Source organism: Rhipicephalus sanguineus, chromosome 1 (genome assembly GCF_013339695.2).
Source record: "Rhipicephalus sanguineus isolate Rsan-2018 chromosome 1, BIME_Rsan_1.4, whole genome shotgun sequence".
NCBI classification, from domain to species: Eukaryota; Metazoa; Arthropoda; class Arachnida; order Ixodida; family Ixodidae; genus Rhipicephalus; species Rhipicephalus sanguineus.
In genome coordinates, this window is record NC_051176.1 from 189,676,064 (window position 1) to 189,748,152 (window position 72,089).

The window sequence follows — 72,089 nt, forward strand, 5'->3', positions numbered from 1 at the left end:
TATATATATATATATATATATATATATATATATATATATATATATACGTGATCTGGCGTGTTTATAAGGAAACCCACCACGATGTACTTGTTATTTTGACAAAGTCTGGTCCCGCAGACGAAACGTTAGTGAAAATATACAGTGCCAATCTAAATCTATACTGGTGAAAAAAAATAGCACTTCAACTGTTTTTTCTATTTTTATTGCTAAGCTTTACTAAGAGCCAGCTCTTTGCACGTGTCACTTCAGCTTGGCACAGTATACCTTAGACCATGCAGTGCATAACGTTCGCGTGTGCTCGAAAGCCCGACTTACGCCTTTTAATGAGCGGGTCCGATTCCGGCCCGGCCCGCAGCCTCAAGCCCGGGCTCGGCCCAGGCCCGCGGCTTCAAGCCCGGGCCCGGCCCGGGCCCGCACTTTCAAGACCGAGCCCAGCCCGGGCCCGCCGGAAAACGCTTCGGACGGCCCGGCCCGGGCTTTCGGGCCGGCCCGGGCCCGTGCAGTGCTCTAGCACAATGTGCCAACGACGCCATAGGCTACTCTCGGGCGTCCATACATCCCATTTGGCCCGCCAAGCAAGCTCACATTGTAACGCGAATTCATTACTCGTCGGCCTGGCATCCACGCAACAAGGCTTTCGACCACTCACGAGCTACTGACATACACATCGCATCTTGCCGCTGCCTGTGACGAGTGTCAGCTGCAAGAGCGACCACGTGCTTTGCGGCGAAGTGGCAACAAAAAGAAATGGCGCTTGTGACGGTGCAAGTTGTAGCGAGCGCGGGCCAAGAAACCACCTTTAACTTATCGGCCTAACGCTGCAACGGAGCCGGCGAGTCGCGGCCGCAGCCATGGCCTCCGAGATTAGCCGGCGGCGCGGCTGATTTCGTTCGCTCAAACTAGTACACTGTAGCTCAAACCATGGCTGAGGTGCTGAGGGCCATGGATAGAGCCATGCTGAGGGCAGCATTCTCGCGGCGCGCGCGGGCGCTAGTCACGTGGTTCTTTTTTGTATTTCGCGGGCTTTCTTTGCAGCTTGGAAAAAATGGTATACGTGAGACTTTCTTTATCGCAAATAATGCAAATGGGGTTTCTGAAGACGCTCTGAAACTTTGCAAGCAGCATTTCTTGCCTAAAGTCAATATTTAGCAATTTAGTTAAATCGTCCTAATTAACAAATTAGTTAATTACAAAACAAAAAAAATGTCTGTAGTGCGCAAGGTGGCTGTCAGCAATTTGCAACTGATTTCACTCGCCTGCCTCTAATATTGTATTTTTTAACCCTTGGCTAATGATAGTTGGGACACCCTGTGTATATATATATATGTGTGTGTGTGTGTGTGTGTGTGTGTGTGTGTGTGTGTGTGTGTGTGTGTGTGTGTGTGTGTGTGTGTGTGTGTATGCTATCTCATTGTTTTTCTTATGGGAATGGGTCCAGCGGCAAAAGAAAGAAATTCGGGCAGTTTGCACTAAGTAGCGCAAAGCTTGGCACAGCGAAGCAAGGGCCCAGCGCCCTTGCGTCTATAGTGACCATATAACACACCATTTCGCCAAGCCGCATGCGCGGCTTGGCCAAGTGGTGTGGTATTTATTTATTTATCACAGTACCCTCAGCGCCATATGGCATTACAGACGGGGGGTTACACAGTATATGATTGGTAATGACATATTTACAGGTATCAAGTACAATAATAAAAAAGAATATACAAAAAAAGCAAGAAGCATTGGACACAAACTCAATATTCTTGATGACAACAAATACACATAGCATCATAACATGGAATAGAAGGCAGCGTTAGAGCTCATGGTGGCAACATCATTGATTAGGCGGTTCCATTCCGAAAACTGTGCGTGGAAAAATGTATTCCTGAATGACTCGGTTCTGCACTTGTATTCTCTAACCTTTTCAGTATGGTCGATTCGCGATGAGATGTAGTGCGGTTGAAATGTGTACTTATCCTTATCTATACATGTTCTTGTATGAAAAATATGCTATGAAACATTATTAATCTTAACTTTTTCCTCCGTATGTCCGGCGTTTTCCACCCTAACCTCTCCTTCGCAAGGGGTATACGCTAACCCATGTAACACAAAAGAAGCTATTTCCCGTCTAAAAGACGTCTTGAACGGCTATCAAAAAGGGCTAATAGACGTCTTGGTCAAGACATTCCCGTAGCCGTAGACGTCTATCCGACGTCTGATAGCTGTGCTAATGTCCCGCTAGTTGACGTCTTTAGAAGACGTTTTGAAAAGACCAAGATAAGACGTTTTATAGACGTTCTTGTTTTTTCGCCGTTTTCGAAATTTTGGACTTTCGAAATATAAAATAAACTGATATAACTGTCTTTGCAGATGTTTGGTCGGCAGCCTGACGGCTACCATAGGAAGATAGAGATTGAGGGACCGAAAGAGCTCCCGCGAGAGCACTTTCCTGTTTTTCTCACACTTCCTATGTCAGTCGTGAAGCAAGTGACCAAACAATCAAGCAAGATCACTACGTACATACCTGTTCATCCACGCATGTCCCCACTGTTGCATATATAAGTTTTCGACGCTGAGTTTACTCGCGTTTATTGCGGACCGAATCAAGTTGTTGCGGTCGCTCATATATGCCGCGTGAATTATTGGCTACTTCAGCACACCATCCATATCCAATTTTCATGTAAAAGACATCGGTTTATAATAAATTTGAACACGTACGCAGGGGATCAACATCTTATACTGTACTACATAAATGATGTTTAGCGGATGGCGCGCAAATAAATAATCGCGCTTCTCAGCAACAATAAATTATCCCATGATGTTGTCAAATCGGTTTATTAATGAATAAAGCACAACCAAATGTGGCACAAAACACGCCGGAAGGTGACCGCACAAGGTGAAGCTGAGTGGCACGGCAGCGACGTAAATAAAATTCTGCATGAATGCACTCCAAGTCTCGTCAAAGAAACTGCACTGGCTTCCGCATTAGCTGGCGTGGTCTCAGGCCCAATATCTTGCACAAACAGCAGTGAAGAAAAGCTGCATACAGAGAAAGCAAGTAAGCTACGTAGGATTTACAACAAATAACAGATCATCAAGTCACTCTAAAGAAACATTTCCAATTACAGATATGATAAAATGCTGTCATGTATTAAGAAACGACAATCAATCATAACCGCACCTACAGGCGAGGCGCCTACGGTAGAAGCTTTGCACTTTGTCAGCGACAGGCCGGCGTAGTTGTAAGCATGCTTGCCTAAACTATGTCGGCCTGTCACTAGCGTGCGTGCGTGGAGCCACGAGCTGTAACGCGCAAAACATAATTACTCAAAATAGGGCGAGTCAGTCTGGCTTACGATTCGCACCGGCGCGTATACTATAGTTTCGCGTTCGACCACGCGGTTCAACCTAGCAAAGAACTCTTCACAGTTTAATCACAATGCTAAAACCTTTCAGTAAAAACGACGAAAGGTCAGGTGCACTTACCGAAAAAAGCACTCTATCCGAACGTGCACACGTACTTAGCTGTTTGTCTGGCTGCAACGAAGGTGGTGAGCAGAACAATCGCTTCTTGAAACGAACGTACCGACGAACGTACCGTCACAAAAAGCACAGTAAAGCTTGTTTCACCAAACACTGATGGAAAATATGCGACAGACAGTATGATCACCGTTGTGCCAAACAGCCCGTAATCCGTTCATCCGTTCACAAACAAAAGCTGACAACGCTACACAAAACGCAAATCACCGCCGGCCGTCGCCTAGCTCTGCTGCCGATCGAGCCGCCGCAGCCGCCGCGAACTGGCGGCTGGCGCGAACTAGTGGAGGAAGAGGGGAAAGGGGGAGGAAGGAACAAGTATTCTGAAACAAGCCTCACCCTTCACTTGACCGAGCTGAGCACAGCGTCACTATTCAACAGAAAAGACACAACGGTTCTCACAAAATAATCCCGCCTATTGCTCAATATTTAGTGAACATTCCTGCCAATAGGTATTTCTGCCATCGTTCGCTGTTGCGCGAGCGTTGCGCGGCCTTAGCCGCCTTGGCTTGAAAAGAATATACTTACCAGACTGCTGATAGAAACGCGCCTTGCGGAGCGAAACCAATTATTTTGAGGGCTTTGTTTTCTGCGTCTCTTCTTTCACTAAAGCGACAGTCACCGCTCTTTAGACATGCCGTTTTGGCGTCTTTGCGCTCGTGGACAAAACATTTGAAGAATCATTTATATAGTCGTTGCGCGCGCACTTCCCCCACCCACGAAACACGAAAGCTCTATAAAACGTTTTATAGAGGTTTATGGAGGTTTTAAACGTTTTAAAGACGTTTTATAGAGGTTTTGTGTTTCATAGGCAGAATGTACTCTGGTTATGTCGTAGCTGTTGAAAACGGTAATAAACAGTGCGCAGGCATATTTGAGAGGCAATTGTGCTTTATTTTGCAAAAATGTCTATTCTTCATCTTCTCGTAAACCAAGACGTTTATAGCCGTCCGTAGCCGTTTCGAGACGTCTTTTAGAGGTTTTGTGTTACATGGGAAATTGCCACCTATAATTATTGAGGACGAACCTTACCGCTAAGTTCTGTACCTTTTCTAGTAACTTAATGTCCTTTTTTAACCACGGGTCCCACACTGTGCAAGCATACTCGAGTAAAGACCGGGCATTCATTACATACAATAGTTGTTTTCCTCTCTCTTTCGTTGATGCATGTTCTCTAGCTCTGTCTCTTTCTTTTTCTTTCTGCATTTCTTTCTCTCTATTTCCCTCTTTCTCATTCTATCTGTCCTACGCTTTACTCTCTCCCTTTCTCTCCTCCTCACGCTCACTTCCCTTTCCTACCCCCTTGCTACACTATACTATACAAGGCTATATACCAGAGTCCTTCAAGCATTGAAGCTAGGACTCTGGCTATGCTAAGCCCTGCTAGCGTGCCTGGTTAGCCGAGTGGTTAGGACGCTCGCCTTCGGATCGAGGGTGCGCGTGTGTTCGAATCCCGCCTCGTGAAGATTTTTTTTTTTTCGGCAAGAATTTTTCTCTTTCTTTTTATATTTCTTTCCGTCTCTCTGTTCGTTTCTCTTTCTTTCTTTACTTCTTTCTTTCTTTCGGTCTGCCTCTCTCTGTAATCGTTCTCAGGATGCTTCACAGTGGCACATATACATATGTGCATACCCGTTAAGATGATGATAGTTTTCTGCGATAGACTCACAAGAAACGATTTGCTGAACAGCTTCGCAGCTAAAAACAACGAGATAACCGATTCGCCCCCATTTAACGCGTTCCACTCCCATTTGATTTCGATAAAGTTTATCCCCCCCCCCCCCCCGCTCCCTTATGCCGCCGTGTGCTCATCAAAAATAGTTGAACTGATTATGCATACAGGCGCTAAGAAATAAGACACGCATTTATTAAAAAGTGACCAGAAATGAATTATTAAAGCGAATTTCAAAGCACGCTTGAAACTAAGAAACGGCAGCGCGGTATTGCTAACGCAGGCAGAGGCCCCGTGTCGCACACGAAAACATGCAATATGACTAGATTTCGCATTTGTATACTTTCTAATATATACTTCGATCCTCGTTCATATCCCTCTAAGTATTCAATACGCGTGCGTCAGTCTTGAATAAATGAATGGGTTATTTCTGTTTTGGTCCTTTTTTTTACGTATCCACGAGTATTCCTTCTTCCTGTTTACTTCATTTTCTGCTCGTTCGCGTGATCCCCGCTTTTGCGGGAAAATACCGCAACACCGAAAAGACAAACAGGAACGAGGAACAATGTGCGGCAGCTAGGATGCAAGCAGATATATGCTGTGGGCCAATGGCTCAAAACTTTCCGAAGCCGACAGCCATCGACCACAATACTTTCTGCATAGTGTCCCGCGCCACGAAAAGGTTTGTGCAAACGCAGGTCGTTGCGGACGCGAAGCTTTTAAGTGACATATTTATACACGCGCTCCTTTGGCTCTTTAATGAATACAAGTTCCAGTCGATAAATACATGCCCGAAAACGTATGATACATGTAGCACGCCAGCATGCTGAATACAGACGCTTCAACATGGCGCGAAGCGAAATGGAACTTACATTAATTGTGTCACTTCTCCCTTATACTATTTTTTTATTGGTCCGGGCGTATACGCCCTATACAGCCAGTTGCTACGAAGTGCAGTTATATGTAATACGGGCCGTGTCGTTATCATTAATTTTTTTCAATGTCTTCGTAATCATATGCTGTTTTCGCCCTGCATTTTTTGATGGCGTTGCTCCACTTCATCTATCGACCGCTTTGTTCCTATATGGATTCGATACACGCGCACATTTCTCAAGAAGGCGCGCACTATATCGGAAGGCATGCTGAGTGCGCATTTTCTACGGGCACCAACGTATATGTAGCGAAGAACACGCGGGCTCGATATGCGCGCTCGAACTGAGTGTAGTACAGCGCTAACGCACGGTGATCGAGGGTCGTTCGTGTTTCCTGCTTTGGAATATCATAAAAGGAACAACAGATAATCTGAGACTGCATTTTGCAGAAACAACTATAAGAAATTGTGGTCCCATATGTAAAAGGGAGTTTGCACGAACGGCGGCGACGCTATGCACTCTGGGTAGGCAGCCATTTTTTTGTCAGAGGCGACCACGGAGTTAAATTGAGCTCACTTTAACGGAGTGCAGTGGCGCAGTCGTGTTTGCGAGCGTTGGTGTAGCTTGCAGGTGTGATCAAATGCGAACGCGACGCAAATTTAACTCCAAGGAGCGGCGTGCACGATGTCAGCTACACTGGAAGACTACACCGCAACGCTGTGCCAAAAAGACCGCGAGCGGTACGAAGAAAAGACGAGACTCTGCGGGCTGAACCCATTCGCGCTTCGTGCGGACGACTGTGTAAGCGATATGGACTTGTCGCCGCACGTCGACATCTCCGATATTCACGAGTTTCTCGTTTTGAGGACGAGTTTTATTACCTGGGAACAGCTGAAGTCGAGAAAGGCCCTCGAGGGCCACAACGCTGCGAGTGGGAGCCGTGGGCGAAGAAAGTCGCCGCCGACACCGTGATCGTCGTCACTCAAGTAGTACGTGTTAATTATTTGACTTTTCCATAGGTGCTTATGTTTGTTTCTCTGCGCTGACTTGCGTCGGCTTTACGACAGATCCGCATTAACCCTTACTCACCAAGAGCTTTTGGAGAGGTGCCGTCGAATGTACGCTACACTTGGCGTGAATGAGCAAGCTCAGAGGAGCATCCAGGCAAGAACAAAGAAGCAAAACCAAAACATGAAAGTAAAATGGTACGCTTATAGAACTGGCCGAATCACAGCATCAGCACCTACGTAAAAGTCAAATAATTAACACGTCTTTCCACGGTGTCGGCGGCGACTTTCTTCGCCTACGGCTCCCAGCTACTCGTAACAGCGTTGTGGCCCCCGATAGCCTTTCTCGATTTCAGCTGTTCCCCGGTAATAAAACTCGTCCTCAAAAGGAGAAATTTGTGAATATCGGAGATGCCAACGCGCGGCCACAAGTCCACATCGCTTACATAGTCGTCCACACGAAGCGTGAATGGGTTCAGCCCGCAGAGTCTTGTCTTTTCTTCGTACCGCTCGAGGTCTTTTTGGCACAGCGTTGCGGTGTAGTCTTCCAGTGTAGCTGACATCGTGCACGACGCTCCTTGGAGTTAAATTTGCGTCGCGCTCGCACTTGCTAACACCTGTAAGCTACGCCAACGCTAGCAAACACGACTGCGCCACTGCACTCCGCGGTTCCCAATCAAGCACCTCCCCCCCCCCCCCCCCCCTACGATGAATGATAATCAGACAAGATATGGAGGGGAGGGGGGGGGGCTTGCTCGGTCGCGGACGAAAATTAAAGATGGCAGCGGAAGGCCCTCTAACATGCCCTCTAAGCAAAAGCGTAGCCAGAAATGTTTTTCGGGGGGGGGGGGGGGGGGGGCTCAACTATCCTTTTTTTATGTTCGTGCGTGTGTTTGTATGTGTGCGTGTATATATACACACGCACAATCGAAAAATTTCGGGTGGGGGGGGGGGGTTCAACCCCCCCCCCCCCCTGGCTACGCCCCTGCCTCTAAGAAGGATGCACACCTGTGCTTCTAATGAAATGCTTTATTGAATACGCATGCATTTACTGTTTTTTTTTTACTGAACAGGAGGTAATCCTTGTGTTAAATTTCGTGTGTTATGACAAGGGGGGAAAGAAGTTCTTGAAATGGCCCGACAATTTTTGACAATTAATGCAACAGGCACCACACTGTAAAATTACTAAAAAATCGTGCACTTATCTAAAGACTCTCAGAACTTTCGGTACCGCTACGGCAGAATCCTCTAGCGGATAACAAGTTAAAATAAATGGTGGGGTAGGGGAGGGGCAACGTTTATAGATTTCAGTTCCGTAACTCCTCCGCCGAAGGCGGCCGCCGCTTTTACCCAGGCAGTGAGAGGGCGCCAGAGTCGTGAATAGCGCTGTTGGCGTTGTCTTGTCGCGCGCGCGGGCACACGTGTTCTTTCCCGTAGTTGCTTCGCCGCGTGCGGGGCTGTTGTTGGCTTTGCATGCTCGAGGTTACTCTCGACGACTTCGGTGACTGCAGACAATCGAGCATTCTTTGCCACAGGAAGTCAAGCAGTTTTCAAGCTTTGCGATGCCAACTTGTTTCGTGCCCGGCTGTACCAGCGGGTAGAAAAGCGGCACTTTTTTGCGCCGCCGCCCGGTCCGCGGCCTCTTGAAAGCTGGGTGCGAGCTATTTCTTGCGCCGATAAACCGCTGAGCAAAACATGTAAGACCATATACCATAGTGGCTAAGTTTAGCCACTTGTACCTTGCTTAGTGCATTTGAAAGCCTCTGTGCAAAAAAAAAAAAAAAAAATGACGTCGTGAGGTCCTCGTCCATGCCATTCCGTGACCTCTCAGGTGCTTCTGACGACAATGGGTACTGTGCAGCATTACCAGAAGCAACGGCCTTTTGTTACGTGGCAGGCTACGTGGCTTTCAAATTGAAAAAACAACGCGCGTTGCGAGGTCTGCAAATACGATGCCCTTGGTAGGCGGGATTCCCATGCCGCTTGAGTCTATGCTGGTCACTGTGCGCGAATGTGTCAGTGGTAGCCTTTCAGAGAAACTGCTTGCACGTAAGCACGTACGGCAAAGCGTGCTTCCAGCATGCTAGCAGGGACACATTTTTTGGTGACCTGTTTTGGGGTGTGCTGAATGCTCTTATAACGAGAGGCACAAACACTGTTGGCTTCACTTTTATTTGCTCCCGTGCACTTCTTTGCTCAAGCCAAATGCTTGGAAAACAGCAGTACCATTAGGGCATAGAGAGAGCGCAAGAAAGCAAGCTTTAAAAATTAATTGGCAGCAGACCTGCCAAGGAAGGGGGTGGGGTCAAACTTCCTCGTCCGATATTTTTTTAATTTTGCATGTGTATATATCCACGCACTCATACAAACACAAGCACGAACACACAAAAAATGTGATTGCCCCCCCCCCCTCCCTAGGCCCTAGCCTGGAATTTTTTTCGGGTGTGTGTGGGGGGGGGGGGGGCACTTGCTGAAAACCTCGACTATTTGAAAAAAACACCTATTTTCATTATTTATTTTTGGTAAAAACACATACTTAAAACTTTTTGAGGGGGCTTGTTCGGTCATTGGCGCGTATTTCAAAACTCCCGAAAAGGGGAAGGGGGCGCTTAATTGCTCGGGTAGGGGCGCTTGCTCGGGATTTTACGGTATATATAGTATATAGCATAGTATCGCCAATAGTATTCACAAAACGTGCGCCATGCGCGAAGCTGTTAAAGCTGGCAGCTGTGCGAAACTTCGTGCAAGCTGCCCGCATTTTATGTGCAATGTCTTAAGGTTCCCGAATCATCACTGTGATGGCTGCATGTTGAACGGATGGGATTCTTCAGGCCTTTTGTTGTATATCTGCACTATGGACATTCAAGACTCCCGCGCAAGCAAGCGAGATGACGGTTATCGTAAAACAGCATTGATAATCTTCTGTTGCCGTGCAACAAGAATAAAAAGGTAAATTAAACTGCTGTCTTTATGAAAGCGGAGCGAGCGCGCATTAAAGCGCATATGATGATGGCAGGTGGCAGCGCCCCATCGCATTTGATGACATCATCGCTCTCTTTGCATCGTTTGCATCATCGGCATCGTGCAGTCGAGGAGGCGGATGTGGTAACCGTTTGTCTGCAGCCGCCGCATGTCTTCCGCTGGCGTTGGTGTTGTCGCGAATCAATGAACCTGGCCAACCTGGCCCCTAGCCCAACTGCGGCAAAAGTTGGTTTACTTTGCTAGAGTGCACTAACTTTGCTTGTAAGAAAAGCTTTATAAAAGTCCAGCGGTGTTGGAACTCTACGTGTGTCTAATGATTCTTCAAATTTAATATGTGGTATCAACGTCCTGATTCGCCATGCGTCTGCCCATCGTGCGAGTAGGAAACGTAATGATAGTAATACGTAGGAGTAAGGAACAGTTTTCTCTAGTGTTGCGCTTCACGCCTGTGCATCTCGAATTTTTAACGTGTTTCTATTGACGTAGCGCATTTTTTTTTTCTCTCTCTCTCCATCGGAACAGCCGAGGAAGGAATTTATTAACTACATATGTGTCTTCGCGCCATGGACAAGAAAGGACAATCTATGACTAGTGAAGAAATGGAAAGAGTAAGTACTGGACTGCATTAAATAACTTTTAAAAATTTTATTTAAATCATGAGAGAGACGTCGCTGTAAACAGGTACTGGCGTCGTGGTGCTTGGTTCACCGCTGTGTTGATGTTGTGTGCTAATCGCACAATTTTAATTTCTGGCATCGTACTCTTTTTGCCGGTAACTTGGCCCCTTAGGAGGCGTGGTGTAACCAACACTTTAACATCTACAGCGATTCATGGCCAACATTACCTTCCTGTTGGCGCCAGCCTGCTTTATTTGTTAACGTGGCCATAAATACCGTGGTTAATGTGCAGAGCAAGCTGGGTAAACTTTATAAGGCCGGACTTGAATGATTGAGTTTTCTGGGAACAGGTGACATGAATTCAGTGTTTCTGTTGACATTTTAAATAATGGTCCAGTCGTCACAAAAGTATTTTGATCATGGCTAATTATTCTCTCCTGGAAATTATTTCAGGCGATACTTCAGCCTTATTATTACATTGTCAAAATTCCAGGAAAGCAAATAAGGACCAAGCTAGCACAGGTAAGATGGATGCAAAGTTCACTTGCTTACCTTTTTTGTTTCAGTACTGTAATCATCGACAGGTACTTATAGAGGCTAACTGTCAAAGGTGTAGTTTTAAAATATTCAAAAGCCATTGGCACATTGAATACTACTATTATTTCGTCATTGTAAATAAAGTGCATATGAGGACCGTAGTCTAGCAACCTAATCATGAATGACTGGTAGCTAAAGAATGTAAGCATCTTGTTATTTGCTGGGGTACGCCAAGTAAAATATGCCTTAAGTGGCCATGTGTATGAAGGAACCGGCCATCACATTTCATTGAGGTGGTGAAACGTTTAAATGTTATACCATTGCCTCTCCGAAAATGTGCAGTATTCATTCACAAAGGGCAATTTTGTGAATCAATGAGATATGGTGTTTCCCTTGTCTAATATTTATTTTGATGATTGCGTGTTGACCATTTGGGATTTTTCAGAAGTTGTTCACTTTGTCTGGTTGCAAGCAGCACAACGTTGTGATACTAACCTCATAGAGCATAGTCATAGATATTTGTGACCAGAAAACAAATCTTTGTCTAAATTCAGTTCCTGTGTTTACAGACTCTGGCAAATACACTTCTAGGTACATTTTGTCTAACACCACTCTTACTGACAGTGCTTTCCTTGTTTACCCAAAACCAATAATTAAACATTGGCTTTCAGTAAGGCCTGATCAGACATGGATCCTGATTTTCTCCAAGGAAAGGTCTCCAATAATGAAGTGTACCAGACAAGTTGCTCTGGTGTATGGTCAACAAACTATGTGAGGAAAATTTTTAGCAAGTCAGGATGCCAGGTCAGGACTCCTGGGTCCTCACTATGGTGTCGTCATCCTACACTATGGACAATCAAGATTCCCGCACCCCTACTTTTCCTCACATCCATAAACTGCCCGCATAATGTAGGTGAGTCATTGATTTCTGCTGAAGAGCTAGACAAGTGCTGTCACTTAAAGTGGTATTAGACAGAATGGGCCTTAGTGTTCTGTTTGCTACCTGCTGTAGTAGGTCAGTAGCTATGGTGTTGTTCTATTGAACACTTAGTCACAGGTTTGATTCTCGCCAGGTCAACTGCATTCCATTTGGTGCAGATAAGAATGCTCTCATGCTAAGCAGGTATTGGGCGATAAAGTATTCTTTCAGAACTCTCCTGTTATTGATTTCACTATCATAGGCTAATTATTAGAAGATGAAGTGGAGGTCAAAGTTTCGTCTTCAAATTGCATGCCAAAAATTTAGCACGTTAACGTAAGTGTGACACCAGGAATTGCAAAGTCTTTGCGTATTGTGGCTACATTGCTTCAATGACATTGTTTGAAACTTCCAATGTTAGGCTTTTGGTCCCTTTGAACACAGTGTCAATATTATTTACCAACAAACAATTACCTAGGCCCTAGCAGACACCATCAAAATATTTGATGTCACGGTGGGCTGGTGCGGAAGCTTCAAAAGTGGCATTGACACCTGTATTATCTTCTTCTTGTGTGTTTTCTCATTTACCAAGCATCTTCTCACGGTAAGAGTGGTGCTTTCGGTATTGGGAAATTATAATTTATTATTGCAAGAAAAATCATTTTTCTCTTTAGTGTACCTTTAAAGTACCCTAGATAGTCAAAATGAACTTGGAGTCCCTCACTATGCCATGCTTCATAATCTGGATATTGTGGCTTTGGCATGTAAAATTCCAAAATTTAGTTTGTTATTCCATTTACACGGTAGATGTGGATATAACTGGATTGGGGCGAAAGCTTTTGTAAGTTTGCTTTGCACACGGATAGGACAAGAGAGAAGAAATACAGAACATGCCCATGTTTCTTCTCTCTCTCTGTCTTTCTGTGGCATCACAGTCTGCCTTGAACTTTTACATTCCGCTAATTTCTTGTTCATAACTTTCATTGCATTCCGTGCTGTAATGACTAATCAAACTGCCAACAATGCCCAGTAGAGAATAAACTTCTCACATATTTCATTCTTCCCTTCATTCTTTGCAAACATTGGCATGAACAACTGAGTGGTTTCAGCAGATAACCATTTGAGCAGTGTCTGCAAGTCTGTCCAAAGTTTGTACAGTACTTTTTGAATTTTAGAGAGAAAGCGCTGCATAATAAAATAATAAAAGTAGCTACAAATTTCATGTGCTCATGTCCTCCTGCCGATTGCAAACTTGGCATTCCTTGTGTTGTTAAACTGTTAAATCAATTCTGGAAATGGTTATGTTATCTCTATGGCCTGTGGTTAGCTCATCAATATATTCTGATGAACCTTTGTCTTCAGTTTCTGTGAAGTGTGCTTGGTTTTTCAACTATATTGCTTTAGTTGACTTGACAGCTGTAATGCCAAGTTATAACCTCTGTAGAAATTATGATCTCTGCTTATAATCATCTTTTTATTTCTTCTAATTTGTGCTGTTTTATATACATTACTGACAGCTGTCATTTGTGATTCTAATGCAACTGTCTACTTAGGAATGTTAATCATGGTACCATACATTTAAACTGTGCCAGCTGTGTGTCATGTTGCTGCAGACAGTTTTTAGTATGCTAATATTAAGGCCTGCTTTGGTGTGAATGGCTGTATTGAAAGTATTCTTTTGTGGCATGCTTAAAGATCTGCAATGTGCTCCATTTCTAATTTTTTGTTTCTGCTTTGCATTTCCAGGCCTTCAATTATTGGCTGAAGATATCCCCTGAAAAATGTCAAGCTGTTACAGAGATTGTTCAAATGCTCCACAATTCTAGTCTCCTGTAAGTATCATAACTTTGTTTGCATGAGTACTCTTGCTTATAGCATGTTTACATTGACATGCTACCAAAAATTTCTCTGCCTGCAATACTTTACGTCTCTGTTGCCATGGCTCATGGCATTCAACACCCTTGTTTTTCAATGCACAAACAATGCTGCGTACGATGCATCAATCCTGTGCATAGATTACTGCCTACATAATTTAATGAACAGGTTGTTTTAGTTGCTGTGAGGCCAAGTTAGTACACACAATTCACTGCTTTTCTTTTTTCTGAAGTGTCAAAAATGTTGTGTACTTGCGTTTTGGTGAGTGCAAGCATTTTGTGCTGACCTATTACTTATCCAATTAGTATGCATGCCTGCATCATTCAGCTTCATGTATGGCTTCACAGGCCTTTTTTTTGTCTGGTTTTTATAGGATTGATGACATTGAGGATAACTCCTTGCTTCGAAGAGGTGTGCCTGTCGCTCATCACATCTTTGGAGTGGCCAGCACCATAAACTCTGCTAACTATGTTTACTTCCTCAGTCTTGAGAAATGTCTACAGCTCGGTGATCCTCGGGCCACCACTGTTTTTACTGGTGAGCCTGCCTACATTCTCTGAGGACACATATACTAGCCTGAAGTGGCTCTGCTTTGTGAGCACAAGTCATTAAGTAAGAAGAGCAGATGGTGATTGGTTTTCATTTCATCGTGGTGATTAGCTTCACTTTTTGCAGCAACAATACCTATGAATGTAGTGCAGTAATGTAATTAATGAAAATCACAAGTCCCATGAATTTGCATGCAGTTTTGTCCATACGAATTTATTAGAGCAAGCATACCAAAAATATTTCGTCTGGGTGCATATACACTGCTTACTGTGAGAGGCGACACTCCATCAGTCTTTGAACACCATTTCCTGCAAACATGCAAGCCAGAGCCTCATTGGCTTTTATTTGTTATGTTAAAGAATCCTCCATAGAAATGTTTTTTCTTTCAGCACAGCAGGAAGAGTAAAAATGACCAGTTTCAATACAAAGATGGCTTCTTTTTTCATAGTGCTTCTTTATGTGTACATTCCTATTTAAAGGCTCAAAGATGACATGACACGCATTGCATTGAAGAAAGAGATGGCGTATCACTCTTTATGAACAAGTTCTCATTTATTGCAACTGCCTGTGCACTTACATGAGCCTCATTATCTGTTGCAAAAAGATAATCACTACAGATAATCACTTGTATTAGTGCCGAGAATGCAACATTGAATCATTTCAGTGTCCGTCATTTTTTTTTCTCGGACATTGTAGAATGGACACAGTAGTTTATTTTTGGTTATGCAGAAGGACTAAGAAATGACAGGAATAAGGCCAAATGCACTCTTGGTATGGTCTAAAATGCACAACAATCTCAAAAACACCACTGTTTTCAGTGCATGCATGCTTTCAGGATGGCGCTGCCATATCAGGGTCAGTATCCAACACAAGTGGAGTTGCCCCTTCATCAGACAGCACGTTAGATTTGTATTCGGAATTGGAAAAGCCGTTGCATTAGTCATCAGTCCCATGTGGGCAACCATCTCAAGCTGATTCTGTGGCCATGCTTGAGGAAGGAACACTTGTGTTTATTTGAAATAGAGCAGCTGATAAAAGAGAGCAACCAATGACACAAATATAACACTGGGCAGACCCATGCTGGAGAACGCACACCAATGAAAGGAGCACTATTGTTACTTGAAAGGATGTGCGTAATAGCAAAGACAGCAAGACGCTAAAAACAAAAATCTTCTATAAACAGATGGCAAAAATGTGCAATGGTGGTTACCTTTCACAATGACACAGATACTTGAATGGAGAATCGCCCCTATATAGTTGTATATAAAGTCCAGTGGCTGCACCTGGAGATGTGTGTTTTACAGCCACCAACAAATAGCCTACCAATAAAACTCTGAGAGAAGAGAAAATATGTTTCTAGAAACATGCGGCAGATTGCGGAACTGGTACTTTAGATCCCGCCGACTTTTGTGTTCTTTTTTTTTTCTTTAAATAAATGTGTTTAAGGAGAGGTTAGTACCTAGGTGTGGCTCCGGCTGTTCCTCTTCCGTGAAGCTGTCAATAATCGCAAAGCAGTACAAAATTGATACGTGAATGGACATTCACATACCTAATCCCAATACTAAAATATAATTGTCCATGCAACGGGAATGTTCACACGTCATAAATGTTCACACACACGAAATATCCACGTTTAACAGAAGAGTTCATCAAGGTGGTCACACAACAGTCACTGGGCACTTGCCCGCACTTCAAACATGACACTCATGATAGCAGAAACAAATGCTGATAGGTACGGAAACATGAGAAATGCACATAAACATTGTAAACATGTGACAGATCATCTGTTAGTAACTAACAATACAAACAATATTTTTTAATCTGATTTCGCACCTTTCTGATATTTCTGATTCTTCTAAAAACTATACTAATGCGCACACAGTGATATTTTGGAATGTTTCTGGGGGGGGGGGGGGGGGGTTGGCCATGGCCCCTAAATTTTTGCTTATGATAGTGGCTGTCTATCTAGCTATTTAGTTTTCCCGAAATTTCTTATGGGGAACATAACAGTTTTTTCAGTGTAGAAGATGTTCTATGTCTTCTTCAGCTTCTTCACATGAGCATGTTAGTTTTTCTTATCCTATGCATGAAGCTCTTAGTATAGGCAGTGCCTAGCCGAAGCGAGTGAATTGTTATTTCGACAGGTTGATTAAGTTTAATTAGAATATTAAATTCTATTCCAGGATCAATTCTATATAATTGAGAGTTCTGCGCACTCTTTGTAAACCAAGCTTCTTTGGAAAGTCGGCCGCATAGTTTGTTCAACAAATATCGTACATTGCTAGCTGTGAAAGGTAGTAGATAAGTCATCCTCCTGATACACTGCATGTGCCAAGCAATCAGCTGTGACATTTCCTACGTTTTCACAGTGACTTGTAATCCGGTGGAAAATTAATGTAACTCTTTTGCTATGGCGCATGTCTCCTGAATTTCATGTCAATGTGTTATCTGCTTTTTCTAAGCTGATATACATAGTAATGAGGCTTGCAAGTCACTCAGAATTACCCAGCAAAGAGCTCTTGACTGTTGGCCTATGAATTGTAAAGCAGAAAGTTTAGCATACAGTTTTACCCTTTTGGACATTGTGAATTGGCAGAGCTTAAAAGCTTTTCTCTTTTGGTAAGCTGGTATACTAAGAATTCCCATGTAGAACTTTGTTTTAACACGACCCCCTTCAGTGTAGACGTTAATAAGATCTGCATATTTTGTGTAAAGGCATGCTAAAGTTAATTCTTTTATTGCAATTATGGGTATGTCATGATTTCAAGTTGATCCCAGAATTGAAGTGACAATTTTTGGAATGGTGAATCTCCATGGGGGATGAGTTGCGCATGCAGGCCAATATTCATGGGTAGGCAGTAAGTTTCTACATCGCAGTATATCTCTGTGTATGCGTGTAGGGTTCTTTCTTGAGCAGCTCGGCAAAGAGGATTAGCGTGCTGTCGCCAAACGAAAATAGTGTCTACAGGTTTCTGTAGATCTTGATGCTTGGAAAGTTGGTTCACGGGACTCTGTAATTACCAAGGCGCTGGAAGATGCATGCGATACGCCAAGACATATACGAAGGCTTCTGGCCAGGATTCTTTGGACTTTTTCTTCTAAATTATAGGCGATATCCCGTGTAGCACTGGAGTGGTGTACGCTGTTCTTTTTCCGATTGACAAGTGAATGTGTAATAAAAAAAACTAACTACCCCATCTCTCTCAGGCAAATTGACAAAGAATGTTGATTAAGGAGTTGCCTTTCTCCTCTAATGCTTTTATTTGCGAGGCCCATGACAGTTGCCTGTGTAAAATAACACCCAAAAACTTGTGTTGACACACAAGTTGTTAAGACTGGGAGTTTGTCTCGAGCTTAAATCTTTTGAGAGATTTCCTTGTAAACGGAGGTACGACAGTTTCTTCATGTGAGAATCGTACCATTGGTTTTCAAAAACTTTAATTATTCTTACGTCTGCTTGTAGGGCATGCTGAGTGGCTTGAATACCTGAGTCAGTTGCCCATGTGTGCAGGTCGTCTGCATAAAGTGAATAACTCAAAGTAGCAGCCGATATGTGTGACAATTCAGCCATAACACAATTAAATATATATGGACTGAAGACGCTACCTTGGGGAACACCATGACTCACTTTATGCTCTTTGCTTTTGCCATCAGTAGTTTCAATAAGGATTTTCCTGTCTCTTAAGAATTGTGAAGTTCATCTGAGTGTTCATCTAAGTATGCTCAACTGAATTAACCCATGTAGGATGTGTATGTGGCTGGTTGTGTCAAACGCCTTCTGTATGTCTAGAAACACTCATGTCATTTTGCATATCTGAGTCAAGAGAGTGGGGAATGTACGGGTACATCATTGACATGGCTGAAACAAAGCACGGAATTGCACCAGTTCTTAAGTGACACTTAAAGGGTTAAACTACAATCAAAACAGGCAAACTCTTGCAACAGTATTGCAGCTGGAGAACCACTGTTGCTGCACTTCTGCTTTAAGACTGACTCTGTGTGTGTGTGAAAAGTGGAATTGGTTCACTTACTTAGAAAGTTGGGTAACAGGGATGCAATAGCTTTGTTGCCGTGACGAACCCAGAAACAATGTACAGAGATTATTGTGAAACTCCATCTGGTCTAAGTTCATCCAGAGCTCCTCTGCTACAGGTCCACTCGCAACCTCGCTGTAGCTTTTGAAACTATAATATCCATTTGGCAATGCGGTCCAGAAGTTCATCTTGGGTTAATCTCATGCTGAAATGACCATACAGGGAAAAAATAGTGCTTTTACTATGCAGGCATGTCTCTGTCATCTCTGACTCTGTTTTAAGCTTGTGCTATCAGTCAAGCAGCTGCTGTGGAATATCTGAAATATGTGGCCACATATTTGCTATATATGGCTAGGCGGTCATTGTAGGAAATTGTAACACTATTCGTGAACATATGCTTAATGCAGAACAGTGCCTAGAACTTCACCGTGGTCAAGGCATGGAAATTTACTGGAGGGACAACTACATCTGCCCTTCAGAGGATGACTATATCACGATGGTTAAACGAAGTAAGTTTCCCATTTCTCTGTTGCAACATGAAAGCTAGTGGAACTCTGTTTTAGAAACAAGCAGTTGAATATAAACAACACATGTTATGTTATATTCCTGTCGTGTTTTCTTGTACCATTTTTTTTGCTACAAGGTGGCATATGAACTGGCCCGTTGTTGCACTATTTTGCAACCAACTAGAGCTGGAATTAAGTGCTTTTTTTTAGCTTTGTTTTTGTTATGTCCAGTTGTACGCACAGGATGCTTTTTCGCAACGTCAATTTTTGTTCAAGCCGCCATCAAGTCCCGAATGATTGATGCTGTATGTTTGCAGTGCCATCTGTATGTTTTAAAAAACTCGCCAATGTGTCGTTCTTTTTTGCTAGCAAGTGCTGTCATCCTGTGTGGATGCAAAGAATTTTTCTTTTGCACCGTTGACTTTCAGTTTTCATTCCAAGATCTGTTTAGGCCGGCATGTCAGCTACTGCTTGCACATACGCACATGTGCGGGTGCACAGCAGTGTGCTTTTAAATTTGTCTCTAAGGCAGTTTTTGTTTGTTGCGCTCAAAAATACTGACGTCTGTCTGGTTTCTAATCTCTCAAAGTGTGGCCACTTGATACACATCTGTTTATTGTCCATGGGGTTCAATTAGAGCTGTTTACAAGCAAGCACTGGTGCAAAATGAAACCGTTGTATATGAAATATACTGCTGTGCATATGCATTTCTTTTCCTTTGAATTCCAAAAATTGATTTCCTGTTGGTGGCAGTAAGATGAAGCATTACTGGAAGTTTCTAATATGTTAGGTTCTTATGATGGGTGTACAACCATAGAGTTTTCTTTCATGCGCTCAAACACAGAGCGAATACGCTATGGCCGTGGCAACAATTTCTCTGCTGCAAGCGAGTTGAATGGCGATTCTTTTGGTGTGGACTACTGCCCATATGTGACAGTAATGTTTTGAGTGTGTATTTCTAAGCCTGTGAAGCTTCTTCTTAATATGTTTTTTATAACGAAAGTGTTTTATGCCGGGGTCCACCACGGCTCCACTGACGCATTTCTGTCACTGATATGACGTTGTAAAATATAAAGACTAACATATGGCAAAGAAAAAACTAGAAGAAAAAGTTCTGTCACCGGGAGTTGAACTTACGACCCCTCGATCCCCAGCGCGCATTGCGAAACGACTCCGTCACAGATGGCACGTTCTTCGTCGTACTAACAGCGTGCTATTTATATACACAATTTGCCGGTGGCGGTACTCAGAGATCGGTGGTACATCAGCGTGTTTTCGCTATCACTAACGAGATGGCGCGAAGGGCTTGAAGGGCGCGCTTTAAAGGTTGTTGCCCCACGCGTTGAGATGAGCGTCCGCCTCTACAGTGCATGGTCGCTCGTGCGCGCGCGCTTATTTTGTACGTCTTGCGCTCTCACAGCAAGTTTCAGTTGAAGTTACACAGAGCACGAAGGTCACTTCGCTCACTGCAGCGGCCACTTTTGCGAAAGGAGCGCACTGCTCACAAACAAATAAGTTACAACTGTGACAGTTCGCGCTCATCCTGTGTATACTTGTGCGTTTGTTTTGTGCGTCCTCCTTTGTATTTGATTAGCGCGCTTTAACTGTCAAACCAGGGGCATAGCCAGAAATTTTTTTCGGGGGGGGGGGGGCACCACCTTGATCTGTAGTGGGAGCCATGCAGGCAGATGTGGTTGAGTGTCACTTTGTGCTCTGTGTGCCATGTAAAAAAAAAAAAAAAAAAATCGGGGGGGGGGGGGGCATGGGCCTGTTGTGCCCCCCCCTGGCTACGCCACTGTGTCGAACTGTGACAGTTGTTAGTTCGCGCTCATCCTGTGTATGCTCGTTCCGTGCGTCCTTTCTGCTTGAGCAGTGCGTTACAAGTTTCGAGCTGCTTGCCGTTCTTTGCGTGACATTAATTGTTGCTAGAGCATTCATTTCTTCGCCCTCGGGGCGAAACGATGCACAGAAGACACTCAACTATGTCTGTGAAGACACGTTTGACTTTCATGTTATACCGATTCCTATGATAGAGGGATCAGCCATGTTTTTTTCGTATTTATTTTTATTATTTGTGAATAAGCAGTGCATCTATACCCATGGAAAAATTCTTTGTTACCTTATGGTCACTCTAAGAAAATTAGGATAATTTTTTTTACTAGGCCTCTCTGAAGATCTTAAATCTGCAATTTAAAAAAAGACAACGCTGTAGGGTCGCATTTGGTGAAAAAGTTCATCGCTTGAAGGTTAGGCCTGATTAAACCAAGTCAGTCCCCACATGCATACATGCAAACTCTCCTGATTTGGCCGGGCAACTCCCCCATTCTGACCAATCCTCCAGATTGTACAGGCTTGGCCATGAATCTTTATTAAAAAAAATGGGCATCCGCAATAAAGAAAATAATATTGAAGGAGTGCCTCGTGAAGTCCCAATAGTTAGCTTTACCAAAAGGGCTGTAGGGCACTTTCCCTCTCCCCACCAATACAAAGGAAGGAGGGTGCCTCTGGTTCTGCATTTAATCAAAGGAGCATTTCCACCGCATTTACCTGTGGTCTTTGTTACGTATGGTTGGGCGTGTTATTTTTAACCCTTTGAGACGCTATGTACACAATTGTGCACACCACTTGTTTTTGATATTTGTATCAACCAGGCGCCAAGAAAGAGCAAGATGCATTGAGCTTTGGATGAATTTAGACTCCTGCCCAATAAATTTCTCTTCATTTACCCTAATTTTGCAGTGTACTGTTGCATATGATCACTTTGATGAAGGCATACCATGTTCAACGACGTTCGTGCCGCTTCCCACTAGCCATGTCGAAAGGATAATTTTTCTTTGCTCAAAATGGACATAATCGAAAATGATTTTGCACTATATTTGTAGCCTGAGATTTCATTCTAGTTATGCAAAAATAGAGCGTGAATGACTTCAGAATAAAAAGATATTTAATTACAATTTAAATAAGATTAATTGCTATAACACACATAGATTAACATATTATGACAATATTTTTGTTGCAACAGAATATCGAGTGCCTTAAAGGGGTCATGAAGCACCCCTTGGGCTTGTTGAAAAAACACATCCTGTGGAAAGCTGACACGGCTGTGAACTGCTCTGCCAAATATTACAGTCGTACGCGCCGCGTAAAGGCCACAAGCGGAGCGCGAAGTTGCCGTTTCCCCAGGCACCCTCTTTTCAAACAGAGGCCGGTTCTCACTCTCGTCGGTGGGCGGGGCGTCTGCACGTTGACGTCGCAGATCTGCCAGTTTACGTCGCAAGAGACATAGCATGCTTATTGGTCGATAGCCGACGTAAATCGAGAGTGGCGTTCGGATCAGATGCGCTTCTTGCCACGGGGTGCCGCCACTTGCCGGCGCCGCACTCCTCAGTACATGGTAGCTGCACTCGCGTACGCGAATCACAGCGGGAGAGCGATCGCGTTTCATGACGCGCGCTGACGTAACTTATTGCCCCGTCCCATCCCTCCCTATGTAGCTTCCAGTGCGCTCGTTGGCACGAGAAAAGAGAGAAAGCTCTGAGAGCGTGCACCAAACCCCCGTAACTCCGCACATTCTAGACGGATTCGAGAAATTTTTGCGGCAATCGATTCGGGAGGCAGTAAACTCCGATACTGAGGTCATTAGATCATTACTTGGAAAAGTGGTTCATGACCCCTTTAAAGTAATGTGTATCGATTTGACGCATTTGCAGGCAGTTCTTCATAGGTGGCGTTTGAATGGGTTGATGTCAATGAGGAGCTCTCGATAACACAACGACAAGCTTTTTTTTTTGGGTCTTACTGCAGTGCATGCCTACCATTAGGGTTTTATTTTAGGCACCACAGGACATAAACAGTGGCTTCAAGCAAATGAAGGGTCGTACACAGAAAAGTTTATTTTGCAGCACCTTCGCCGCACTACAGTGCTTGCATTGAAAAGCAAAAATTTCGGGCAAAGTAATTGATGCACACACTTATGTTTCGAGCATCTACGGTTTGTGTCGTATCGGCGTAATTTTGTCTCGAACACTTGCATCAGAGCCAACATTATCTTTTAGCAGCAGCCATATTTGCAGCGACATGGCATGGTTATGATGAGAAATTGCTCATAGCAGTCGTCATACGTAAAAAAAAAACCATGTCACATTTCAGTCCATGAGTACTGTACGTTGGTGTCATGCTGTGAAGTATACTAAGACTAATAGTGCACAAGCTGTTGTTGGCCGTTCTGCATTTTGTCCCTTAATTACACATGCATGCACACGCCAAATAACTATGAGCACCAGTATGATTGCTGATGCCTAGAAAGTTTACTGGCAATCATTTAGAGCTGTTTATGACTGCAACCAAAAACGTAAGCGAGTTTTCTTTTGTTGCATCCTGCAGAATATCATGATGCCGGTGGCACGTTAAATCTGCATCATCACTTTGTCATGCAATCCTTTAGAGGTGCGGCAAGTTTTGGTGGCAGCTGTTCAGAGCCATGCCAGCATTAAACCGGTGTCATAAGAAAGTCGAATAAAAAAAAATCTAAAGCAGGCTGGCCACAAGGTGCCAGCTTGCAGGACCATGCCATTAGTGGGAATGGGAACATGAAAAGTGAGGGGCAGTGATGTTATAAATAAACTATAAATATAGTTAAACCTTGATATAAGGAAGATAAATATGACCAAATTATTGGTATAATGAAGTATTGCTCTTATTACAAATTCATGTCCATAGAACACCATGTATTGTGAACCTCAATATAACGAAGCATGCTTATCAGTGATAACTAAATTGCCCATCTTATTGACTTCATTATAACGAGGTTTCATAGGCACCCTTTTTTCGCATCAGTTCCACAATCTGAGAGCCTTAAAGTTGTCTGCGTAGCTCTTATAGGAGCTTGTTTAATAAAAATCTTTTTGCTCAGGCACATCTTTTTGAGCGTACCCTTTAAACTGCTCATTTGCTTCATCCGTATAAGCTCAATAGTTAAAAAGTTCATTGATGAAACTTTGTTAATTACTCACAAAACTGCGCAAATTACTCATATCTTAAGGCTGCTTGTCTGGACACTCAAATGGCAACAATAGTGTCACCATAATTTGTCTTATTTTAAAAATTTGGTGCATACCAAATTTAAAAACCTGGTATTTCATACATAAACCTGCTTGCACTGTTATAAATAACAATGATTATGAAATAACATTGTCATGCTAGAAATTCAAAATCCAAATTTTTTGTTCACATGGCTCAGTTTTAGCATCCAGGCTTCAAATGAACAGAGCATGGGCTTGTGTACACTGTAACTCTCAATTTCAGGCTGTGTGCCAAGGCTTTGCAGAAGTTTACCTTTCTTCTATTCTTTGCCCTGTCGTAATGATGGCAGTAGAACATCAGGCTTCTAGTTTGATCCAACATATCCTTTTGAAACAGATTGTGATGGTAGCTTATACTGCTCTTCGAAATCTGCAGAAGCATACTGTACTTGGTGTGCTTGGACCTTATATGATGCCTTGAGAATGTGCTTTAATTTGATTAAGTTGGAGCAGTTGGCTTGACTCACTGTTAAGCCATCTGTTTGTGACGTGCATTTATTGTGGCCGGTCACAGGGTTCTGCTTATTTTCTCTAGAAACTGGAGGCCTTTTTGGACTGGCTGTGCGGCTTATGCAACTTTTCAGTGAAAACAAGAGGTAAGACATAGCCTAGTAACTTGCCAAATGAGGTGGACATCGAAGTTGTTTTACAGTGAAGCTGTATGTGTCTAGGGGATTCGTCTGTTTATGTGCAGAAACCCCTCGTGCTCTCTAGGTAGAAAGAAAAGAAGTAATGTGTATTGAAACTTTAAAGGGGAACTCCTGGCACCCTCTGTGATGTAGAAGAAGCTAATGCATTAGAGTAGAAAAAAAAATTGTTGCCAGTGCTGGGGTTTGAACCCAGGCCTCCACGCTCCAAAGGCAAGTGTGTTAACCATCATTAAAGGCAGCGCAAAAAACACGGACACAGAAAAGGCGCATACGTACACAGCGCCAACCTTTGTTAACCATTAGGCTACACACCCGCGTTTGCAAATTGTGAATACTATATTTGAACCATATGAATGCCTTGCATTTTCTACCCCCATGGTTAAGACTCTAGAAATGCGACGAAGAAACAGCACCAGGAATGTAGATGGTGCTAACAGGTGCCGCAGGGCAACAGCAAACAATTAAATAATAATAATAAAAAAAAAGGTCCTAGGGCCTGTCATGCCTGGGTATTTGGATCCATCCAACCGCTGCAACCAGTTGTTGCGACCCAGGGGCGTAGCCAGAAATGTTTTTCGGGGGGGGTTCAACCATACTTTATATATGTTCGTGCGTGCGTTTGTATGTGTGAATGCCTATATACGCAAGCAAAACTGAAAAATTTCGGGGGGGGGGGGGGGTTTGAACCCCCCCAACCCCCCCCTTGGCTACGCCCCTGTTGCGACCGGTATTTAGATCCGTCCCTCATCGGCAACCAGGTTGTTGACACGATAGGGCAGCGTCGTACCCGGACTCCGTTTGGTAGCGTAGTCGAGCCTCCGGGTTGAGGAACTGATGCTAGCAAGTTGGGAAAACAATAACAAGTTTACTGGCAGTTTTCGTACACTCAATTTACATCGTGACAAGGTCAGAGTTCAGCGACGAGCGAATTGAATGAGCCTGTTACCGAGGGCTCAGAGCCCCATTTCTCACTTAGCACCGTCGTTTTAACCCCTCAGGCTGGCTCCTCCTTTTTGATAACCACCAATCACACTCACGACCCCACCCACCATCCCACCATGGCACAGTCCATTTCACTGTTGCTGAGGGGTCGTTGCACTCTTGAAACAGCAAGCGTCAGGTGGTCGACGGCACGCTTGTGGGGGAAGCAAGGCGACAGGTTCCTCAGGCTTGTTCCTCGTACTCTTCTTTTCCCCGAAGGGCAGAAGAGGGTTTGCGGCGACTCCTGTCTAAACGTACAGGTCAGGTCGTCTTCGCAGCACCTCAAGCCAAGCCCAGGTGGCTTGCAGTCTCGGGAATTCCGTTTCCAGGAAGGATGCAGGTGTTCTAGCAGTGTGAGAATGCCTCGCCCGCCGATTCTCCTGGTCAGCGCGTCGCCACTGACTGCCAGTCATAACAGGCCTTCATATTTGAACATAAGCCGTTTATATTGCCCTTGGAAAAAAGTATTCCCATTAATGCATTTGTGTTTAAAGTGAAGCCCACTTTAAGGAACCTTGGTCTTTGTAAGCTGACTTTTTCACATTGTGTGTTGTGTTGAAACCTGCCCATAACCTCGATGATGGTGTCATCGTCATTATGTCGCGGTAGAATCTGCGCATTAGTTTGAATATTGATGAGCACATTCACAACCTGACCTTTCGTACCAAACTGGCCTCCGCCATGTCACCTCTGTGCCACATGCTAAACAGCTTCGCTGGCCATCTCCCTTCACTGAGTGCAATGGCTCCTAAATTTTTTTTTCTTGGGATCCACTGCACCAAGCCGGATGAGATGTATTGGATTTAAAAGAATTTAAGAAGTGATCGCTGTAGCAAGCAGAATTTTTATTTAGCCTGTCAAATGTTTTACAAAAATTTCTTAAGACTAAAAATTTGGGGAAAAAAAGTGCCAAGTTCGTGACTTTTAACTCGGCACTTAAAAACACTGCCACAATTTTGTAAACTCTTGCCAACAAAATTGATGAGATCCACTCTGATATATACTAGTAATTTGCAGATGCAGCACTTTTTCAAAATGATCACTAGTGTAACAGTTTCGTAGAAGCTTATATCTTGTTTGTCTACTTGATTTAACACATAAGGTTTACACAACAGGGATATGTCTGGTGATGAGTTATGAGGTTCATAAACTTTGTACTTTCATTATTTTTTTAAATTTAACAATTATCCACAATTTTTTTATCTGACATCCTAAGTTGAAATTATTCTTACTACAGTTTGTAAAATTTAACTGTTCCTCCTTATATTAAATTTCTTTCACCTTGGTTCTGCTGTTGTCTTATGAAAGCACTCCTGTGTTTTACATGTCCACAGTATTTTAATAGTGAAATTGGTAGTTTGCCCAGAGCTGAAGTGTCATTTTAGCAACTGTTGAAATTAAACTTTTTTATTGGTTGTATTTAATGTATATCTCAGAATGGGGTACAAATATTTTTAAGCTTTTGGCATAGCCACACTTATGTCGTTTGCTTTTGCATTTTACTAATATTGTGTAATGCTAATATTTTTTTCTGACACAAAGAAAACTTTTTGATGTCATTTTGTAGTGGTAAGAACGGAAGGTTAGTGCATTTGAAATCTAAGGTCATACTAATTTAATTAATGAATGTGTTGACAACTTGGGCATGTCATAAGCTTAGAAGGTGGGGAAGTAAACCTACATTAACTTTCCTAACAGGCAAGGATGTGGGACTCCTCCACGCTGCAGCTTACAAATGACACTGTAGCAGGTTTTGCCAACTTTCTAGCATGGTGCAGAGCTGGATGTAGAGTCATATTGCGAACAAATATAGTTTCAGTTGCATAAGATGTGGTGACATGCATCTAGGCCATTCAATTTTAGATCTTGTGAGAGCTTGGACACAGTAATGTGGAGATTTTCATACAGTAACTGTCTCTCAAATTTCATATTTGCAGTAGTATGTGGCGTTGATGCGTGGCTGACACTGAGATTGTCTTGCATTCACTGTACATATGCTCTTCTCAAACCTTTGGTGCCATCCAATACTTTGTTACCGTATACCTACTGAGTCATGGTCCACGTCTTGCTAGGTGTATGCAATTCGTGTACGCTAGGTGTACGCAACTTGTTTATGCTAATTGTGTCGACTTGTGGCCACAAAAGAGCAAGTTACATTGCCCATTGGATGATTTGAAACTTTTGCAGAGTCATTATGTCTTGGCTTAACCACAGTGTGCTGTGTATGACTGTAACCAATCACTTTGGTGAAGGCACTACAATGTTCGACGTGCCGCGTTCCAGGACCAACGTCAAAAGTATTTTTTCTTTCCTTGAAATGAATGCAACCAAAGACTAATTGCACACACATTCTGAGCCTACGATTTCATTCTTTATTTGTAAAAATGGAGCATGACTGACTGCAGAATAATTAAATATTTAATTACATGCTAATTATGATTAATTACTGAAACTCACACAAAACAGCACATTCCTTCCTTCATTTCCTTTCTTGAAATGAGTGCCTTGGACTTATGCTATGTGAATTTGACACATTTGCACGGTGCATCATAATTCGCGCCTCAAGGGGATATGCACACGTATACATAAACACAGGTGTAAACTAACGTAAAGGGGGTGTCTGATGCCCCCCTCCCTCCCCTTTTTTGAAATAAACTCCTGGCTATGTATACCCTGTTTATAGTAGTTTATAGTAGTTTCATCTCAGCTTATCCTTATCTGCCATTTGATGACAATATTTATGAAGCCATTTATTTCTTTACTAAAACACTCACAGTGTCTTGAAGCTCAGCTATAGGTGATGACATTATCAACAACAGCGAGCTGGGATAATTTATAGTTTTCATTACACTAGTGCTTAGTGCACTCTACTTTTCTATGTTCTCCAGTAAGCTTGGGAAGCAAGATTAGGACAACTTGAATTCAATGAATTTTTATTTCATCTTGAATACAATTCAGAAAATGGGGGCAGGAGCTAAAGGTGCATACACCTGACAGAGATCCTTATACCTGTAACATATAGTTCTACGTCATTTTAATAGTGGCAGTTCGTTGGAACTGAACAAACACACGTGATATTGTATATTGTCACACACTTTGCATGAATTATATAGAAAACTTTCAACTATAATAACTTTGCATATGTATGCCTGGCTGCAGCAGCATCAAGCTGGTAATCGAGAGTATTGCTTGCAGATCACTTCATCGACTAGTAGCATTAGTCATCATTGTGGGAGCTGCTTCTGAGGTCCTCTAGTGGCAGTTACTAATGCTCTTCAGCATCTGGTCTTAGGCACCATGCTTTTATAGGAATGACTGAAGTCAGGGTTGCTTATACCGAGCAGTGTTTCTTGAAAAGCAGTGGAAGGGGCAGAAAGCAAGGAGTGTGCTTCAAGGGCACACATGAGTGCACATTACCATGTTTTGGTTTGCAGTCTCCAACAACCCTATGCAACATTTTCATTGGGGCTCATACATTTAGGCGCACATTTTGGGCAAAATGTCTTGTATCGTAATACTTCAAAATTTTGAATATGACAATGAGTTTTCCAGGTAGACATGGTGTTTTGAAAAGTTAGTGAATATTTGGCAGGTTGGCAGAATAGCATTCTGCATAATGTGATTAATGCATTTGTGGGCTGATACTGTTGGCCTTTCTTACCTTGTCACAAGTGCTGCCTCATATTCTCCCCCTATGAAATTTTGTACACTGGTTTTTAACTGTGAGCTATGAATGGCTAATTTTCTTTTAGTATTTCCATAATGTAATGATGGTTATCTGTTGGAATTCTTTAGTGCATGAAGAATACAGTTGCCACAGCCTGGAGTTCTATATGTAGATAAAGTCTGTGTTGATATGGATGTTCCAGTAAAATAATGAGCAAACATTCTGATTAGAATTTCGTGAATGGACATGTGAATATACAGAATGACATATTTTCTGTATACTAAATTTGAACCTCAGTACTAAGTGAAATTCCATCCAACACGAAAATGCCTTTCTTAAATCAAATATTCATTATAACGCATGCTGATATTGGAAAAAGGTATTAGTGTTATTAAGTTTTTCATTATATTTGATCATTCGCTAAGTCAATTTTTATTACATTGAAGTTTGAGTGTGCATTTAAAATGTATAATGAAACATAGATGATTGGATAACTTTCCAGCACCCCTTTATGGTCTTATATTGCACGTAAGCAAACCTATTCGTGGCATTCCAGAACTGAAGCATGCATGAACTCTGCTCATGAGAAAAAGCTTATTGGTATCATTACTGTACTCGCATTTGCAGTGATTTCAGTGAATTGATTGGTACCTTAGGACTGTACTTCCAAATAAGGGATGATTATGCCAACCTGGTTCTAAAAGAGGTATGTTTGTTTTCATTAAAAGCAATAATTATGTGTGTGAGCATGTTGCATAACTGTGCATACATAATTGTATTAACTTATTTAATTTGGCACCTTGGCAGAATTTTCTAACCTTAACTTTCCATCACTGATGGAAGGTTACAGTGAAGGAAGTGTACCTTGCGGCTTGTTAGTCCACCTCAGTGGTACAGGGGTTACGGTGCTTGGCTGCTGGTTGCGGGTTTGATTCCAGCCATGGTGGTTGCATTTCAATGGAGGCAAAGTGATAGAGGCCCATGAACTGTGCGATGTCAGTGCATGTTAAAGAACACCAGATGGTCAAAATTTCCAGAGCGCTCCACTATGGCGTGTCTCATAGTCTCATTGGAGTTTTGGCATGTAACACCCCAGATATTATTATTATTATTATTATTATTATTATTATTGTTGTTGTTGTTGTTGTTGTTGTTGTTGCAGCTTGTTAGGCAGTATGACAACTGCAGTATGTTAGCTATCCTTGATCTGCTTTTGCCTGTTTAAAAATTGTGTGTGCTGCAGCTCTGAGAAACAATGATTTTGCCTTTCTTTCAGTATACAGATAACAAGAGCTTTGCAGAGGATCTCACGGAGGGAAAGTTTTCATTTCCCATTATCCATGCTATCCAGAAGCACCCAGAAGACCCTCGGATGATGAGTATCCTTGCTCCGCCAGAGGAAATGTTGGGCCGTTGGTCTTGGGGGAGTTGGCCCATAGCTACACAAGTAGGAGCAGCACCGAAAAAGCATATACCAAGGAGAGCTGGAAGCGATGGTACTAATCTTGTCAATAACATTAGCCAAGCTGTTGGCAGAGAAGGGGATGGGTTAATGGGAAAAAAAGTTATGCCATTTTCGAGGCACCTAAGAGTGAGAGCCCACGTTATTTCTGAGAAGACATTGTTTCCTACTGCGTCGGCCCTGTGTTGCAAGGGACTTAGCCATGTGTAGGTTACCCTCCCACACATGGGAAGAACGAGAGGGGCTTTAACTGTTATGTGGCAACTTCTGGTTGCTTTATAGCTTAGTGCAAGACTGGTACCTTAAGGATGCCCTGCAACACTTTTCAAAGTCCCCATCGAATGACTTAAGTAAAAGAGTTTGCCTCACGAATCAACTGCTGTAAAAATTTTTAGAATCTGTCAAGTGCAAGTGGAGTTACAGGGATTAGTTGCACAGTTTAAGCTCTTTCTCTCTCCTTTTGTATCAGCAAGCGCGCTGAAAGCTACACAGGGTGATGACAAGGGGTCGAGAAGCTACATCTGTTTGTCAGCGCACGTCACGACCTAGAGCACTTCCATTTCTTTTTTTTTCTTTGAATGTGCAGCTTACATTCAGTGTAATCGCGAGTGCACTGGTGTAATTCTATACTGTGCGTTATTCTAGCACTATGAAGTGCAGTGTGGGCACATCGCAGCATCCCGCGGCAGCCACGGTAACTATGCAGCTCACTATGCTCAAACCAGCCAATGGCCGTGGACTTTGTGTTTATGCCGTGGTCATTTTGGATAATGGCATCATTTGTTGAGAGAACAGCCAGCAATTTATAGCTGACTTTGAAAATTAATTACAGATTCCAGGCTCCATGCTGCACAAAAGGGATAACTGCGCTACCTGACACACACGTAAACACCAGACACACACACAGGCACAGACTTGCAACCATGCTGCACCATAATGTTTGACTCGCATGTTCTCAGGAAGGAGCCTTGAGTGCCGATCTGTAATGTTTTCTGACCATGGTCAAAAAGTGTTACAGGACCCCCTTAATATCATCAGCCATAGCAGGAAGAGGGCAACCAAGAAGGGAACAAAAGGTACAAGAATGTATTGGTAGTACGAAATACACCAAACACCTGCAAGTGATGAAGACACACATCTATAGTTACACAGTAAGGTGCAAGGGATCACAGGCAATTTTTTGTTCAGGTAGAGGTTAGTGTAAGGGATTTATTAGTTGCTTTCTTGCTTTAAATGTAGCGACTAGTGAATAGTTTAGTATAGCTGTATGCAGAATTGCTAGTGCCTTTTTGTGGAATAACTTGTTTATTCAAGTTTGTGAAACCACAGTGTGGATGAAATCTTTTTTTTTTCCTAGCTCTATCTGCTTCACACTGCTTAATAATTTAAGCAAGCCATACCGGTATGTGTGAGGGTGGCTACTTGGGCAAGTTTATACATGTGCTTACTGTAATTCACAGCTCAGACAGGGCAGTCACCATGAAGCGACATCTTTGCAAGTGAGTTCCAAGCAGTTACAGAGAGGTGGTGATCCATTTTTGTTGTTTGCCCAATCACTGGTGCTGCTGCATGCACTGCACCATCGAACGACTGACTGCCTGGAAACCGGCAGCACATGTTAGAGCACTTGCTGTGGAAGCCTGCATGCTCTGTTTGCTTGCTTTTATAACCAATTATTTGTCGCATGAGGCTGTGTTTGTGGTGAAGCTTCTGTTATTAACTGCCATGCATCCAAGGACCTCGGCCAAAATATGGCAGCTCCTTTCTGCGGTTCCACTGATGTATGAATGACATGGAGGCAGAATTGCGTGGGCTTGGCCATTTTATTCACTGCATGTACTACCAAATTGTTTATGCAAGCAGCACGTAGCTTCAATATGGTCTGTTCTTTCTAAGAAACTAATGCTCAGTTTAGCTACACTAGGATACAGCATGCTGGTTTTCTTCAGCCATCACAGTTCGGTACGGTTTATGTTGTGGTGAGCAATAAGCTGAAACAGATGTTGGCTGTGCAGCAAAAAAGAATCATTCTGATGTGTTCCAGTGCCTTAACTTTCTATTTATTATACGTTGACATCAAGTTATATGATAACTGACAACTTTGTTGGTACAAAAGTGAACTGCGCTGCACCACAAGACAATAACATTCATGTGATTGGCGAATGTCTTATATTTTTATTGACTGCACTAAAATGCACTGCACAGCGATAAGTAAATCATACTACATTTATATCTACTATTTATGCAGATTTCTTTTAACCCTTTGAGGGTTGAATTTTTTTGCGAAATGCAGTCCAAAAATTTGTCATTTTTTAATTGCTGAAATGAATTCTTCCGACGATTCTATTTAAGAAAAAAATTGTCTAAAATATTTTTGCGTGACCGTAAAGTGAAAAAAAAAAATCTTTTTTTTTTGTTACATATGTTTTATTCGTAGTAACATCAAGCAAAATCCTAAAAAAAAAGACATTTATACGATTTTTTATAAATAAAAATTATGCATTGTATTAAACATAGCTCACAGACATACAAAAATAAGCGCACCAGAGTATTTTTCCGGTAAAAAAATGTTCGTGCTCCCCAAAACAGGAAATGCAACCACGGCAGCATTTTTGTAATTTAGCACCACACGGAAACAGATGTAATTGCACCCCGGGGAGCAATAAACGAGAGAGCCACGAGCAGTCACCCTTTGAGAGATTAGAAACAAGACAGCCATCAATCAGCATTGCGGGCACGAGAAGCAATAATCACCGAAGGACGAAACCAAAACCAGCCGCACTGCGTGCGTGCGTTCTGATGTGCAAGTGAAAGCCGCCATGCCGCTTCGGAAAGCAAAAAAGAAGAAAAAAAGAAAGAAATACAGTGGAAAAAACATTGGCGCATGAAAAAGATTCCACGTATTCCCGAAGCGTGGAAGCACGTTCTAAGCGAGAGAAATGATTGAAAAAGGCGCACATTTTAAACCAGCCACACCGCGGGCGCGCCGCTTTGCGAAGCAAAAAAACAACGGAGTGACATCAGCGCATGAAAAAAATTCCACATATTCCCAAAGCATGGCAGCACATGCCAAGCAAGAGAAATGATAGAAAAAGGCGCGTGTTTTAAACCAGCCGCACCGCGAACGCACTCGGATGGGCAAGCTATAGCTGGCGCGCCGCTTTGGGAAGCAAAAAAAATTACAACGGAGAGACATCGGCGCATAAAAAATTTCCACATATTCCTGAAGTGTGGCAGCACATGCCACGCAAGAGAAATGATCGAAAAAGGCGTGTTTTAAACATACAGGCTATGCTGTACATGTACGACGAAACCCCTTTGGTGCCTGTTAGGTGATGCCGTACATGTACGGCGAAAACCCTCAAAGGGTTAAAAATGCCAGAACCAACAATTTATGTCACCAATTCTCGCAAGTAGCATGCGCAATAAATTAGCAGCTTATGGCTTCTGGACAGCCTGAGTCTTAGTTTGAGCCTTGGCTTTTTTTCTGTGCTGCATCTAGTTTGCAACTTGGAGCCCAGATGGCATCATGAATCTGACTGCCATTGGATGAACTTATAACTACAGTTGAAACTCGATTTAGTGAAGTGATGACCACACTTGAATTATTTCGTTAAATTGGGAAGTACGTAAAATTGAGAAACGGATTTTCGCAGGCCTCCGAAATCTAAAATTGTAACATAGCGACATCCAAAATCTACCACGGCATTGTTTTTGCTGCCAGTCCACTCCTGCATGTCTGAAAAATTTGTGAGGGTGGCCTTAGGGTGCCTCTGACATGGAGCCTCCCATGTCACCTGGACATGGGGGGCTACATGCCCGTGCGATGCAGGCCATGTAGACGGTCACGTGAAGCTATGACAGGCTGCAGATTTGCAAAGATGCGGGGAACAAATGCAGTGATTGTGTGAGCAGGCCAAGCGAGAAAGTTGTGAGGAGACAATAAGTGCGATCTGTTGCATGAGCCATAAAGTGACATCAGCAACCATCGCCACCCCTTGCACCATCTGGTGCGTAAGAGTGCTGCCCACTGCAGAGTCCGTTCACGTGTGGGCATGGCGTGCAGCCTTGTCAAAATAAAGCTAGGGCCCCGACTAGGGCACCTAGATGTTTGCACGCGATAGCATTAGTGTGCACGCTCGTAGAAAAACCGATCTGTGTTAGAATTAGGAGGACATCATCGCTTTTTGACTCGGTTATTTCAGGCAAAGCTGCATTAAATCGGGCTTGCAGCCAAGTTAGTTTCATTAATTCGGGTTGATGACGACATAGAACCCTATGGGTACCTACTGGGGAATGGAAATTTCATTATATTGGGAACTTCATAAAGCCGGTTTCGTTAGGTTGAGTTAAACTGTATTACAAACAAAAATGTGCGAATCATGGCACAGAGAAGCATGCCCACTTCTTTTTACATCATCTTTGTGTGTATTCTTGGGAGTGTTTGATCAAGAGAAAAGCTTATGGGATGAGTGCACGGCATCGATATTGTTCAGCACAATAAGACTGAACATGTGTTTTAAAGGAAGCATTTAGATGAGCCTATAACCTGCCGAACACAGTGTAACAACTGTGAATTCAAAATTTCTGAAGCATGAAATTGTTATTAGTGCATTGTTTTTATCTTTTCTCTGGTAGTGGTTGATTTCACTTTCACTACTTACCTTCATAACATGCATGTGTCTTGTTTTTCACTTGTGCATGTGTCTTCTTCCCCCCTTTAAGCACTTTCAGTACAGACCAACTGTATATAGCTGCAAACTCTTATCTCCAAAAATGAGATAGAGGTTGCTAGGGTAAACAAGGCATGTTTGTGGCACTTAAAAATTTGGGGAATTTTTCTTTGACCCAAACCTTTCTAAAAGACATAGTAAAGAAGCGAACCAAAGACTTGGAAATCAAGAAGTATGCTGTGGATGTCCTTGAGAAGTTGGGTTCGTTTGCCTACACCAGGGAAATCTTACAGAAGCTGGATGCAGAGTAAGTTTTGAATTGCCGTTTTGCAAAGTTATAAAAAAGCAGCTGATGTTGTCAACTTTCGTGATTTTTCTTGTGAAAATGAAAACATGCTGATGATCACTTCGAGTTTCAGTTTATTGAAACATGCACATATAATACATAATGCTGCTATACATATGAGGGTGCCAAAATACCAGTATCGGAAATAAGGAAAATTAGAAAATGGGAATAAAATTGAGGAATTGTTATAAATTGACAGAGCAGTAGTTGATGACACAGACATAGGCGGAGAGTTTTCATTTTACCGGAGGGGGCGGGGGCCCGACTTGCTTTTCCACATTTCTCTCTCACTCTCCCTATATATATGCATATATATATATATATATATATATATATATATATATATATATATATATATATATATATATATATATATATATATATATATATAGAGAGAGAGAGAGAGAGAGAGAGGAGTCCAACTTCCAAATTAAAGAATTTAATGTAACTTTAGTATCTTAGGTGCCCGCGATATCATAATGAATATATATGTAAGTGGAAGACCCTAGATTTATTTTTCAGTTTACACAAAGACATCGATCCACCTCGTAACTCTTGGCTCGAAGCGGAAAAGGTAGCGTAGGCGACCTTTTTCGTTGACTCGTTGACTGCGTCGCGTAAAATTGATTCACGCAATGCGTGGGCTTAGGCTTCACTTTGTTAAAACATGCGCCACACAGGAGAGAGGAGGCTAACGCTATCACGGGAAGCTTTAATTATATGCCAGTGAGTTCAATTCAAGATGGCCGAAAGTAGTTCCGAGATGGTAGCAAATACCATTTGCTACCACTGCACCTTGTGCGAAGCTGCGGTTATGAATCTGGACGAGTAATGGAGTTGCTCATTTGGGGCCGAACCTTTAGTAAAACCCTTTACTGATAAATCAAAACTGCCTACAATCTTTTCTCGGCACTTTTATAAGCGGGCATGTCGAAGGGTACTAATATGTAGGCAACCAAGAAATTACCCGTTTTTTTTATTTTTTTTTTTATTGGCGAGTAAGTTTGCGCGAAAGCGTTCACTGACTGACTGTGTCGGGATTGCTTTGTATTCTCAGTATCATTTTTGTGTTCTGAAAACCATTCACTACGGGGTTCAAGTCAATTAGAGCGCAGCTCTTAGGCGTCCGTTCCTGCGTTGAGCGGCATCGCCGTTGGCGTCGGCGGCGTAACCGATAGCTCGAACGAGGACGGAAGAGAGCGAACGCGGAGTCTGTCGAGGGATACTGGCCTCTAACCTCGCTTTCTTCCTCTGTCGCTCGTGCGCATGCAGGGCTGGCACGTGCACTGCGGCTGGCTTCGCTTGTCGTAACGGGGGCTGTGGGCGTTTCACTTGGTTCGCGACAGCTTCAATGCACAGAGGATATTCGCCTTTTCGGTCGGTTTCAAGATTGAGATAACAGCAGCACGTGTTGCACCCCAAGAAACTACCGGTCACTTTAATTATCACTCTCTAAGGCCGAAGCAGAAAGCGTGTCTTTTAAGATGGGCCAGAGTAAGGAAAGACTATTTTTGCGCTTTCAGGTAAAAGTAAGGCCCTTAGAGTTAAGGACTAACTCCTATAATGTTGGGTGTGTAGCTTAGAAGAATATTTATTTATTATATTTGGCCAGACACAGGGAGAAAAGTGTTGAAAATGTGCGGGCTACTCGCTAAGGCTTTTGTTCCCCGCCAATGCTACTTGGCTACGCCGGCGCACAAAACCGGAAGCCATCCAGCAGCTGTGTTTGTAAACCGCGAAAGGGTCAATAGTATGCGTAGCACTCGAGCGCTGGCAGTTTCTGTGGCAATATATAACGAATGTTACATTGTTACAACTGCGGATAGTCAAAACTTCAAACACAGCTGGCGTTGCCCGAACACGAGGCTGCGCTCAGCGAATGAGACAGTATCGTAATCGCCGGTGCATTTTTAAATTTGTCATAGCTTAAGTCGTCGCTTCAGTTGTTCATCAGCACAACATATTCTGCACGTAAAAATCCGTTTCAGGGGCATTTTTCCATTGAATATTTGACTTGTCACTGGCCCATGTGCCGAACTTTAAATGGCTGAAATGAAAAAGAAGCGGGCATAAACAGCCTCCTGTGAAATAGCTTCCAGACAGGATGACCCGGGGACCTAAGCCAAGCTCTTAAAAAATGCCCTGGGCCGGCGCCAGGGGGGGCTCTGCCCCCCCATGAGGCAGTCCGGGGGGGCCTAAGCCCACCAGCCCCCCCGTACTCTCCGCCTATGGACACAGAGATGCAACAGCTGCGCCAATTGCGCCAATTTGATACAATTCCTTATTTTTGCGCCAAACTGAGCCAAAACCGTGAAATTGGTTCAAATTGCGCCACGCTGCGCCAAAATGCCCGACCAGCTTAAAATTTTCTCAGTTGCGCAAATTGGAGCCAGAAATGGAGGCCGCGTTGGTCATCTGCAGTGTGGGCATCGTCATCCAATACAGACATGTAGACCCTAACCCCTCGCGAAAGAAAAAGAAAAGTCAGTTTCACCGCAAGGACGAAGCAATGAATGCGTAGCAACAAATTGTAATGTTATACGAAGTGAGGCTGACAGTAAACTCTTTTGTATTCGATCTCGCGTAACTCTACAAAACGTTTTTGTAAGAGAATACGGCTGCTCCAGGGAAAGATGCTCTTTCTGCACATTGTCTTCGCATTGAGAGCGCAGCACGTAGCCCGCTGATGGCTGCCGAGATAGCGCGCGCGCCAGCGATCGCGGCCTTAGAATCAAAGTTCAAAGTTGCTACTCAAGCGACAGCCCCCCGCACCCCTCTCGCGTCTTTTCATGCTCGTTCAAGACGGACGGGGGCATTTCCTCTATGCTTTGATAGCAGGCTTCCCGAGCGGAGTGGTGTTATCGCATACGCCCTCCGAGCGATGGAGATTGGCTGGCTCGTTTGATATCTGCTTCAGCCGCGTTCGTCGATCACATTCGCGCGCTTTTACCCTCGGTAGAATATACTATGCACAGGGATATGTTATCAATTTGGACTTTATACGGGAGATGACGGCAAAAACTCGTCGAGAGTGTCCATATAGTTGCTATCGCAATAGAAAAGGGCAGTAGTTCTCAAATTTCCTGATGCTTGTTTTATTGCGTGCAGAACGCTTTTTAAGCCGCTTTGCCGCAGTACACTGGTGTCATGCGGAAAAGCATACTGAGATTTAGAAGGGGCTATTAGTGCTAGCTGTCAGGGACACAGCACATTTTGTTCCTTAATTATTCATTCGTGCACGCGCCGTGTAATTACGAGTACTGGTATGATCACTGACGTCTAAAAAATTATTGGCAATCAGTTGGAGCTGCCGTGTATGCCGTTTCTGCGGCCTTGAGAAACAATAGACAAAAGCGTATGGCAGTTTTCTTTTATCGCTGCCCCCACTTGCTCCTGCTTTACGAATCTCCCAAGTTTCCAGGTTGCCAGGTTCGCAGGTCCACATTAGCATTTCCAGTGCCTGTCAAATTATTTGATAGGTCCTGCAAATGCTAATGTAGACTTAGTCATTGTTTGCACTGTGGGGTGGCTCAACACACTGCTTTTATTGAAATAGCAGTGTTCACGTACACTGTGTACGAATTAGCTGATGTTCAATGGTTTTTACATATTTTTGTTTTCTTTTCTAAAAATAAGCCTTCTTTGTTATACTGCTCCAAATTTGGGATTTCAGGCTAAAAATTTGAAGTTTCTTTTTTTTTTTTTGTAACCTGCTCCGAATTTGGATTTTTGTGCTCCAAAAGCAACGTTTTGCTGCTCCAAAAGTTGCTCCAAATCCTATTTCGCCTGTTGCATCCCTGGATGACATGAAAAATAAGACAATGAAATATGGTGCAATGCTAAAATGGAATACTGTGTGTGTGCGTGTGTGTGTGTGTGTGTGTGTGTGTGTGTGTGTGTGTGTGTGTGTGTGTGTGTGTGTGTTTGTCTGTAGGGAGAGATAGAGAGAGGAAGAAAGAAAAATAAAAGAAGCAGGGTGCTGATGCACAAGTGAACAGTGTCTTTATTGACGTTCTGGCCGCGGGCCCAGCTTTCTTTAGAATCTATTATGCCGAAGGCCGGGCCCACAGCCGAGACGTTAATAAAGACACTTTTCACTTGTGCTTCAACACCCCGCTTCTTATATTATTCCCTGATCCGGCGACACCCTGCCCTTGAATGTGTGTGTGTGTGTGTGTGTGTGTGTGTGTGTGTGTGTGTGTGTGTGTGTGTGTGTGTGTGTGTGTGTGTGTGTGTGTGTGTGTGTGTGTGTGGCTTCATGCTACAAACAGGTGGTTATCGATTTCCCTTTCTTAACCCTTCTACCACCTTGTGGGTATCTGCAGACCCGGCCTGCTTTACCACATGTTAGATACACACACACACACACACACACACACACACACACACACACACACACACACACAACACACACACACAGTGAAACCTCGGTGATACGATCACAGCTCATACGAATTTCGGGGTGATACGAATTTTTCGTTGGTCCCGGCCAAGGCCCATTGCCTGCAGTGTAATGGAGTATCGTTGCTGCGAAGCGATTTTCACACTGCGACGTTTGATACGAACGTACGCTATCGCCCAGGCATGAAGAGGTGCTGTCTGCGCTGTCGCGGAATACGTGCCAAGCATGTGCAAGCGTGGGCGAAGACGCGCAAGCGTGGGAATGCGCGCCACACCGCCAAATCGTCAGACTTACGGTGTAAGGAAAACACTTTTCTAAAGGTCGACGAGGACCAAGAGAAGGCGAGGACGGTCTTGGCGAAGGAGTCACGCCTCACAACGTCAACATGCGTGACCGTTGAGGTCGCACTTGTGCGGGCACGGTCGTAAATCTCCCCAAAAACATCCCCAACAGCTACCCGATAACAAAATAAGAACACAGGACCGTGGTTCGTTAATTTTGTGGCCTTGATCCATAGCGCAAAGCGCTTCTTTTGTTACTTTCGCTGTAGTACTCCGGTGTCATGCAAAAAAGCCTACTAAAATTTGGAAGGGGCAACTGCTGTCGCGGGTCAAAACGCACCTGGTTCATTAATTAAATATGGGCATACGGACCGTATATTTACGAGTGCTGGTATGATTGCCGACATCTAAAAACTTAACTGACAATCATTCAGGGTTCTTCCTGACGTTGCCGCGACCCTGAAAAACAATAAATTAAAATGTACGCCAGGTTTCTTTTGTCGCATGCTAATTTCCATGCTTTCTGGCAATACGAATTTCGGATGATACGAATATTTTTGATGGTCCCGTGACATTCGTATCACCGAGGTTTCACTGTATACAGGGTGTCCCAGCTATCACGTAGCACGATTTAAAAGAAGAGTAACGGCGTTACGCGAAGCGAACCTGCTGCATATTGTTCCTAGTACACTGGAGTAGCCACCGCTATTTTTTTCGTTAATGAGATTTAATTAATTAGTGGCAATTATATTTGTAACTCGACAAGTATACACCTAATTGTCAAAATGTCAATGAGGCGTATGTAGGCATGTTCAAATGGCATCTAACTGCGCGATTTTTAACAACGTACTAATTACGTGCTCATTTTTTTCCTGCTGATAAAGAAAGCCCGCGAAATATGAAAAATAACGCGTGGCTATGCTCCCACCCGCAAAGGAAACCAGCGCCCTGAAATAAGCTTACTGCAAACAACCGCTTTGCCTGTTGTCCGTTGCCAGAGACAGCGTTCCTTATTTTGGCAAGGGTACAGGTCGGGCGCCAATGGTATGCGTGCAGTTTCGATGGGATTCATTCCGTTCGATAGTACGCCGCAGTCATCCATATCTCATGGCCGACTGTTCACTGATAACGCGGCAGGTGTTCTGATTACGGCCTGACTCTGTAAAACCAAGCGGTGCGTTTCTTAGGCCGGGGAGTGGCAGATAGGGCGATGCGTTTTTTTTTTCTTTCTGCATTTTTTCCTTGATACTGTCTACCTCACAGGGAGCCTGTTTGAGGGCGCTGGTTCCTGACGCGCGGAACAGTCTAGTCACGTGTCACTTTTCATATTTCGCGGGCTTTCTTGATGAAGCGGAAAAAATGAGCGCGCAATTAGCACGTTGTTGAAAGTAGTGCAGTTAGATGCCATTTGAACATGCCTACATACGCCTCATTGACATTTTGACAATTAAATGAGTACTTATTGAGTTACAAATATAATTACCACTAATTAATTAAACATCATTAACGTAAAAAATAGCAGTGGCTACTCCAGTGTACTAGGAACAATATGCAGTAGGTTTGCTTCGCGTAACGCCGTTCCTCTTTTTTTAAATCGTGCTATATGTGTGTGTGTGTGTGTATATATATATATATATATGTATGTGTGTGTGAAGGGTTAATTAGTAGCTGAAGTTGAAGCAAAATAAATGTGCGTAGAGATGAGCAGCAGAGGCTTTCTCTCGTTATTTGACTAAAACTTGCTAGCAGGATTTCTTTTCCTTTTAAGACTTTCCTTTCTTTGCATAACCTTGTCCCTACTTATTACATGCACAACCTTGTCCTTGCATACCCTGTCCCTACTCACTAAAAAAAAAACTTAGCCCCTCAGCCCCTCAGATTCCCTTATTCCTCACACTTCTCTTAACTTTAGTGGTGTTTGTAAAAGCAGCATATACTGGGTGTTCAAAGTTAAGCTTTATGGTTTTCTTAAAATTCAGCACTGGGAGGTACTTGAAAACCACCTTTGCAGATAAGTTTTTTATCCAGGAGGACACAAAGTGAGACAATAATTATCATAGTTAGACACCCAATTAAGTAAGATTGAATAATGAACTTTTTGTACAGCAAGCCAGCAATGTGTACAGCAAGCCTGCTTGCTGCACTGTAACAAAAAAAAATCATGATTCAATCATAGTTAATTCGGTGGCTGGAAGCGATAATTATTGTCTCACTTTGTGTCCCCGTGGATAAAAAACTTATCTGCAAAGGTGGTTTTCAAGTAGTACCTCCCAGTGCCGAATTTTAAGAAAACCATAAAGCTTAATTTTTAACGGCCTCTATGTAGTCGCTTGTGCACTTGCAAGTGTTCTTTGTAATGCTTGTGGTTGTGTCTATTCTTGCAGAGCACGGAGGGAAGCTGAAAAGCTTGGAGGCAATCCTTACATAGTTCAAGTTCTTGATGAGCTTAAGAACTGGTGAAGGTCATTTGAGCCGAGTGCATCCTGCGTGCATTTGTGACATCGTCACCATATGCCCTCTGCACTTAAGTGTCACCACACTCCTGTCTTCAAAGGTACTCTGCATGCGCACAGGTGACATTATTGCAGCATACACATTCAAATCATGCAAATACTAGTCTGTGCACCTACATCTATGCACAAGGAGGTGCCATCTTTATTGCTTACAATGAAGCAGCTTGCAGCCATTTAATGAAGTTTGGAACTGATTTACATATGCTGTAATTATTCATTAAAAAGACTTTATTTCTTAATTGCAGTGTCATAAAAACAGGTTATTTTTTATGTGTTGCCAGTTATCTGCCAAAAAGCGATAGAGAATGCAGTGGTCCGGAAAGGTTGCTTTAATTTTTACTTCTTTTGTGTATTCCAACGTGCAGACTTCAAGTGAATTCACCCACTTTTTAAATTGACCATAAGTTGTTATTTTAGTGTTTATTTTTTTATTGTTACTTGGAAATAAATGTGCAACTATGTGCAGATAAATGTGCAGACTCTATTATTTGTTGATATATCTCAAATTTGCACACACTGTGTATCTTGATGTGGTGATTACAAAAAGTGCCATCGTTTTTGTACCACGACAAGTAGTTCGTGCACTGGGGTGTATTCCGAGTTGGAGATATTCCTATAGCATTGTGCACGCCACTAAAGGCAGGCAAGTATACTTGCTTCAGTCATTGCACACGCAAGATTATACGTCGTACGAAGCAGCATTGTCGCTGGAAGTGATAATCGGAATACGGCCCATGTAGAAAGCTGTAAAAAGAAAAAAAAAAGGGGGGGGGGGTTACGTAATTCGGAGAGAAATGAGCATCTAAATGCAAAGTCACCGCTCAAAAGTTGCACTGTAGGTGTGTCATTGAGAGCAAATACTGTGGTTTTTCTATGTTCACTGATCTCAATAAAATTCTAAGTGTATGTTCTCGTTAACCATTTCCCTACCGAAGGCGAGCTGAGCTCGTCCACATGGTTTGTACCGCTCCCACCGAAGACGAATTGGGCTCGTCCACCCTGAAACAAGCATTTGGAGGCGCCGCAGTTAAGCCACCCTGATTCATTTTGCTGTGTTCTGTGTGGCTTCAACAGATGACGCAGTAAAAAAAAATTAAGAAATAAGCGCTCAAAGCATGCATTTTGGTCGAGAAAGTACTTTATTCTGGTAACTGGAATTAAAAAAATGGCGTCCTCTGTGCGAGAGCGGCGCGCACGTGCCGGCAACAGCTCCGTTCAGAAAAAAAATAATAAATGCGCTTGTTTGTCAAAGTATTGTGAAATGAAGAATTTAAGCCCTCCTGCGAGTGTGGCAGCGACTACACATAGAAGCATAGTTCCTCTAAAACATCGCATACCTGCCAAGTCTCCCGGATTTCGACCATTTCTTACGTTTGTACGGTTGGCTGGAAAATCTCCCGGAAATTGTCAAAATTTCAGCCCAATCCGATCCAGGCTTTCTGTGAGCCCATCGCGTATAGCATGTGTAAAGCAATTTAGGAAGCAGGGGCGTAGCCAGGGGCGGGAGGGGGGTTGGGGTTTCAACCCCCCCCCCCCCTTGAAAATTTTCAATTTTGCACGCATACACGCACGCATACAAACGCACGTACGAACATACGTATAGTTGAACCCTCCCCCCCCCCCCCCCCCCCCCCGAAAAAAATTTCTGGCTACGCCCCTGTTAGCAAGCCTTGATGTAAACGTATACAGTAGCATCTCGGTGAAGCGAAACTGGCTGACACGAATTCGTGAAATTCCTCAGCCGAATTCCACCGTGTCTAAAGGGCCAAAATTCGGTTGTTCAGGACACTTTTCCGCGTCGCGGCGGGTGATACGAACTTTGGTACCGAAATCGTCGAGCGAAGGCCGAGAGCAGCGTGCTGCAAGCTTCGGAAGTACGCGCGCGGCCAGCGCACACTATGTCTAGAGTGTACTAGAACAGGGGAGTGCTCGGAACGAGCTTCGAAAAGTGAAGCCCAAGCAGGATCAATCCGCCTGCAGCGCTGCGATCGGTAGTCTGCAATGTGTCGTCTAAGAGTTGCACGCGGCTCTGCCGAAGTGGTGCAGGGGTAGAATGCCCGCTTACCACTCAAAAGGCCCGGGTTCGAATTGCAGCTGTAGATGGTGGGTTTTTATTCTTAGTGTCACCTTATATACTGTACTGGTTTTCCTTTGTTTCTTGAAACTAGCTTCAGTTGCTACGTGTTGGTTCAAAAAGTAACGGAAAATGTGAAGTAAAATAGAAGAAATTTGACAGTAAGTGCAGTTAATTCCAGCGCCACTGCCCGGGATTGAACAAAAACGTAAAGTATGGCCTCCGAGATTTTCGCGAATACGAGACTGGAAACGAGATTTCACATTTTACGTTACTTTTTTGTAACATGTAGCAACAGAAGCTAGTATCAAGAGACAAAGGAAAACCAACCCAGCTTTAAAAGGTGACACTAAGAATAAAAACCCACCATGAATGTGGCAGTATCCTGTTGAATTTGGTAGTATCATGCATCAGTAACTGAATTACTTTTCGCCACCGTATCTTGATCAGATATATTTTTAATACGTCTTTATATCTGCCTTCAATAGGCTTAAAGGCCAACTCCGGCGATTTTTTGGCCATGTCAAAGTAATGGTGCTTTTATGTTCCTGGGACGCTGCTGTTACGGGCCCGATAGCAGAAATACTCGGCAAATTGGAGAATAATTTTAAATAAGCAAAAAAGCGCAACACCGAAACCCAACCGAGTGTACTGTCTACGTATGACGTAGACGTTACGAACGAACCGGAAGTCGTGCAAGGCATGCCGGTCACGCCGGCGCGGAGTATGAAAACTGCGACAGCCGGGACGACCAGCGAAGCGCCGGCCAAACCAACCCTGTCTGTCGCCTTGTGCACAGCAGACGCTCGCTGTAGCGGCCGAAGCGCCGAAGTTAGCGGTGCCCTTGGCTGCGTCACTTCCGCCGCCTTCCCAATACTGACGTCACAGACTCAATGTTGCCAATAATTGTGGGAAGCCAGGAGGGCGTTTGCAGACAATCTTTAAAATTCATTTGCAAACAATCTGCGCATGTCTCAAGCCTGTAATTTGGCATAAATGACGGAAACATGCGAAGGAACGTAGCCAGCGAATTTCATTGAGATCCATCGACCTCGAAAAATCGCCGGAGTTGGCCTTTAATCCTTGCTGCAGAAATTTAGGGAATAGGGATTAAGGTGGAGTGGGAGGGGGACCACAATCTCCATTGATGTCCGTTGGCCCTGTCGTCCTTTCGGCGAAGTACTGGCCAGGCCCATGTGGCTCCCGGAAGAACTCCATGAAAGACTGCCAATATCTCTGAGTGTCGGTTGGTCCAAAGGTCTAGAGGAGGATCGGTCCAGTCACACGTAGTGTCTGAAGTCTTTCTGCACCGAGGGAACGAAGCGCCCTCTGCCGGACGGCCTCAAACGCCGGGCACGACCACAGAAGATGTTCGGCTATACCTTTAGACGGACAAACTGGACATTGGGGTTGATCAGATATAAAATTTCAAAGTGCGCTTTTCAAAGCATTTAGTGTTTATAAACAATATAAACGAGCATTGTTTCATGTTTTATATAAACACGGTCAAGGTTTCTCTGCTGGGAAGCTTCGAAGATGCTGAATCAATGTCACATAAATTTAAATACCTTTGTTAAAAGTACAAGCGATGCGTTGCACGCTTACATTTTACAGCATTCTTGCTCGCGTTCAGCCTGATACAGTGTTGCTTCGCGCATCGTGATTTCTTTATTGAGCTATAAGGCTGCCGCGTTGGATCAGCGGTTACGATGTTGGGCTGACAAGACGCGGGTTCGATCCCAGCCGCGGTGGTCGCAGTTCGACCGAGGCGAAATGCTCGAGGCCCTCGTAATGTCCGTGCCCTTCAACACTTTCTGGACATGGTCAGAAAATGCTGCCGATTGGTAGTCGAGGCTTCTGCGAACATGTGAGCACGTGGCATGGAATTTACGATTAAATTTCAGTCAGCCAATAATCGCTCGCTCTTCTCTCGACAAGTGATGCCACATGACCAAAATCAACTGCGTCATATATTCAAAAGCACATCGACACGGCCATTGGCTGGCTTGAGCATCGCAAGCTGCATAGTTACCGCGGCGGTCGCGGTGTGTCGCGGTGCGCCGCGATGTGCCGGCGCCGCGCTCTACTAGAACTACACTAGTCACCAGTGCGCTCTTGATCGCACTGAAACTGAAGCGCGCGTTCAATGGAAAGGAAGTGCTCAAGGTCACGGCGCGCGCTTACGTACGGGCGTAACTTCTTGCCCCCCTGTCATTCACCCCTCCCCCAGTGTAGCTTTCAACGCACTCGCTGGAACGAAAGGAGAGAGGAAGCGCTGGGAGTGTGCGACAAATTCCCGTAACTCCGCTCGTACTTGACGGGTTCTAAAAATCGTCATCTGCCAGAGCATCAACTAAGTGCACACTATATGCCTTACAGATGTGTAGCGGGTACCTCGCTTCTCCGTAGAATGATGAATAATGGCATAGTGAATGCTTCCCTAGCTGTTTCCCAAAATTATGATTTATGGCGTAGTGGGTACCTTGCAACTATACTTGTAGTAGTCGCCCCAAGAGAGCTTTCTAGAACGGCCGCTCCTCCAGTTTTCGCTGTGAATGTGCTGCCTGTTCCGAGCAGGCCTGGTGTTTTTTTTTTCGGTTTTGCGTGTGTATATATACACGCACACTTACAAACGCACGTATACATAGAGGGTAGTTGACCCCCCCCCCCCCCTTTTCCTTTCAAAAAAAGTTTCTAGCACGCCCCTGCTTCAAGCCCAAGCCAGGGCCAGGCCAGAAAGTTTCATGCCCGTCCCTCCAAGAATATGGGCCTGGTCCGGGCTTTCAGTTAAGCCCAGGCCCGTGCGCTGCTCTGCAATGCTAAGAGAGAGAGCAAAATGTACGAGGGCGGTCCGATAAGTACTTCGCATGAGACATATACCGAGGTTGATTACGCTCTCTTAGAGGGACACATGCAAAGGTCCAGTCGAATCGGGCTCGTGGTTTTTAACGCGATAGCGTTAAAGAGCTCGTGTCGCAGAAATTCCGCCGCCGGTGTCGGGACCGTTGGTTGTGAGCGAAAAATCATCCGTGAGCGAAAAATCGAGAAAGGAAATGGACAACTATGTCCATCTAGCGGAAAACATATCAAGCCAATGCCGCCTTTCCAGAGAAGGCGTAGATCAAACAAACAGCAAACGCTAGATAATGTGCTGTCATCTGTGAGGCATTGTGAGACTCCGAGATGGCAAGCGCGCGGCGTGTATCTTGGAGGCCATGCGACTCTTGCTTTAGATCAAAAACCTGTATGTACCATTCTCGCGCGCGCGCGTGTGTGTGTGTCTGTGTGCGTGTGTGTGTAACAATACACATTAATAAGTATGCACTTAGTGGTTGAAGTGCGCACCAGGGGCCGGATTTCGCTATTGCGTTCAACTCTTAAAGGCGAAGCTTAAGGGTCCCCCAATTTTTGTTTTGCCGCTTGAGGAAGCAGGGGATTTTTGTGTGTCCGTTAAACATAAAAAAAAAAGAACAATATCGGCCGGTGATTCGATTCTTGTTTTTCGAAGGGAAATCGCGCAGCGAAATCAAAGAGCGACTGGATGCCGTCTACGGCGAGTCTTCTCTTTCGATGGCAACCGTCAAAAATTGGTTCAAATTTCAAATTCTTTATTTTTTCCAAATACATTTGGAATGGGTTCCAGGGCTAAAAGCTGCGGTCTGCAGCTTGACAGAGGCCCGGAAACCAAAAAACACAAGGCAGGGCTTGACATCGAGGCACACGTGGCGCCCGTCCTTGGTGCACATACTAAATCTTGAACAGAAAACATGTCAGTAGCTAACATCGTTGAAGTAATATGGCATCAGCATAGTTAACAGCGAAATGTGTGAATAGCGAACAAAACGTTGAGCAGGATTGTTTTTAAATAGAAAACAGCAACGTTACACAGTAATAAATATAGGACTAAAGGTGATACTGAAATGTAGCGTAATTATACAAAAGAAGAAAAAACATATTGAAAAAGGGAAAAATACCCACAGTTTGCATCTATATAAACACATGCGCATGCATACATATGCACATATACGCATCTGTACAAATTTAGATACACATGTACGATACATAGGAAAAAAATATTCACTGCATGAAACATGCATGCATGCACATATATGCACACATGCACATATATGCACACATGCACATCTGTACAAACATAGATGCACATGTATAATATATAGGAAAAAATATTCACGGCATGAAACACAACATGAAGCACAAATGAAGACTGAGCGAGTTAGCTACTAAATTTATGCCGAACATAATGTATATATTTCATTAGAAATTGTTTTTGCTTGTTGCCTAATGATGAAGTACTCATATTGATGATTTTAAAATTATTTGACGTAGTGAAGCTAGCGTGGGTTTCCCTATATCTTTGTATCGATTAAGAATTGATGACAGGTTGTGTTTTAAGGACTGCAGTTTATAAAAGGTACGGAAACGTGGTATTAACCATAAGTCAGTGGAGCGTGTGCGAGGATTACTGTACTGTTCAACGAGATTAAACGTGGTCGCACGTCGGTTTCTGATGAGCCTCACCCAGGGGCCCCGCAAACGGCTACCACGGCCGATAACGTGGCAAAAATCCACGACCTCGTATTGGCAGACCGCCGACTGAAGGTGCGCGAAATAGCTGAGACAGAAGGCATCTCAAAAGACCGCGTGGATTATATCCTGCATGAAATTTTGGGCATGAGAAAGCGGTCGGCGCGATGGGTGCCGCGTTTGCTCACTCCGGACAACAAGCGCGTCCGTGAGACCACTTCAGAGCAGTGTTTGAAGCTGTTGAAGCGTAATCCGAAGGAGTCCTGCGTCGTTTGGTGACCGTCGACGAAGCAGGGGCGTAGCCAGAAATTTTTTTCGGGGGGGGGTTCAACCATACTTTATGTATGTTCGTGCGTGAGTTTGTATGTGTGCGTGTATATATACGCAAGCAAAACTGAAAAATTTCGGGGGGGGGGGGTTGAACCCCCCCCCCCCCTGGCTACGCCCCTGCGACGAAGCATGGCTCCACTGTTACATACCAGAGACCAAAGAACAGTAATAATAATATCTGGGGTTTAACGTCCCAAAACCACCATATGATTATGAGAGACGCCGTAGTGGAGGGCTCCGGAAATTTCGACCACCTGGGGTTCTTTAACGTGCACCTAAATCTAAGTACACGGGCCTCGAACATTTTCGCCTCCATCGAAAATGCAGCCGCCGCGGCCGGGATTCGATCCCGCGACCTTCGGGTCAGCAGTCGAGTGCCATAACCACTAGACCACCGTGGCGGGGCGACCAAAGAACAGTCGAAACAGTGGACTGCACCCGGAGAACCTGCTCCGAAGAAGGTAAAGACTGTCGCATCGGCCGGAAAGGTGATGGCCGCCATTTTCTGGGATTCTCAAGGTGTGATCTTCGTCGACTGCCTTGAGAAGGGCAAAACGGTGACAGGACCCTACCACGCCGAATTACTTGGCCGATTCGACGCCGAATTGCGAAAAAAACGGCCACATTTGGTGAAAAAAAAAAAAAAAAAAGGTGCTCTTCCACCATGACAACGCGCCAGCTCACACCTGCACCGTCGCCACGGCCAAGTTGGTCGAACTGGGCTACGAAGTGGTGCCCATCCATCGTATTCTCCAGATTTGGCCCCGAGTGATGTCTTCTTGTTTCCCAACTTGAAAAAGTGACTCGCCGGACAAAAATTTGAGTCGAATGAAGAAGATATCGCCGCCACAGAAGCCTACTTTGCAGCTCAGGAGAAAACGTATGTTTTTGACGGGATCAAGAAGTTGGAGGATCGCTGGGTCAAGTGTATAGAGTTGAAAGGAGACTATGTTGAGAATTAAATCGACACCATTCCAAAATTTTCATTTTTCTTTTGAAGGCTGAGTACTTATCGGACCGCTCTCGTATTCCATTGTTTAAAGCATTCGTTGCCTTTTTTATGAAGACGCACAGCCTGCAAGCACATATGCCACTGGCCCTGTTTCCGAACGCAAGCATCTTATAGTGCTCGACGCAGTATGGCGTATCCTCATTCGCTTGCATACAGTCACCTGTCTATAACTGTTGCGCTGCTGCAATAGACGCTAAACACAAGCGAAATTCATATTGTTTCAACCCATATGTCAATCTTTATTTTCTTCAATTGTGCCGTCAATCGCATATGCGACTGTAAATAAAACCTCACACCAACTCGCAGCAGGAGATGCTGTATTATAAGAACTCACTGTAACAGACTCATATACTACAACAACGACAATAGTTGTTCTTCTAAATATGCGCATGTGACCTTAACTGTGTGGGTGCTCTCGCATTAACTTTTAGACAATCATCGCGACCCAGTGGCGTATCCAGGGGGGGGTGGCACACCGGGCCCGTGCACCCCCCCCCCCCCCCCGAAAAGTTTTTCTGCCATGGTATACAGAGCCCAAGATGACACTCGACCGCCCTTACCTGCCCGGACCCCATGTCGGATGAAGGGCGTGCCCTCCCCCCCCTCCCCCCCGAAAAAAATTTCTGCCTACGCCACTGTCGCGACCTGAATGTTTTTGTAATATTTAAAGTTTCTTTTTTATTATGATTCTCTTGCTAGTTACATATCTTATTTGGAGCGGTATTTTGTGCAAAATTGTTTTCGCCTTTCGTGAAACACACATATTGAGTGCTGTGTGGCTGTTGTTATTGTGCCAATGAAGTTTGCTCTTATCAAAAGCAAAAATAAACGGTTTTGGTAATCTACTAGCAGCCAGGGTAAAAGAACTCCTATAACTTACCTACAGAGAATGTTAATACTGTTATGTCATTTGTGTGTCAGTCTTGTGCCATTCGATGTCATTCGTGCGCAGAATTGTTCAAAGGCGACTGCCGCGATGATAATAATAATTATTATTCTGGAACTTTACGTAACCGCGATCTGAACACGAAGTGTACCATTGTGGGGGAAACCAGTAACATCTTGCTTGCTTGGAGATCTTTAATATGGACATGCACAATACAAGAGAGCACTTTTGCATTCCGTCCCCACTGAGATGCGGCGTTGAACTCTAACTCGCGTCCTCATGTTCAGCAGCGCTATGTCATAGCAAATATACCGCGGCACTTCAGGAGACTGCGCTAGCCTGAAGTTTTTCACTCTAGGCCCTGGCACGAAATGAGAAGCTTCAACTACAAGTGGAGAATTCGATAACAAATGCCTGGAATTCCCTGCAACGCAACTTCGGGCAGTGGCTGGGAAGCTTCTTTAGGGAGTTTGCGTTCACCGCACGGCCATCAGTTTCGGCGCAATCCCGCAATTTGAACGCCATCGTTCTGGTAGTAGACGACACTGAAAGGGATCGGCGTAGTGTCCGGAGCAGCAGCGTGCCTCAGAAGGGGACGATCTCGGTTCAGCTTCCACCTGGACAAAGAGCAGCATTGGTTTTCGTGTCAGAGTTATGATTAAATAATGCAAGCCCTCCCCAACACGCCCCAATTTTTTTTTTAATCGAAACCACCGAGTGGCTGGGGTTAAAAAAAAAGCAATATCATGGCTTCTTTAAAAATATCGCACCACTTGGATGCCATCTGGATTGTTTTAGCAATAAACGCTTTATTTTTCTTCAGCCCACGGAGGTGTATGGAAAACAGCCTCGACGCCGCTTGGCGCAAAGTACCGAATAGAGTACTTCTTGGAAAGCTACTTAGCCACATTTCTGTGTGAGAATCGCTATATATATGCTGCTATTTAGCTATACACAATTTAGAAAAGAAAGTAGTGGTTTTTACTAACTTTAATGTAGTAAGCGCTTGTCACAACATTTACTACCTATGTACTAAATGCAGGTGCTTCTAGGGACTTTTAGCTTCACTACCATGACACTTACTGCTTACATTTAGTACCTACAAGGAAGTAGTAATACAAAGTAAATTTACTACCATGGCAAGCTAAAAAAAAAGTTCATGGTTGATCCCTCCGTCATAGGAATCGGCATAACACGAAAGTGAAACGTGTCTTTACAAAAGTAGTTCAATGTACATTGTACATTGATAAATGAGAGCTTGCACAATACATGCAGGTGTATGGCGGCTGTTGCACCGTTTGATGTGGACGCACCTACGTTTACGCCTGGTAGAACATAATTCCGATGACTAACGTCAATGATCGAGATTAAACCTTTGTGCTGGCTGAAGTAGTTAACATAAACCCGTACACAGCGTACGGTGAATCCCGCGCAAAGATGGCATCAACAAGCACATAATCACTATAGTCCATCTCAAAAGGTGGTTGCAGCACTGCGGAAGCTAGGGGGCTGCCTAGCCAATATGCAGTTGCACTCAGCGTGAAAGCTGTAGAAAGTGCGGAGCAGTGATTCACCTGTCCTTCAGTGACGAACTCGCCCTCACTTCCCTTTCCCGCACTTTTACTATACCATACTATACATGGCTATGCTATGCGTGGTTTTGCCTGTGTGACACCATAGACGGCTATGCTATGCCTTACCCTCTCCTTTCCTCCTTTCCCTCCTTCTCATCCTCACTTCCATTTCCCGCCTGCGCTCTACATGCTCCTGCCTGCCTAACGCCATACATAGCTATGCTATGCTCTACCCTCTCTCATCTTTTCGCACCTCCTCACCCTCACTTCCCTTTCGCACCGCCTTGCTATACACGATACGGACATACGAGCGCTATGGGACGGGGACATAGACAAGAGGCACACAGGACAGGCGCTCAACTTTCAACTGAGGTTTATTGAGCAGACATGTAAAATTTATACAAGCAACCAGCAAGGGCGATAACAATTGTGAATCATCCACCCGATAACAGAAGTGCCAATACCTCACCAGAAAATCGCGTCATGGCCACGCACCACGCCAAATCAAGTTTTTACCGCTCAAAGGCGTTAGAAAACATCCGATATTGAAGACCGCGACACACTTGCATTTAAAAAATACATACCTGGAAAGACGCATGCGCACTCAAGAAACCTTAACATCAAAATCAACAAGCCTTAACATCGAAACCCAAAAGGAAGCAAGCGCCATCAAAACCGAACAGGCCGTCAACGAACCAGCCTAGCAATGTGGACACAAACTACCCCACCATAAGACAAAAAAGAAATGTGGGCTACGGACTCTGCACATATGCTCAACGTAACTCCTAAAAAACCTAACCACGAGCCGCGTAAGTAAAATAAACAATTTTTGCCCTAACACCATAAAAACCAAAAACAAAACTTGAACACATAAGATCAGCGTCAAAAACCATAAGAAAACAATAGGTCATTAACAATGCTTAAACAACAAGGAGCTGCGTCAGAAAACAGTGGTAAACGAAGTATTAAAAAAACAAAATACCCACTCAACCCTATAAACAAAGACAACAGCACAAAACATCTACGCCAAAGAATGGAAGCTTACAAATAACCTTCTAGGAAGGCGACTTCCTTGTCACAGAGTGTGATAGAAGGTACACTGATACACTTATCACCAGACTTGTGAATATGGTATGCTTCCACGATTTCCCTTTCTGTTCTGTCATGAGAACGCTTAAGGAAATCAGTGCGCGCAAACTCCGGACTGCACCCACACCTTTTACAATGCCCCGAAAGGTGACCACCAGCGTTATTCTTGATTGACAAACTTCTTGATGACAAACAAACAGTTTGATGATTCTTGATGACAAACAAACAGTTTGTCAATCAAGAATAACGCTGGTGGCCACCTTTCGGAGCATTGTAAAAGGTGTGGGTGCAGTCCGGAGTTTGCGCGCACTGATTTCCTTAAGCGTTCTCATGACAGAACAGAAAGGGAAATCGTGGAAGCATACCATATTCACAAGTCTGGTGATAAGTGTATCAGTGTACCTTCTATCACACTCTGTGACAAGGAAGTCGCCTTCCTAGAAGGTTATTTGTAAGCTTCCATTCTTTGGCGTAGATGTTTTGTGCTGTTGTCTTTGTTTATAGGGTTGAGTGGGTATTTTGTTTTTTTAATACTTCGTTTACCACTGTTTTCTGACGCAGCTCCTTGTTGTTTAAGCATTGTTAATGACCTATTGTTTTCTTATGGTTTTTGACGCTGATCTTATGTGTTCAAGTTTTGTTTTTGGTTTTTATGGTGTTAGGGCAAAAATTGTTTATTTTACTTACGCGGCTCGTGGTTAGGTTTTTTAGGAGTTACGTTGAGCATATCTGCAGAGTCCGTAGCCCACATTTCTTTTTTGTCTTATGGTGGGGTAGTTTGTGTCCACATTGCTAGGCTGGTTCGTTGACGGCCTGTTCGGTTTTGATGGCGCTTGCTTCCTTTTGGGTTTCGATGTTAAGGCTTGTTGATTTTGATGTTAAGGTTTCTTGAGTGCGCATGCGTCTTTCCAGGTATATATTTTTTAAATGCAAGTGTGTCGCGGTCTTCAATATCGGACGTTTTCTAACGCCTTTGAGCGGTAAAAACTTGATTTGGCGTGGTGCGTGGCCATGACGCGATTTTCTGGTGAGGTATTGGCACTTTTGTTATCGGGTGGATGATTCACAATTGTTATCGCCCTTGCTGGTTGCTTGTATAAATTTTACATGTCTGCTCAATAAACCTCAGTTGAAAGTTGAGCGCCTGTCCTGTGTGCCTCTTGTCTATGTCCCCGTCCCATAGCGCTCGTATGTCCGTATCATGTATGAACCAACTTGCCCAAACACAAGTCTTGCTAAGCCAAATTGCTATACACGGCTATTCTACACATAGTTTTGCCTGCGTGACGCCATACATGGCTATGCTATTCTTTACCCTCTCCCTCCCTCTTTTTCATCTTCCTCACCATCGTATCAGTCATCCTCACTTTCCTTTCCCACCCCCTTGCTATACACGGCTATGCTATTAAGGTTCTGCCTGCGTTACGCCATACATGGCTTTTCTATGCTTTACCCTCGCCCTTCTCTCTTTCCATCCTCCTCACACTCTCATCACTCCTCTCCACCTTCACGAATTCCCTTTTCCGCCACAGATGTGCTATAGACGTGGTTTTGCCTGCGTTACGCCAAGCGACATGAGACGACGAGGACAGCATACGACAGCCCGGGCCTCTAAAGTGCTCCGCACTCTATAGGAGGGGCGAACATTCCTCACGATGTATTCATCCGCACCACGTCATCTGTTCGGCTTCCCTATAGCGTCTGCGTTCAAACGAGTAGAGCGAGCACACGGCAGCAATCAACGCTCTTAGCGTTCAACAGCAACGGCAGCAACCAACGTTCTTAGCGTTGGGCAGCAACGGTAGCGCCGAAAAAAAAAAAAAGAAACATGGCGGCACTCGTCAAAGGCATAGAGTTTCCTACATATACACTAGAGGGAACTCTGGCGCTAGTTTCTATGGGAGCTGCAACGTAGGCAACGTATGGGCGAGCGTCTAATGGCATCTTCATGAAATCGCCCCGGTGCGCACCGGGGCACCAAGGCACTACGATGATTGGACGAAACGGTGCACCGGGGCGATTTCATGAAGATACCATAAATCTCCTGGGGACAGAATCTCTAGGGATTTTCGATCGTGGCGCCGTCATTTCGTAGCGGAACTCTTTGGAACGCCGTTTCGCCGACTCAAGGGTGTCTTCTGGCCGACTGGTGTTGACGGATCTGCTGCGCTCGAACGAGTCCGAGCGTTTATTTCACGGTGTAAGGAAGTATTTTTCTGGCACTGTGGTTTGTCTCTGTGCCGACGGCGATGACCGGGAGTCATGACAATACAAATGCAGCCCGTTAAACCTTCCGAGCCGATTGGCCCTAGTGGCGCAGCGGTTAACGTGTCGTGCTCGAAACTGCGAGGACGTTGGTTCGGACCTCGCTGCTGTCCCGTTTTTCTTTTCCTTTTTTTTTCCTATTTTCCGGCACAGTATTGTTTGGTGTTGCATTAGTCTGTTACCAGACTGAGAAGCGCGAAGCGGCTCGTGGGTTTGGTCTATGAATAGCTTTGGTCTATGAATTTGTTGATGACAGAGAGCGGCAAGTTCACTGGAATGCAAATGGCACGATAATTAAGGAGCATTAAAAAAAGGCGTCGCATTTGCTCGCGTTTTGTGTGAGCACCAAACGAAACGAATGCACTGAATAAAGAAACAGAAGCAGCGACATTTGCCCGCTGAGATGGCCGATCAATACGCATTGAGAGACAACTTGTCAAATGACATTGAAACGTACACGAATTTAGACCGAAAAAAAAAAAAACTGAATCGTCGGGACGGCACATCACAAAGTTGCCATGCGCACCGAAGCCGTAGTTGTAACGAAATGTTTTTGAACTGCTCTGATAGCGTCCGCGCAACAATCGTTTGTGTACTCACAAATTCTCATATTTTGCGGCCTAAAGTTCACAGCGCGGTGCCAAAACGCGCTCGTAGCAAAAACGAAACCATCAGTACGAGCACATGCAGACGCTCATACATGCAGAGGCACCGTCAGTCGTTGCGAACCCGTGCGATCGCTGGCCTGAGGCTTCTTTCTGTTATGCCCCGTTTGGTTATACAGGCAGTCTACTCTAACGAGATATTTCACATATTTTGCACTCAGCGAGTGACTACCTTTCACGCAAGAAGCCGGTTCAGGAGTCTCCAACGCGGTGACCGCGTGAAGCGGCTGCTCGGTTTTCTGCAGAGACAGCGACTGTAGACTATCTTGTGCTTTCTGTTGGTCGAAAATTATTATTTTGACAGGAAAGAACATATTTCTTTTCGAAAGTACCTGCAGAAATGTCCCGGAGGGCTTCCGCGAGGTGATTTTGTAGAGCGCCGACAGCAAACCCTTACAAAAATCAATTTAGACAATCTATAGACTATCTAGACTCATTTTTAGACAGTCTATAGACTGTCTAAATATAGTTTTGTTATGGAAACCTACGGGGCGCGCGCCGAAGGCATCCTGCCAATCGAGGCGCGTCCGATAGAGGGCGACTCCGTAACTCCTCGCCGCCATTACACACCCTTTACCGCTGGCCGGACTCAGAGACGGCAGGCGCCTATAGACTGTTTTCACGGAGAGGAGGAGCGTAGCCTCGAACCGGTTCATTTTCACCGCTCTCCCCCTCTCCACCGCGTGTCCGACCGTCCGGTCACTGCCGCTGGTGTGTGCGGATTCACGCGTTTTGCATTGCGTGGCGCGTGAGAGGTCAGTGTGTTTCTATTTTTCGACGTGCTAAAGCAATTGTGTTGCCGAAAATCGAAATGTTGGACGATAACAGGTCGACACGTCACCACTGCGCTGTGTTTGACTGCGACAACAGCCGTCGGAAGCGTAAACGACTGGCAGCCTAGGCATGCGAAGTGCACCATGGCTTTCAATGACTTCGCTTCTTGTATGTCGCACGCCTTCTCCAACAAACAGTATATTATATGTGATGTCTGCACTTATGGCTATTTCTTCAAGTCATCACACCAGCTTGTGATTGTGCTTGTGTGTTGGTACACTTTATCATCTGCACGAAAGAGAACCAATGTGAAAGCTGACGATTAATACACAAAATGTTTGGACAAGAGTTGTTCTCTCATAACATCAACATCTCTGATTGCTATGCTACAGCGCATGATTTACAATGCCTGCGGCTAGAAAATATTCCATCTTAGTGCGTGCAATTCCGAGATTATCGAATTAGCACTTTCCAATCGACATGACAGAAAGGTCCGCATGACATGTGTTTTTTGCGCAGATACGCACCTCTAACATTTCGTCGAGAGCCCGTCCTTTCTTGACTTGTCACTTTGGTGACACTAACTGGGGTAGCGTTATGACAACCGTACTTTTTTTCTTTTTCCTTCTTTCCGCGCGGCAGCCCCGGTGTCGTGAATAATCGACCCTAGTTCGTTAAAGCCAGGTCGTTAACTGAACACGTGCGCTCGTCGTAATGCTTCTCGAATACTCGCAAAAAGAAAAAAAAAACCTGAAAATAATGTTACTAAAAACGGGGCGCCATTTCGGCGTATCGCTAGTGGCGGCTGCTCGCGCCGAAGCGAACTTACGCCATGCCGTGCGTCCAGTTGTACAAGAGGCTTATTTTAATTTTATCGCCGTGTTGTTTCTTCGCCGAATTTTGAGCTCACCCATCGTACATCTGTTTCTTATCCTGCGCAACGATCAGAGGCCACGAACTTTTAACTACGACGACGACACAGATCAACACAGGCATCGGTGTTTGTGCTCCCTTTGTTCAATGAACTTTGTATTGCAACGTGCCAAGCGGAACCAAATGGTCTGTTAGGGATTAGAGTTACGTTGAACTTGAATAACCACGGCAAAGAAACCCTAGAGTCACCATGAACACTAGCGCACGCACCTAGCGTGCAGCCAGACAACAGCCTACGTGTTCGCTCGTCTCCATTTACGTTTCACCGACTACTTCGAGAGTTGTCCTAGAAGTTAACGCTATTTTATAGTGCGTATTCCAAGAACCCCACAAGGCTAGCTATAACAAATCGTGCAACGCAATTACCAATTTACATGTACTGCTTTACACAACTTTTACACAACTGCATTGGCATTCTACTCATCGTCGGCGCTGCTGCGGGAACGTCTCGTGGGCCGCCGCTGCTTGCTGTTTCAGCCCCGTTTTGAAGCTGACAGCTTAGCCATTACTTACTAGCGCCTTTACACTCACGAAGCGTTGCTGTGTTTTGCCCGTGTACCGCGAAGAATAGCAATACCGTGTGAACTGAGCGTATACGCTGCATACACCGCCGCGGAACCCCACACACCGGAAGGGCCGCGAAACATCGCAGACGCTAGACGGCGCTGCGGTGGTGGAGAACTTTAAAAAATGGTTCTTCATTACCAGCGAGATGGCGCGAGGAGCGCGCTGGGCGTAGAGTCACTAGAAAATTTTCAGAGTATCGCATCTGTTCTCCGCGCGCCGCCGCCGACGCGATTGGCTTACTCGCATCACGTGACGTTTCGCCGCCATATCCCTTCCAAGCGCTTTGGGTGCAGGCGCGTTGAATGCACAGCGTGGCCGGACATTTAGCACTACCACGGTCCTTAGAAGCACTTCGTCGCTTTCTTTAAACGCTTCATGCAGATGCCAGAGCGTACCTCACCAGCAACCAAACGTTGCTGGTTGGCAGCTCTGTGAATCTCGTTTATTTTTGTATTCCGTGTGAGAAAAATTAACACCAAAGAGCGTCGTTCTACGTGGCTGCATAGTTGGCTGGAAACTTTGCTGGAAAAGCTCTCATGCGACAGGATACTTCACCTTTTCTGCTCGCCATGTTCAGCAATATTGAAAACTACATACCTTTATATTTGCTCGGCTGTTTATATCTCGATCTGTTGAACAGATTGTGCGTGCATTTCGAGTTATAAGCGTGTCACGCACGAGAGCGAAATCGAAGGTTTATTAAAATAATAACTGTTTACTGGTATACATAGCTTGCATTGACGTCACCATGGCCGCCATCTTGGGGGACCAGCGGGTTGAGACGCTCCGTGAGCTTTTGTTCGAGCGCGTCGAGCAAGAAACGGTGACGGCTCGCCATCAGATTAGTGCCGGTACACCCAAGCATCTTTCACACCAAAACCCCCGCGTTCCTCTGTGTTCCCCCTTGGCGCGGCTGGCGAACAAAGAAAGCGGGGAGAGCACAAAAGAGCGCTCTGCACTGACACACTCTAATGAGATAAAAAAAGTCACGGTGGCCGCCATCTTGGGGGACCAAGCGCAAAGAACCTGTCTCTGACGTCACGTGCAAGGCATGTATACCTTGAAGGCAATTGTGGCATGATCATTTGCCATTGCGCAAAACAGAAGCGTGGAACTCTGTTGATAAACTTGGTATAAGGCAATGTTGGTAATGTTTTTAAGCGCATTTTAACACGAAAGTGTTTTATGCCGGGGTCCACCACGGCTCCACTGACGCATTTCCGTCACGGATATGACGTTGCAAAATATGACTAACATGTGGCAAAGAAAAAACTATAAGAAAATGTTCTGTCAACGGGAGTCGAACTTACGACCTCTCGATCGCCAGCGCGCAGCGCGAAACGACTCCGCCACAAAGGGCATGTTCTCTGCTATGCTAACGGCGAGCTATATATGTACACCATTTGCCGGTGGCGGTGCTCAGAGATCGGCGGTACAGCGTGTTTTCGTTATCACTAGCGAGATGGCGCGAAGGGCTCGAAGAGCGTAGAGTCACTAGAAAAATTTCAGAGTATCGCATCTGTTTTCCGCGCGCCTCCGGCGACGCGATTGGCTTACTCGCATCACGTGACCTCTCACCGCCATATCCCTTCCAAGCGCTTTGGGTGCAGGCGCGTTGAATGCAGAGCGCGGCCGGACATTTAGCAGTACCACGGTCCCTAGAAGTACTTCGTCGCTTTTTTAAACGCATCTTGCAGATGCCAGAGAGTAGCTCACCAGTAACCGAACGTTGCTGGTGAGCTACTCCGGGAATTTCGTATATTTTTGCATTCCGTGTGGGAAACATTAACGTGAAAGAGCGTCGTTGTACGTGGCTGCATAGTTGGCCGGGGAATGAATTCGCCCCCCTCGAAGAATTGGCTTATCCCCTCACGCATTGAGGGAATCGATTTCATGCGAGCCCTAGATCTATATACATACTGTGTTGCAGTAGCATGCGCGTTAAAGCTTTTCGGGATGTGTTATTTCTGATCAAAATAACATAAAGCACTGCACCGAGGAAGTTTTAACAAGAGTGCATTACGAAAAAAAAAAGTTGAAATTAAAATCAGTGCAAAAACCGAACCCAACCGTTTACGCGCTGGCAACGCCAAAAAAAAAAAAAAGAAAGAAAAAACTTTGTCCGAACACAGCAAAATATTTGCAAATGCACTGCAACGTTGGGAATATTAAGGAGACAAAAATAGAAAATGGAACAACTGAGTAGTGACGTCAATCATTTTTGATGGCCTATTTTCTACGTATCTGTTAGGAAATGACAACGTATTCGCAAAATAAGATGCACCATACCTACCGCACGCCGATTCACCCATGCGTTCTGCTGCTGGCGTTCCGAGCCGAGACAAATACTTCACGCACAACATCCACTTACCGTACACACACCACTTCTATTACAGATAACACCTGCAGCTGAACAGCAAGCATGGTGCGCAAGTAAGGTATGCGTCAGCGATCAGTCGAAGGACGCAATGCTGAATGTTCTCGATGTTCGATAATGTTCTCGAATGCGCTATGAAGTGAACCTGAACACCGACTGCAAAGCTAGCGCATACAGTCAACATTCACCAAGTGTCGAAGTAAATGGCATCACGGTCATTACGCTAATGTAACTATGTCTACAGCTCCGGACCTTGCGAACACACCCGGCCGTGAAACGAAAAGAGACCGATGAAGCCACGTAGAGAGTTCGCGAGCACATGGCAACATTCGCCGCACGTTTCATTAACTACACCGCTTACCGCGCAGTCAATTCAGACTGTCGATGACTCTAATCACTTCTGATATCCTTTTGAAGAAATACACACACATACATATTGCAGTTACGCCGAGCGTAACACGGCATCGAGGCGAAAAGATCGGTCACTTCTCAACACACGCTACCAACGCGCCGGACGGTCCGGAAGGGAAATGGCCGCCGCCGCTCAATGTTGCCCGCGTGCAGCCTACCTTTGCGGTACTCTGAAATTTTCCAGTGACTCTAGAAGAGCGAGAAGAGCGCGCGTTAAAAGTCGTCCCCCACGCGGATTAGCGCGCGCCTCGACAGGGCGTGGTCGCTCGTGCGGGCGCTTATCTCGTGATCTCGGTGGTTTGTACGTCTTGCGCTCTGCCTGCAAGTTTCCGTTGAGAGCACGAAGGTCACCTCGCTCACTGCAGCGGCCGCTTTTGCGAAAGGAGCGCGCTGCTCACACAGAAATAAGTTACAACTGTGACAGTTCGCGCACATCCTGTGTATATTCGTTCCGCGCGTCCTTTCTGCTTGAGCAGCGCATTGCCAGTTTCGAGCGCCTTGCCGTTCTTCTCGTAACATTACAATGGATGCTCCTTCGCGCTTGGGGCAAAAGAATGCACAACAAACGCTCAACTACGTCTGTGAAGACACGTTTCACTTTCGTGTTATACCGATTCCTATGACAGAGGGATCAGCCATGTTTTTTTAAATTTTTTTACAAACAAGAATGTAGCTAATGCTGCATTACGCCGAGCATACCCTTACAATACTGTTTAGTGGGTGAGAAATGGTCACAGCAAAAAAAAAAAAAAAGCGGCAGAGTCCACGCATTGAGGGAATCGATTTAATGCGAGCCCTAGGTATATAAATATACTGTGTTCCTGAAGCATGCGCTTTAAAATTTTGCGGGATGTGCTTTTTTTGATCAAAAGAACAAAAAGCACTGTGGCGAGGAAGTTTTAAATAATAGTGCATTACAAAAAAAACTGAAATTAAAAGCAGTGCAGAAACGGAGCCCCAGCTGTTTACGTGCTGACAAAACGTCAAAAAAAAAACTGTGTATCGGAACGCAGCAAAATATTTGCAAATGCACTGCAACGTTTTGAATATTAAGACAAAAATAGAAAATGAAACAATTAGGTAGTGATGTCAATCATTTTTGATACCCTATTTTCTACGTATCTCTTACGAAATGACAACGTATTCGCAAAATACCGCACGCCGATTCGCCCGTGCGTTCGGCTGCTGGCGTTCCGAAACGAGACATAAATACGTCACGCACAACTTTCAATTACCGTACACACACACGATTTCTTTTAGATATATCACCCAGTTGAACAGCAAGCATGGTGCGCAAGCAAGGTATGCGTCAGCGATTAGTCGAAGGACGCAATGTTGAATGTTCTCGATGTTGTTCGATAATGTTCTCGAGTGCTCTATGAAGTGAACCTGAACACCGACTGCAAAGCTAGCGCAAACAGTCAAGGTTCACCAAGTGTCGAAGTGAATGGCATCTCGCACGAAGTCACTACGCTAATGCAACTATGTTTACAGCTCCAGACCTAACGAACACACCTGGCCGTGACACGAAAAGAGACCGATGAAACCACGAAGAGAGTTCGCGAGCACATGGCAACATTCGCCGCATGTCTCATTAGTTAAACCGCTTACCGCGCAGTCTATTCATATTTGTCGATGAGTCGAAATCAGTTTTGATATCCTCTTGAAGAAACACACACACACATATTGCAGTTCCGCCGAGCGTAACACGGCATCGAGGCGAAAAGATCGGTCACTTCCCAACACACGCTAGCAGCGCGCCGGACGGTCCGGAAGGGAAATGGCCGCCGCCGCCCAATGTTGCCCGCGTGCAGCCTACCTTTGCGATACTCTGAAATTTTCCAGTGACTCTAGCTGGGCGCTCTGGCCACTCTGGCTGGGCGTAGTGTGCCTCGATGCGCGCGCCCCTAGCTGGGCGAGGAGCACGCCGATGCTCTTTGTCCTACAGGGCGTGGTCGCCTTCGTGCGCTTATCTCAAGGAAAGAAGGGGGGCGGGCGCGGGGTAGAGCGGGGGGTTGTATGTCTTGTGCTTTCCCCACGATGTCCGCGCTGAAGTGGTCATATAGCGTACGACCGTCACTTCGCTCGCTGCAGCGGCCGCGTTTGCGAAAGGAGCGCGCTGTTCAAACAGAAATGAGTAACAACTGCGACGTTTAGTTCGCGCTCGTCCTGTGTATACCTGTTCGTTCGTTTCGTGCGTCCTGCTTTATGTTTCAGTAGTGCGTTTCAAGTATCGAGCTGTGACGCATGATAGTTCGCGCTCGTCCTGTGTGCGTTCTTTTCGTGCGTCCTTTGGGCTCGAGCGACGCGCTGGCAATTTCGAGCTGCTTGTTCTTCTCGTTACATTCCAATTTGTTGCTATCGCATTCATTGCTTCGCCGTTGCGGCGAAACTGACTTTTTTTTTATTGCACACACGCCACGCATCCGCCTCTCGGCCATAAATATCGCTGGGCACTTGACCCCGACGCACTTCCCGGTTATCACGGAAGGGACACTATTGGTAAACGCTGGAAGCACCAGGATAATTCGCCGTCATTTGGCGAAGAACTTCCTCCGAAACAGCGTAGTTTGTCGACGCCTTTTACTGCAAACGAAGGCCACATTTGATCCCTAAGATGGATTCCAAAAGGTCCAGCTTCATCTCATTGCGAAGTTCCGTGTTAGTCAAGGTTGCATGAGAAAAGACTCTTTCCGCTTCGGCATTTGAGATCGGAAGTGTCAGGATCCTGATGGCTCTAATGGCGAGCGCTGAGAGAGAGCATACACGAGCAGCGTCCCTGAATGCTAGCGCCTCATACCAAAAGCTTGCATGGTGGAATTAGTTTCAGTTGAAGCAAATACAGAGCGAAGCAGTCGCTACAAAAAGAGAGAGATGGCGTGCGCAGCCTTCCTTCAGATAAGTTAAACAATATCATTGCAGTTCAATATCATACGTCCAATAATCGAACAACTTAATTACAAAGCAACTGAAATAACTTCATCGAATGTACTGCGTCACCTTTACAGTGCCCGCACCGCGCTTTCTGTGCGGTCAAGCTTACACTATACATTCACCTCGGTGAAGTTTCTGAAGGCTGCCCAGAGAAGCCGACTTCTTGGTCTGCCAGAAAAGTATGTTAATAACAAAAATAAACTCTACATACAGAAATATGGGGGTACTGCAGCAGTGACGAAGTCGACAAGCTATTCAGAAAAGTTGTAGCTATGGTCGGAACACACGGCCTACCCGTCGTCTAGCCACTTCAGAAGTGAAACTTTAGAGAAGCTTAAAGCACCTAAAGAACTTAGTCTAACACCACCGCCTCGCGGCACGCGAAGCAATCCGCTGACTTACATTTTGCTGGGGGAGGCACCAGTACCTCCGGGATCTAGATTAATTGAGGCGATCCACACGCGAAACAGAATGGGCGTACTGGATTACGTGTAAAGTGCGCCTTCTACTGGTCAGTCCAAAACCAAGAAAAATAGAAAAAAATGTCGATCATTCGTTGGGGAGACAATGAGCATAGAATACACAACTCAGTCGAGACCTAAGCCGAAAATCGCCAAGATTTCGCCATGTCGCCATGCACAATTGTAGGTCGCCACGGGCTTCTCAATTTCGCCAATTTGGCGAAAAGTAGCCACTAGTGGCAACCCTGTGCAGTATATACATTTTGTTCAAGAGCTTATTTACGGATCACATAAGCTCGGGGGAACGTTTTCCTTTTAGTATAATGGCTTCTTCTGCTCCGCGGCCTCTCAGCTCGGGGTCCGCTTGTGTTTGCGCCCGCTTCACTGCGGCCTCGCGGGCCCGTGCAGCCTCCGGGTCCGCTTGTCGACGAGCCCGTTTAGTATAGCTAGCGAAGTTTTTTTTATAATTTTTTTCGTTTCTTTTTTCAAGGGCACGATTCAAGGGCGCGTGCTCCGCCGAGAGCGGATCACGCGCCCTTTAATCAACGGAGGACACAGCTGCGCCTCTAGCGGGAGCAATGAGAACTAGCGTACACGGCAGGAGGGACAAGAGACAACCCCCCAGCAAAAAGAGCAAGTTTGTAAAACATGCATGGCCATAATAACCACCATGCACATCAAAATGACGGTACAGGTCCGACTGAGTAAATATGTGGGGCAGGCTTGGCGCCCTCCTCAGATGATTAGAGAAGCTGGCCGCCTCCCCCCCCCCCCCCCCCCCCCCCCCCCCCGTGCAAACGCCTATGCTTGTGTGCTCACTTCGTATTTCTAGCCGACATCATCGAAAAGTTCCAACGATCGGGCGCAACTCGATTCGGAATGTAAGACTCATTTTGGGCGTGCAGGAATGATTCGCCACAATCCCCAATGAGCACGTTCCTTACCGTTCAAAACTTCAATCTGTGTCAGACAAAATTTTCACCTTTTCGGTGTTGAAAGAACTCTCAAAGACCTGCGAACATTAATTCTGCAATTTCAAAGGGCACTGGATCATCGCTACTTTCTGCGAATGTTGTTGTTCTGCGAATGTTGAACGTTCCTTTTCTGCACACAAACTAATACGCACTTCGGAAACGCACATATCAAACACGAAAATCTCGAGATGGTGCTTCGTTGCCACTTCTTTTTCAACTCTTCGTGTGGTTTAGTCGCGACAGATTTCAGGTGAATCTTGGGACATATACACAACTTGCCTCATCCCATTTTGTTGAGAGAATTACTTCCACAAAACGGGTTTGGTGGGTTGTGTTCTTCAGAAATGTATTATTATATTCTCAGATGCGTAGCGAATCAGTCTCAGTAATTAAGCATATATTACATAAATGCCTAAACGACAGAATTTGCTGTCAATATATGACTTAGACAGCTTTAGTACCTATTTTAGAGCATAACTATCCGGTTTCTAGAGATGACGTAAGCGAGCTTACCGGACGTTGTAGAACCATAATCCCATGACAATGATGCCCATGAGCAGCACAGCTGCACCAATGACGGTGGCGAATATAGCTCCCTTGTTTCTGCGGGTTTGAGGAGCATCAGCAGAGGTCGACGTTGCCGCGTCTTTCGTCGATGTCAGTACGTTGGTGGTAAGGGAGTCGGTCTTACTAGTTCCAAACTCGTTGGACATGAGTGAAGTTGAGCTGTTGTCCAGGCTGGCGTCATGCCCGGCCATGGGCACATTCGGGAACTTTGTAGATGTTGTGTTTGTGTTATTGAGGACTTCGCTCGAGCGAGACAGGGTCATACTTGAGGACGCTAACTGAACGGTCACGTCTTCAGGCCATCGAGTTACTTCCGAGGCAGCTACCGTTTGCGTTCTGAGGCGGGAGGTGGTTGTCGAGACCTTCGCACTTAGCGCTGCTGTGGGCCTTGGTGAATTCTCCGGGCGGTTGTACTGCTCTCCTTTCTCATGCGATGACGTACCGTTAGCGTGACTTGATGCCGGGTGTGTCGTTCCGGGCGCGTTCACCAGGGGTGACCACTCACCCGAGGTACTGGAATTGGCTCTCCCCTGAATTGCTGCGGTAGACGGGAAATCTACAACCAATGCACTTATGCGAAAAGATGAGTCAGCTGTGTTGTCGGAAACACTGCTGGACGGTTGAGCGCCAGTCTTGAGTTCATCGGGACGATTGACTGAAACAACTTCCTCCCTCGTGCTCGCTGCGGGTTTCTCAGGACGAGTAGGCGTCGAGTCCGCTTGGCCTCCGTTTGTTATTACGCTGCCACACTTGCACCAAGTACCTGAAAAAATAGAAAAGGCAAAATAGACGGACATGTACGCTCGCTGCTGCGAGGTGCATTGCGCGGTTACCTGATCATACGAGCTTTGTTTAAAAAAGCGCTGGCTTAAAATTGCATGCACATTGTCATGTATGTTCTCAAATTTATGGGTCAAAGGCTCAACGTCAACAAACACTAAGATCGTGAAAAAGAATATGTTCGTTGCCTGCGCTTTTAACGGGAAACGCTGGACAGTTGGACCGCAAATGACGAGCGGTGTTTTACTGCCTATCGTTACACTTAATTGTCGCCTTATTGGCCATGCATTCATTCTTACCGATGAATATAAGAAATACGGTTACATGGTTCATGGCTAGGCTCATGCACTCTGAACTACTTTTGCATGTACGCGTGCTGCCTGGTCATATACAGAACAGGTACAGAACGTTGCGCGTTATCGGCGACCGCGGCCTCTCATGTCGCGCATAGGTGTGGCTTCAGAGTTGACGTTCCCGACGCAGAGCGGGTGATTTATGGTCACAGGTGCTGTTTGTAGACATTTTCATCTGTTGACCTCGTTCGCGGTGCCTTTTTCTCAGGGTGTTTGCGGCAGGTTTCTTGTCGGACCTACTTGTACTGCATGGCTGTCGGCAGCTGCACAAGCGTATATACGCGATTTCAATGAGAGTCTTCAGGAGCCATACTACGAAAATTTTCTTAACGTCTTAAAAACTTTGCTTATTGTATTTTGCGCAAATTGTACTTAATTAGATTAATTAATGGGGCTTAAAATGCCAAACTCAGGTCATGGTTCTGACCGTAATGGGGGACTCCGCTTATTACTTTTGACCAACTGGGGTTCTTTAATGTGCACCTATAAGTCTAAGTATACCTATGTGTCTTTGCTAGTTTTTTTTTTTTTTTTGCGTTTTGCCGCATTGGAAATGCCGTCGCCATGGGCGGAAATCAAACCCGCACCCTCATGTTTAGAAGCGCAAAGCCACATTCGCGGAGCCACCACGGCGGGGGAACTAACAAGTAATACCGGGTACACATACTAATATGAAGGGGCGAGCTGTGGACCAAGCAGTCAAGTTTAATCGTCTTGAGATGGTCAACACCGCGGTACAAGACTGCGTAATTTCGGCTGCTTATCCGTTAGTTTTGTCCACAATTCTTTTTTTCAGATTTCAGATTTATTGGCTCCAGAAAAGTAGTTACAAAATAAAAAAAAAATGTATACAGACGAGAGTCCCAAAGTGAGAGAACTGCAGTGCCACCCTCGATTAATTATACAACATTGGTGGTAATATCTAGTAGCAAATGAACCAGGGGCGTAGCCAAGAGGGGGGTTGGGGGGGGTTCAACCCCCCCCCCGAAATTTTTCAATTTTGCCTGCGTATGTATACACGCACACATACAAACACACGCACGAACATACATTAAGCATGGTTGAACCCCCCCCGAAAAATATTTCTGGCTACGCCCCTGAAATGAACGCTATAAAAATCCAGCATATTAAATGCATTATTAAGCATTTCATTTCCTATCAAGTAAACATAAAAAAAGGACGGCATAGAAGAAAGCCAACTTAAATATGTGGGAAACACACCGCCAGGGTTAGAGTACAGTCATTGCAGGTAATGATGCGTAAGGTAACTTTTAAAATTTTCAAGAGAAGAACAAGATTTAAAAGTTGAAGGTAAATCATTCCAAAGTGAAATTGGAGTGAATGCAGATTTTTTGTTTCGTAATTGGTATGAAACACGGGTAACAAGAAATTGCTATTAGCAGCAAATCTGGTTACATTTTTATTCTTGAAATGGTACACTTCAATGATTGGAAACATAAGGTAATAATGAGGCAACTTGTGGAATACGGCGACTATGTTAAGCTGGAAGAAGTAATTAATATGCAAGATATGGTAGAAGATGTGTAACACATGGACACTGGATTGCATGGAACTATGAGTGATAATGCGTATTAATCGATTTCGGATATGTGACAAGCGTACGTGTTTCTCGTGAAACAATAGTGTAATTAATGCGACTATGAATGAAAGCAAAGTACGACACTAGCACGAAAAAAAGCAAAGGAGGGTGGATGGAGGGGGGGGGGAGCTTTGATTAAAGGGACACTAAAGAGAAAAAGGATTTTTTTCTCGTGTTAGTAAATTACTATTTCACGACACCAGAAACATCACTCTTACTGCGAGAGGACGCTTGGTCAGCGAGAAAACGCGCAATAAGAAAATACGGGTATCGACGCCACCTTGAAGTTCCCGTGCCAGTCGACGTGGCGTCACAGATTTTGACGGCGTCTACTGGGGCCTACGTAGTTGCTGATCGGTAAAAATGAAGTACATAGCCTTTTGAGGGAGCTAGACTTAAGCCCCGCAGCAGACTTGAAACTTGAACTGACTTCGAAGAAGCCAAGTCGCCCGCAAGCCGTCCGCAAGTTTGAAGACGATTTATGGCGAGCTAGCGGCAACGCTGTCTCGAGACTGGCGGAAGTCAAGTACGAGCCGAGTAACATATATCTACGTTCGGGAGTTAGCATACCAAGTTTCCGGAAATTTCGTTGAGTCGATATGGCCAAAATACGACAAAAAAACACACTTCGCAAGCTGTGACGTCACCATCGGAGATTCCGGCGGAAAATTCAAAAGTGAAACAGTTTTGACATTGATTTTCTAATCTATTATTAAATTCGTGTTGGTGAAATTAACGACACTAGAGTTTGAAGAGTATAATTTATGAGTCTAAACTAATTTAATATTTCACTTTAGTGACCCTTTAATGCGCGGATACCAAACGCAGTCTTCTCCTTGGCATGATGGAAGTGGCAGCGAAATGCAACGTTAAGGTCAAGATGTATATGCCAAGAAAGGTAACTTTTTTTTGCGAGCCGGAATATACAGGGTGTCCCAGCTATCACGCAGCACGATTTAAGAAAAGAGGAACGGCGTTACGCGAATCAAACCTACAGCATATTGTTCCTAGTACACTAGAGTAGCCACTGCTATTTTTCTCGTTAATGAGGTTTATTTAATTAGGCATAATTATATTTCTAACTCGACAACTACTCGCCTGATTGTCAAAATGTCAATGAGGCGTATGTAGGCATGTTCAAATGGCATCTAACTGCGCTACTTTCAACAACGTGCTAATTACGCGCTCATTTTTTCCGGCTGATAAAGAAAGCCCGCTAAATATGAAAAATAACACGTGACTACGCTCCCACCCGCAAAGGAAACCAGCGCCCTCAAATAAGCTTACTGCAAACAACCGCTTTGCCTGTTGCCTGTTGCGAAAGACAGCGTTCCGCATTTTGGCAAGGGTACAGGTCGGGCGCCAACGATATGCGTGCAATTTCGCTGGGATTCAATCCGTTCGATAGTACGCCGCAATCATCCGTATCTCACGGCCGACTGTTCTCATTGATAACGCGGCAGGTGTTCTTATTACGGCCTGACTCTGTAAAACCAAGCGGTGCGTTTCTTAGGCCGGGGAGTGGCAGATAGGGCGATGCGTTTTTTTTTTCTTTCTGCATTTTTTCCTTGATACTGTCTGCCTCATAGGGAGCCTGTTTGAGGGCGCTGGTTCCCGACGCGCGCAACACTCTAATCACGTGTCACTTTTCATATTTCGCGGGCTTTCTTGATCAAGCGGAAAAAATGAGCCCGCAATTAGCACGTTGTTGAAAGTAGCGCAGTTAGATGCCATTTGAACATGCCTACATACGCCTCATTGACATTTTGACAATTA

At 44.7% G+C, this 72,089-nt stretch overlaps 2 protein-coding genes across 6 annotated transcripts; one reads left to right on the forward strand and one right to left on the reverse strand.

The window, feature by feature from the left end:
• Positions 1–10,162: 10,162 nt before the first annotated feature.
• LOC119404089 (terpene synthase) lies at positions 10,163–43,604 on the forward strand. 5 transcript variants are annotated; one of them, XM_049418350.1, is made up of 12 exons: positions 10,239–10,459; positions 10,572–10,657; positions 11,120–11,188; positions 11,875–12,116; positions 13,869–13,954; positions 14,371–14,534; positions 18,988–19,089; positions 24,703–24,763; positions 30,093–30,171; positions 30,742–30,961; positions 35,793–35,907; positions 43,014–43,604. In XM_049418350.1, exons 5-12 carry the CDS (start codon positions 13,932–13,934, stop codon positions 43,087–43,089), a joined length of 840 nt encoding a protein of 279 aa, XP_049274307.1. In that variant the 5' UTR covers positions 10,239–10,459; positions 10,572–10,657; positions 11,120–11,188; positions 11,875–12,116; positions 13,869–13,931; the 3' UTR covers positions 43,090–43,604. The 5 variants fall into 5 exon arrangements, with proteins under 5 accessions (XP_037526627.1, XP_037526624.1, XP_049274307.1 ...); XM_037670699.2 differs by lacking the exon at positions 11,875–12,116 and having other exon boundaries at positions 10,163–10,310; XM_037670696.2 differs by lacking the exon at positions 11,875–12,116 and having other exon boundaries at positions 10,238–10,459.
• Positions 43,605–52,188: 8,584 nt separating this feature from the next.
• On the reverse strand, positions 52,189–68,244 carry LOC119380905 (uncharacterized). Its single transcript, XM_037649009.2, has 2 exons — positions 67,527–68,244; positions 52,189–52,606 (listed from the first exon to the last, which is right to left on the reverse strand). The coding sequence occupies exons 1-2, from the start codon at positions 67,841–67,843 to the stop codon at positions 52,480–52,482; spliced, it is 444 nt and encodes a 147-aa protein (XP_037504937.2). The 5' UTR covers positions 67,844–68,244; the 3' UTR covers positions 52,189–52,479.
• Between the last annotated feature and the right edge of the window lie 3,845 nt (positions 68,245–72,089).

Bases quoted from the DNA above. Each gene is read 5' to 3' on its own strand.
- LOC119404089 (XM_037670699.2), top strand. From the start codon at position 10,598: ATGTGTCTTCGCGCCATGGACAAGAAAGGACAATCTATGACTAGTGAA. The intron at 13,955-14,370 runs GTAAGTATCATA...TGGTTTTTATAG, and splicing joins CTCCACAATTCTAGTCTCCT to GATTGATGACATTGAGGATA. The intron at 30,172-30,741 runs GTATGTTTGTTT...CCTTTCTTTCAG, and splicing joins CCAACCTGGTTCTAAAAGAG to TATACAGATAACAAGAGCTT.
- LOC119380905 (XM_037649009.2), bottom strand. From the start codon at position 67,843: ATGACCCTGTCTCGCTCGAGCGAAGTCCTCAATAACACAAACACAACA. The intron at 52,607-67,526 runs GTAAGCTCGCTT...CTCTTTGTCCAG, and splicing joins TTATGGTTCTACAACGTCCG to GTGGAAGCTGAACCGAGATC.